Source organism: Schistocerca gregaria, chromosome 2 (genome assembly GCF_023897955.1).
Source record: "Schistocerca gregaria isolate iqSchGreg1 chromosome 2, iqSchGreg1.2, whole genome shotgun sequence".
Taxonomy (NCBI): Eukaryota; Metazoa; Arthropoda; class Insecta; order Orthoptera; family Acrididae; genus Schistocerca; species Schistocerca gregaria.
Window position 1 is genome coordinate 403,468,376 of NC_064921.1, and position 72,089 is coordinate 403,540,464.

At 40.7% G+C, this 72,089-nt stretch overlaps 1 protein-coding gene across 5 annotated transcripts; it reads right to left on the reverse strand.

The window, feature by feature from the left end:
- Positions 1-21,400: 21,400 nt before the first annotated feature.
- On the reverse strand, positions 21,401-43,551 carry LOC126322719 (meiotic nuclear division protein 1 homolog). 5 transcript variants are annotated; one of them, XM_049994568.1, is made up of 6 exons: positions 43,413-43,551; positions 41,280-41,547; positions 40,994-41,154; positions 40,745-40,881; positions 40,405-40,657; positions 21,401-21,930 (listed from the first exon to the last, which is right to left on the reverse strand). In XM_049994568.1, the coding sequence occupies exons 3-6, from the start codon at positions 41,081-41,083 to the stop codon at positions 21,793-21,795; spliced, it is 618 nt and encodes a 205-aa protein (XP_049850525.1). In that variant the 5' UTR covers positions 41,084-41,154; positions 41,280-41,547; positions 43,413-43,551; the 3' UTR covers positions 21,401-21,792. The 5 variants fall into 5 exon arrangements, with proteins under 5 accessions (XP_049850525.1, XP_049850519.1, XP_049850536.1 ...); XM_049994562.1 differs by having other exon boundaries at positions 41,280-41,550; XM_049994579.1 differs by lacking the exon at positions 43,413-43,551 and adding an exon at positions 41,846-43,330.
- Positions 43,552-72,089: the final 28,538 nt, after the last annotated feature.

The window sequence follows — 72,089 nt, forward strand, 5'->3', positions numbered from 1 at the left end:
TCCTGAATGCCTCTTTCCAGCTCAGCAATGGTTTTGGGGTTATTGCCGTACACCTTGCCATGAATATAGCCTCACAAAGAGGAGTCACATGTGTTCAGATTTGGAGAATATGGTGGCCAATCGCAGCCCATGCCAGTGGCCTCTGGGTACCCCAGAGCCAGAATGCAGTCCCCAAAGTGCTCTATCAGGACATCACTCACTTGCTTTGATAGGATAAAGCTCCGTCTTGCACGAACCACATCTTGTCAAAATCAGAATCACTTTGGATAATGGGGATGAAATCATCTTCCAAAATCTTCATATATTGTTTGGTAATCACTGTGCCATCAACAAATATCGCACTGATTATTCCGTGACTGAACACTGCATACCACACAGTCACCCGTTGTTAGTGAAGAGACTTCTCAATTGTGAAATGCAGATTGTCAGTCCCTCAAACACGCCAATTTTGCTTAATAATGAACATTTTCATGTGCAAATGGCCGACAACAAGAAGGCACATGTGCATGTGCATACCAGTTCCCATCGTGCATCGCAGCTAACCCTTCAGTTTGAATGCCCTGATGGAAATGGTTCAGAAGTTATGACAATTTTATTTCATGTAGTTCGGTAATTGTCACCCAGTACAAGGAAGCTAAAACAAAATGACTACAGGAAAAATGTGAATGAAAACAATGGAAAGGGTTGTCAGGAGGCCATATTCAACATAGAGAAAAGTCAAAAGGAATTTTGATGGAATTAAAAGCCAGGATGTCTAGACCAAGATTGTAACAGGAATTTCACCATTAAACATAGAGGAAAGGGCAGATAGTAGGAAAAAGTACATTGTGGTCCTCAATGTGGGGACAGAAACTGTCTGCCGACATGATACAAAGAAGAAATGGGTACTGATTTGGAAGACATAGGTGATCCAGTACTAGAGCTGGAGCCTGAAAAAGCTTTAGAGACTTACTGTCAAACAAGGCAGAAGACACGGATCACAGTACTTCAGAATTTTTAAGTCGTTGGGAAAAGTGACAACTAAACAGCTTTTCAAGTTAGTACATCTTCAATCTCATAGATTTTATACACCACTGGACTTTTGAAGAATAACATCCATATATCTCATGAGATTGCAAATGATCATAAATGTCGCAACAGTTGCATAAACAGTTAACAGCTCATACATCCTAGTTGGCAAAAATAAAAATAAAATATTTTTTTTTAAAAAAAGCTAAAATACACTGTATCAATCCTTGAACTAATTTTCCCACCCACTTATAACATAATACCTGTCAAACCACTCGCTCCTGTTAGTTGTAGTGGTGTCAGTGGTCTCATGCCCACTTTTCTCCTAGTATTTAATTGTGTACACAAACCAACCTTTTGTTGAAAGTGGTGTTTCAGGTTTGTCATTGTCAGTGCAGCACAGTGTTATGTTTCGTTTTCTTTATAAACTACTGTTGTTTTTATGCCTAAAAATGAATGCTGTAACAAGGAAAGGAAATTTGTAAATTGGAATGTTAAGTTAGAAGCTCTGGAGCAACTTGAGAAAAAGGCGGTGAGAACACCTTTATGTTGTTGGCGAAGTAACTGTTGGCGACTGATGAAGAAACCAACTGAAATTGAACAGAAATGCTGTGAAGTATCTCTTAACTGAAAAACTACAAAGAAAAACAAGTGAGGCATTTTTCATGGATTTATTCTTTACAGCACCATTTTATTTAGTTTTCCCACATAAATTTTGATTGTTAGAGTTTTCAGTAGTTCCAGGTGGTCCCAGTACCTTCCACCTTGAATTATCGAGACACTACTGTAGAAGGACGACAAGAAAAATTAAGACATGTTCACAGGTTTTCTCAATCGAGAGAAAGTGTTCAATGGCTTAAAGTGGTGAAAGATGTTGAAATGCTCTGAAAAATAAGCATAAGCTATAGGGAAAGACAGGTGGTACACAGTAAGTACAAAACCATGAGGGGGCAAGACAAAGAGAGATTAAAAAGGGTATAAGGGAGGAATGCAGTCCATTGCCACTACTGTTCATGTACATTATATCAATAATGGAAAAGTAGGGTTCATGATGAAATGATATTGTAGAGCAGTGGTTCCCAATCAGGGGGGTAATTACAATCTAAGGGTTTTTTTTTTAGGGGGTAGAAACTAAACAATTTGATTCTGTTTCAGTCGTGAAACTAAATTATTTTCAAAAGATTGTTACTATTATCATAATTTTGTAAGACTCTCATATAGATCATATAAGTTATCAAAAATTCCTTTTGCCCAATTAATGTGGTGGAGGTTACAGGTTCCTCACATAGTTCACCCACTACACACACGTTTCACTTTGCCCTGTACATCGCTAGTGATAAAAGTGAGACTTATACATAAAAAATGCTAAATATCTCAAGAAAGTGTCTTCTCCAAGTTGTAGATAGTATCTGCAGTAGTCCAGAAACTGCTTTGTTACTTGCTTCAGAATAAACAAACAAATTAATTGACAGCATGAAACTGCAGTAACTACATAAGGGCTGCTATATTTCTGTATACCATTGTATAATTATTGTTATTACTCTTACTATTTGTGGCTGTGGTCAGACACAAAGCATTGACAGCCTGAAGTCTCCCAATTTCAGTCAGTTGAGAAGTAAGGAGTGTAACAATCAATGAATTTGTGAACAATTAAATATAGTGCACTTAACTTGGTTGATTTTAAATGGGGTTGCACTGTGCAGATCAAGCAAGTGCTGCAATGGTGAGGAGTAATGCGGGGGAAGTTTGATTTGTAATAAGTGTCTATGTTCACAGTGCATAGTTAGCTTTCTTGTGTGAGGAGGAGTTGTGGGTAGCACTTGTGATGCACCTTGAACAAAATATCATTTATCTTTCATCATTTTAAAAATAAAAGTGTACCAAGAAAAGTATTTCATTCTAGAGTTTAGTTGGATGCTAAAGTTGGTGATAATGTGGTAGAGGGAGGGAGTAGGGCGGGGGTACTAGTTAATGTCGTATTGCATTCTGGGGTAATCGTCTTACAGAGGTTGGGAACCAATATTGTAGGGTATGCTGGGCTGTGCCCCTGCATAGTCAGCCACTCCTGTTTCTGGCACAACGTTTACTTCCTGTGTGTTGCTGGCCTTGGCCCGTAGCTACTGCTGCTCCTCCTTCGGAGACTGTTTACGCATCTTGCTAATACATCACGTGTTTTGATTCATTGCCGATCACACACATTCTGTTTACAGGCTTAAAGACTTACAGGTGCCACCAGGAACCACTATCATCTCTCAGCAAACACAGCAACTATGGCAGCACTGCTGTCAGGTGTGGGTGGGTGGGTGGGTGGGTGGGAGGGTGGGTGGGTGACTAGCTTGTGTCCATAGATCACACAGTCATTAAGAGCCCACAGATACTCCTCCACTTACAGTGTATTTAAGATGTGGTGTAAGCTCTGGCAGGCATTGCAGTCGCAGCTCCGCTCTCCAGGAGACACTGGCCGCCTGTAACATCCTATCTGTTGGAGCTTCAACCAAGTCTGCACCTACCACTTTGCTCCACTATGCCACCAAGCAGCTACCAGCGACCTCCCTGGGGGTTCAGTACAACTGTGTGGTTGCACTATGGTGATTATAGGAACACTGTTTTCCTTGACTTTGATTTATGCTTACTTTTGATCAAGGATGATCTTTCCTGCCTTATGTGGATTGTAACATTTATGCGGTGAATGCTGATAAATGTATACTGTCTATTTGTGCAATCATCTTTCTGTGTCATACTGTTCACAGTTACCATGCCGGGCTGGTACGCTATTTGTACTTCACTCTTGGCTGTGCTAAGCTGGGCTAGAACATTGCTACTGACTTAGTATTGCCTCCAGCTGTCGCTCCATTCTGAGATGTCATGTGTTTGGGTCAGTAAACAAGTTAACTGTCTCATATTCATTCCTGTTGTGTGCTATAATAGCTGTCAATGGGAAGATTCACAGATGACATTGCTATCCTCAGTGCAAGCAATAAAGAATTGCAAGGTCTGTTGAATGGAATGAGCACAAAATATGGACTAAGAGTAAACCAAAGGAAGACAAACACAATCAGGAGTAGTAGAGGTGAGATTATCAATAAACTTGACACCAAAACTGGTGATCATGTAGTAGAAGTGATGGAATTCTGGTGCTTTGGAAGCAACATAATTCACAATAAGTGAAGCAAGGAAGATATAATAAGCAGACAACCAGAAGCAAAGAGGGCATTCCTCAATACAAAAAGTATATTAGAATCAAACACAGGCCTCAGTTTAAGGAAGAAATTTATGAGAATGTGAGAGGTCCATGCCTTCTTTTGCATGTCACCTCTCATTTCCATCAATTTTATTAATGTTTTATAACATTTCATGGTAGGAACAGGTCTAATAAGGTTATTCTTATGAGAGTATTTGTATTGAGAGCTCAAATTACTTTTCACCTGATTGCTATGCATGTTGGGAACTGTATGTGGTCTTGCTTTTAGTTCTCTCTGTTACTTCTCTGGGTGGTCTGGTTGTGAGACAAGCATGGGAGGATGCGACACACTGCGTTTTTGTGTGGGGGGGGAGGAGGGGTCTGCACTTCCGCAAATATGGAAAGAGTCATACATCAATGGACTTGAGCGGCTGGTGGCGCCGACTGACTGTACTGTCTTCCTGATTCTGAGACTACTTATGGACCGTGCCCTTCTAGGCGCGACTGTCTGGCACTGGATGGCCAGTGGTGTTGGCATGCTGTTTTCATAGCCAGTCAAATGGCAAGTTCAGTGCCCCCAACTAAATAGCAGAGGCATGAATGGTCAACTTAAACTGAGGCCAGTTGATGTCATAAAGCCCTGCACCAAATTGGATGGAATGATTGCTATTGGCGCGGATGATGATCCGAGACAGTGTGGGGGAATTTTGGAATCAGCACTGAATGCGGATTTGTGACTTTTCGAGGGTTGTGGGAAGTAGAGTAACGTTGGGTCCGCTTTTGCATTGCATTGGCTTTTGGGGTCTGATCTTCGTTGGAATCGGACAGTCTTGCGACTTAGTTGTACTTTTTCTGAGTTGTTGAGGAGCATGACTTCGGTCATACTCCAGTTTCATTTTGCGACTTAAGTCCTAGATTCTTACTCTGTGTTTTCACATCTGTACTGACAGGGCAAGTTTAGGCGGTTTTGCTGTGTCTTTTCATAGAGATACATCCTCGTGGACCCAGGAGTTTCCCTGCTTCGGCCTTGTGAGCAGAACTTAGAATTCTTAGACAGCATTTGAGGCCACAGGTTGAAACAGAGTTGATGCACAGCAGAGTTGGTGCCTACATCATCGGAATGCTGTGTGCTGACAACGTGCTGCAGGTTTCAGGCTGGTAAAGTATTTTGTGGCTCCGGCATTGTAGGACCTATCATTTTTATACTGAAGTCCTCAGCAGCATGTGCACTCACTTTGGTACAAGTCCACTTTGTTTGTTTCTACATGTATTCCCATTTGAACTCTCACAACTTACCGCGATACTGCATTACATTCGGGGGAGTAATATTTGATTCATTAGGACCTCCAGTCATTATCGTCAATCTGTTGCATCACAGAGAGTAGCAGCCCCTTGTTCTCAAGCTAACTCTTATTCTCATAATACTCCAGCATACCCTATCCTTTAGCCTACTGTTTGTATCGATAAGTGGCTTTATGTTCTGATATATAATAAATCTCATTGTAATATTTAATCCACATATAATTTCAATTTCGTAGATAGATGCAGAACCCCATTTCCTGTTATTTATTATGATAAAGTTATCTTTTTGTTGTTTTTTTACTGAATTTATTTTACCAACTAGCAGGGTGCACCATCAGTTCCTTTTGTTACTGTTGTGCACTTAATTAATTAGGTGGTAGGTAAGGAGGGGGTCGAGTGTGTGTCTAGTTCTCACCCAAAAATTCATCAGAATTAAAGAGGTACAAACTCATCTCCACCACGGCACCTCGCAAATGTCTGTACAATATTGTATGGAAATGAATCAAGAGTGTTTGAGATGTGTGCAGGAGGTTCTTGAAAATAAGTGGACTGATAAGATAAGAAATTAAATTCACTTCCACAAAACTGGCAAGGAAAGGAATATGTGGAAACCATGGATATGAAGAATGGTCAGGATGAAGGGAAATTGTGGGGAATAGCTTCCATGGTACTCGTGGGATCTGTAGAAGGCAAAAACAGAGTTTGGAATATATCGAACAAATAGCTGAGGACGTGGGGTGTGAATGAGATAAAAGATGGCATAGAAGAGGACGACGTGGAGGTCTGCAAAAAATTTATCAGAAGACTGATAGTAAAAAGGAAAAAAATATATAAAAGGTACAAGTTGAGGTGGACCAATAATTAACTAACGATACAACCACAAAGAAGACTCGTCAACTTGCAGACTGGCACATTAAAAAACACCTAAATAGATATTTGAGCCACCACTTTCATCAGTTAAACACACACACACGGCTACCATCTCCAGCATCTTGGGCCAGAACATAGCTATTATGTGGGATGCAAGGAGCAATCTGGAGGGGGCAGAAAGGGGAAGGGATAATACGTGGCTGGGGAGACAGACAAACACTCTGGAATGTGCAGGGACTAGACTGGCAACAGGCGCACCGTACCTGGAGTTTCCATTGTTTGATCTACTCTTCACTCAATTAGTCTGTCCCTGTTCACCCTGTTACTAGGACTTGTCAAAATTAATACAATGTAAAATTAATGTGCATTCACTCAGTAGCCCCTAGTATTTTTGTATTTACATCTGTATCTACGTACATATTCCACAAACGACCATAATGTGCATGGCGCATGGTACTTTGTACCACCGCTAGTTGTTCCCTTACTTGTCCTATTCGCAAATACATCAACATCTACATCTACATCTACATCTACATCCACATCCATATCCATACTCTGCAAGCCACCTGACGGTGTGTGGCGGAGGGTATCCTGAGTACCTCTATCGGTTCTCCCTTCTATTCCAGTCTCGTATTGTTCATGGAAAGAAGGATTGTCGGTATGCTTCTGTGTGGGCTCTAATCTCTCTGATTTTATCCTCATGGTCTCTTCGTGAGATATACGTAGGAGAGAGCAATATACTGCTGGACTGTTCGGTGAAGGTATGTTCTCGAAACTTTAACAAAAGCCCGTACCGAGCTACTGAGCGTCCCTCCTGCAGAGTCTTCCACTGGAGTTTATCTATCATCTCCGTAACTCTTTCGCGATTACTAAATGATCCTGTAACAAAGCGTGCTGCTCTCTGTTGGATCTTCTCTCTCTCTTCTATCAACCCTGTCTGGTACGGATCCCACACTGTTGAGCACTATTCAAGCAGTGGGCGAACAAGCGTACTGTAACCTACTTCCTTTGTTTTCGGATTGCATTTCCTTACGATTCTTCCAATGAATCTCAGTCTGGAATCTGCTTTACCGACGATCAACTTTATATGATCATTCCATTTTAAATCACTCCTAATGCGTACTCCCAGATAATTTATGGAATTAACTGCTTCCAGTTGCTGACCTGCTATTTTGTAGCTAAATGATACGGGATCTATCTTTCTATGTATTCGCGGCACATTACACTTGTCTACATTGAGATTCAATTGCCATTCCCTGCACCATGTGTCAATTCGCTGCAGATCCTCCTGCATTTCAGTACAATTTTTCATTGTTGCAACCTCTCGATACACCACAGCATCATCTGCAAAAAGCCTCAGTGAACTTCTGATGTCATCCACCAGGTCATTTATGTATATTGTGAATAGCAACGGTCCTACGACACTCCCCTGCGGCACACCTGAAATCACTCTTACTTCGGAAGACTTCTCTCCATTGAGAATAACACGCTGTGTTCTGTTATCTAGGACCTCCTCAATCCAATCACACAATTGGTCTGATAGTCCGTATGCTCTTACTTTGTTCATTAAACGACTGTGGGGAACTGTGTCAAACGCCTTGCGGAAGTTAAGAAACACGGCATCTACCTGTGAACCCATGTCTATGGCCCTCTGAGTCTCGTGGACGAATAGCGCGAGCTGGGTTTCACACGACCGTCTTTTTCGAAACCCATGCTGATTCCTACAGAGTAGGTTTCTAGTCTCCAGAAAAGTCATTAGACTCGAACATAATACGTGTTCCAAAATTCTACAACTGATCGACGTTAGAGATATAGGTCTATAGTTCTGCACATCTGTTTGACGTCCCTTCTTGAAAATGGGGATGACCTGTGCCCTTTTCCAATCCTTTGGAACGCTTCGCTCTTCTAGAGACCTACGGTACACCGCTGCTAGAAGGGGGGCAAGTTCCTTCGCGTACTCTGTGTAAAATCGAACTGGTATCCCATCCGGTCCAGCGGCCTTTCCTCTTTTGAGCGATTTTAATTGTTTCTCTATCCCTCTGTTGTCTATTTCGATATCTACCATTTTGTCATCTGTGCAACAATCTAGAGAAGGAACTACAGTGCAGTCTTCCTCTGTGAAACAGCTTTGGAAGAAGACATTTAGTATTTCTGCCTTTAGTCTGTCATCCTCTGTTTCAGTACCATTTTGGTCACAGAGTGTCTGGACATTTTGTTTTGATCCACCTACCGCTTTGACATAGGACCAAAATTTCTTAGGATTTTCTGCCAAGATAGTACATAGAACTTTACTTTCGAATTCATTGAACGCCTCTCGCATAGCCCTCCTCACACTATATTTTGCTTCGCGTAATCTTTGTTTGTCTGCAGGGCTTTGGCTATGTTTATGTTTGCTGCGAAGTTCCCTTTGTTTCTGCACCAGTTCTCTAACTCGGCTGCTGTACCACGGTGGCTCTTTTCCATCTCTTACGATCTTGCTTGGCACATACTCATCTAACGCATATTGTACGATGGTTTTGAACTTTGTCCACTGATCCTCAACACTATCTGTACTTGAGACAAAACTTTTGTGTTGAGCCATCAAGTACTCTGAAATCAACGAGGGAAAAATGACTGTATTGTGTGTTGTTCTATAGTCCGCCCCGATAGCTGAGTGGTCAGTGCGGCGGTCTGTCATGCCTAGGGGCTTGGGTTTGATTTCCAGCTGGGTTGGAGATTTTCTCCACTCAGGAACTGGGTGTTGTGTTGCCCTCATTATCATTTCATCATCATCAGTGGAAGGCAACAGGAAAGCACCACTGGAATCACTTCCCTCGACACTCATGCGGTGGACCTCTCTGACGAGGCTTCCCCCCTGACCAGACCTGCCATAACGCAAAACACAAAGTTTTTTTAAAGTTCTGTATGAGCTCTGATTTCTAAACTGTAGTTGACCAATCATGTTCCCTTCAACGAACCTTACAGGCTTATTCCATTTCATTTTGCATTGCAACAATACACACAAATATTTTATTGGTGACTGCGTCCCATAGCACACCACTAATACTATATTTGAATGTCACAGGACTGTTTCTCCTACTCATCTGTACTGAATTATATTTTGATGATGGTGCTGAGAAAAGAGCTGCCAAACTGCAGTTTCCAATCAAGGAAGATGACAAATCGGAGACCTCCTCTCCAGAGATTTGCTCTGGGAAAGAGAATAGGTTCTGTGATTCAAAATGCCAACAGTGCTGATGAACCACCATTCATTCAAATAAACTGCAGGGGACGTCAGTCAGACTGACTGGACATTAACTATCTAGGGATGACTGAACGCTTTGTGTCATGTCTTCTGACTGGTCTGATGCGGCCTGCCACAAATTTCTCTCCTCTGCCAACCTCTTCATTTCAGCGTAGCACTTGTCAGAGTACCGCTTGCTACCTACATCCTCAATTGTTTGCTGTATATATTCCAATCTCTGTCTTCCTCTACTTTTTGCCCTCCACAGCTCCCTCTAGAACCATGGAAGCCATTCTTGATGTTCGATCAGCCTGCCCCCTCTTCCTGTTGGCGTTTTCCACATATTCTTTCCCTCTCCGATTCTGCACAGAATCACCTCATTCCTTACCTTCTTAGTCCACTTAATTTTTGACATACGTCTGTAACACCATATTACAAAAGCTTCAATGCTCTTCTGTTCCAGTTTACCACAGTCCAAGTTTCACTACCATACAATGCTGTGCTCCAAATGTACATTCTCAGAAATTTTTTCCTGAAATTAAGGCCTATGTTTGATACTAGTAGACTTCTCTTGGTCAGGAAAGCCCCTTTTTGCCAGTGCTAGTCTGCTTTTGATGTCCTTCTTGCTCCATCTTTCACTGGTCATTTTGCTGCCTAGATAGTTACTTTCATCTTTCTCTGATTTACTCTCAGTCCATATTCTGTACTCATTAGACTGTTCATTCCATTCATCAGATCATGTAATTCTTCTTCACTTTCACTCAGGATAGCAAAGTCATCAGCAAATCATACCACTGTTATCCTTTCACTTTGAATTTTAATCCCACTCCTTAACCTTTCTTTTATTTCCATCATTGCTTCTTTGATGTATAGATTGAGCAGTAAGGGTGAAAGACTACATCTTTGTCTTACACGCTTTTTAATTGGAGCACTTCGTTCTTGGTCATCATATTATTCCTTCTTGGCTTTTGTAGATATTTTATATTATCTGTCTCTCCCTATAGCTTATCCCCATTTTTTCAGAAATTTGGACCTCTTGCACCATTTTCCACTGTCGAACACTTTTTACAGGTCGACAAATCCTATGAAGGTGTGTTGAGTTTTCTTTAGCCTTCCTTCCACTGTCAACCAAAATGTCAGAATTGTCTCTCTGGTGCATTTACCTTTCATAAAGCCAGTGATCATCATCTAACACACCCTCAATTTTCTTTTCCATTCCTTCTATATATTATTCTCGTAAGCAACTTGGATGCATGATCTGTTAAGCTGATTGTGCGATAATTCTCGCACTTGTCATTATTGCAGCCTTTGGAATTGTGTGGATGATATTTTTCCAAAAGTTAGGAGGTATGTTGCTAGACTCGTACAGTCTACACATCAATGTGAATAGTCATTTTGTTGCCACTTCCCCCAATTACTTTAGAAATTCTCATGGAACGTTAGCTATTCCTTCTCCTTATTTGATCGTAAGTCCTCCAAAGCTCTCTTAAATTCTGATTCTAAAACTGGATCCCCTATCTCTTCTAAATCGACTCCTGCTTCCTCTTCTTCTGTCACATTAAGGCAAATCTTCCCCCTCATAGAGGCCTTCAATGTACTCTTTCCACCTATCTGCTCTCTCCTCTGCAATTAACAATGGAATTCCCATTGCACTCTTAAAGTTGCCACCCTTGCTTTTAATTTCACCGAAGGTTGTTTTGACTTTCCTGTATGCTGAGTCAGTCCTTCCGACTATCATTTCTTCACATTTCTCATGCAGCCATTTTGTCTAAGCTTCACTACATCTCTTATTTATTTCATTTCTCAGCGACTTGCATATCTTTATTTCCAAATTTCTCTGAACATTTTTGTACTTCCTTTTGTCATTGATAACTGAAGTATTTCTGTTGTTACCCATGGTTTCTTCACAGGTATCTACTTTGTACCTATGTTTTTCTTCTCAGCTTCTGTTATTGCCCTTTTTGGAGACGTACTGCCTAATGGGCCATTGTTCTGTATCTACAACTTTAGAGAACTTCAAGCATATCTTATCATAACTTAGTACTTCCATATCCCACTTCTTTGTGGATTGATTCTTCCTGACTAATCTCTTAAACTACAGCCTACTCTTCATCACTACTACATTGTGATCCGAGTCTATATCTGCTCCTGGGTACACCTTACAATCCAGTACCTGATTTTCAAATATCTGTCTGACCATGATGTAATCTAAGTGTTCTTTCCCTATTACCCGGCCTTTTCCAAGTATGTCTACTCTTCTTGTGATTCTTGAACAGAGTACTCACTATCACTACCTGAAATTTATTACAGAACCTGATTTATCTTTCTCCTGTCTTTCCTTGTCCCAAGCCTATATTCTCCTGTAACCTCTTCTTCTACTCCTTCCCCTAGAACTGCATTCCAGTTCATGATGGCTATTAGATTTTGATCTCCCTTTCTGTACTGTATTACCATTTCAATATCCTCATATACTTTCTCAATCCCTACGTCTTCAGCTTGCAAAATCAGCATATATACCTGAACTATCGTTGTCGGTGTTGGTTTGCTGTTGATTCTGTTAACAACAACCCTATCACTGAACTGTTCCCAGTAACACACTCTCTGGCCTACCTTCATATTCATAATGAATCCTATGCCCGTTATACCTTTTATTGCTGCTGTTGATATTACTCTACATTTAGCTGACCAGAAATTCTTGTCTTCCTTCCATTTTATTGCACTGACCCATACTATATCTACACTGAAGAGCCAAAGAAACTGGTACACCTGCCTAATATCATGTAGGGCCCATGCGAGCACACAGAATTGCCGCTACATGATGTGGCATGGTCTCAACTAATGTCTGAAGTAATGCTGGAAGGAATTGACACCATGATCCCTACAGGGATGTCCATAAATCTGTAAGAGTACGAAGGGGTGGAGATCTCTTCCGAACAGCACATTGCAAGGCATCCCAGATATGCTCAAATAATGTTCATGTCTGTGAAGTTTGACGGTCAGCAAAAATGTTTAAACTTAGACGAGTGTTCCTGGAGCCACTCTCTAGTAATTCTGGAAGTGTGTGGTGTTTCCTTGTCCTGCTGGAATTGCCCAAGTCCGTCAGAATGCAGAATGGATGCAGGTGATCAGGCAGAATGCTTATGTAGCCTCACCTGTCAGAGTTGTATCTAGACATACCAGGGGTCCCATATCACTCCAACTGCACAGGCCCCACACCATTACAATGACTCCACAGCTTGAACAATCCTCTACTGACATGCACGGTCCATGGATTCATGAGGTTGTCTCCATACTTGAAATGAGACTCATCTGATCAGGCAACATGTTTCCAGTCGACAACAGCCCATTGTCAGCGGTGACGGGCCCAGGTGAGGAATAAAGCTTTGTGTTGTGCAGTCGTCAAGGGTACATGAGTGGGCCTTCGGCTCTGAAAGCTCATATCGATGTTGTGCTGCACGCTGACACTTGATGGCCCAGCATTGAAATCTGCAGCAGGGATGCACTTCTGTCACATTGAACAATTCTCTTCAGGCGTCGTCGGTCCTGTTCTTGCAGTATGTTTTTCCTGCCATTATATCAGAGATCTGTTTTTACTGGATTCCTGATATTCACAGTACACTTGTGAAAACTGTCGTATGGGAAAATCCCCATTCCATCGGTACCTCGGAGATCACTCATGTGCCAACTATAACACCACATTCAGACTCTCTTAAATCTTGGTAACCTGCCATTGTAGCAGCAGTAACTGATCTACTGACTGCAACACACATTTGTTGTCTTATACTGGCATTGGTGACCACAGCACCATATTCTGCCTGTTTACATCTCTGTATTTGAATACACTTGCCTGTACCAGTTTCTTTGGCGTTTCAGGGTAGATAGAGCCTTTAACTTTCTCTTTTCACATTTTCTAGCTTCCCTCCCATGTTCAGGCTTCTCACATTCCACACCCTAACTCGTAGAAAGTTATCCTTTCATTGATTATTCAATCTTTTTCTCATGATCACCTCCCCCTTGGCGGTCCCCTTCTGGAGATCCGAATGAGGGGCCGTTCTGCAATCTTTTGGCAATGTAGAGATAATAATGGCACTTTTTTGATTACAAGCCACATGTCCTATAGATACATTTTTTTAATGCAGTGGTTTCCATTGCCTTCTGCATCCCCATACCACTGATCATTGCTGATTCTTCCGCCTTTTACGGGCAGTTTCCCACCCCAAGGGCAAGAGAGTGCCATGAACCTCTTTCCGCTCTTCTGCCCTCTTTCACAAGATCGTTAGAAGAATGAGGGTGACTTCTTTTGCCATAAGTCTTCAGACACCAATGCTGATTATTAATCAAAATTTTAGCAGTGGCAGGTTTTGAACATTAAGCAAAGACACTACCTCTTTTTTTTTTTAATCTCATTTTGTTTGGTTTTGTTTGTTGCATCTGCTCGGGGCGGACATCGTAATACATCCGTTTACGTTCGTTGTTGATCGATTAACTCAGTTTTTTATTACAGAGGGAATTAACCCTCTGACCGAACACGCTGAGCTACCGTGCCAACATCTCTTGACCCACAGATCCTTATGAGGTTTAAGGACAGGAACCACAATAATGTACCTCCACTGAGAGGGGAAAACACCTTGGAGCCAAATAGTTGAAACACCTGGAGGAGATATAGTCACTGGGAAGAAATGAGGTGTTGAAGCAATTGCTTATAAATGGAATCGGGGCCAGGGCTGAACTGAGGGAAGTGATGGCCAGAGGTTCCCATTCAGTAGAAGGCTCATTGTAGGGTTCTGTCTGACAAGGCATAAAACATGTGGGAAGGATCAGGAAACTTTTTCCGTAGGAGGAAGGCAGCCAGGTAGGAAGCTGACACCAGTGTTGTTACAAAATAGATTGCAAGATGTTCCACACCAACTCATGGATCCTTACAAATGCTGTCCAGTAGGGTAAGGCCGGGGATGGAAGCTGGCTGTTGGCAACCTTGGAGAGTGCAGACGGTAGCCCATACCAATGACGAAGGGACAGAAGAACTTACAGACAAGGTAAAGCATTTCCAACAAAAACGTTTGCTCTGTTTGATTAAGTAAAGGGCTTTGCCGCAAAAGACCTGTAAAGGTAGCAAGACAGGTGTAGGAGAGGTGCCAATTAAGGCATTGCAAGGCTTGATGGTGATTACAGATGGCAATGACCATGTTCCATCATGTGACCAACAGTCAGCAAAAGAGGCCCATCAAGTGGGCGACAGGAATGCCGGTGGCATGAATAATCATATTGGACATATCGGAGACTACTTCATCAATAAAACCTGCTTTGGCAAAGGTGAGGTAAATATGAACTTGGAGTTATATAGACGCCAATCAGTGTGATGGAAAGCCCAGTGGGCTGACCTTGCCATCAAGAAGTGGGAAATGAATGAGAGAAACAATGCAGAGTGGTTGCTATGAAAGGAAAAAAGAAGGCAAAGTGAGTGGGGGAAAAAAAATCGATCACAGGTAGAGTGCCATATGTACGACACTAATATAGGTAAGGGAACCATCATTAAGAATGCACAGGTTGTTGTCCACAACAAACTGGTCTATGAGAATACACTGACTAGAAGATAAAGCACCCTACAAGGGTTGATAGGCATTAAAGTCCCAGAGGAGGAAGGAAGGGAGGGAAGAGAGATGGGGAAGCTGGTGAAGGTGGGCAGTTAGGGCAGTGGGTATAGGCGGCCTGTCAGAAGGGAGATAGAGACTGCAAACTGTTGTGACTTTACCTGCTTTATTACTTTGTTGGTTGCCCGTGGAGTCAAGGTACTGTGTTGCTACACTGGTTGAGAAATGGGGTTTGTAATTTCGACACTGACTACTGTAAATAATGTAGCCGACAGGTGCACAGTTGCATTTCACAGTTCTTTACTTTCACTGTTCACAACCCCCAATAATATACAGTTATATGGCCAGTAACACTATTGTTTAACTTTTGATAAGCCTGCTATGATACTTTACCGTTGAACATCTACAGGCAGTAAGAACCTAACCACACATTTCAAAGTTTTTCAAATAAATTGAACAGACTCTGTGATTGCTTTAACACATGGCCTATTGGTGTAACACTTACTTCACAATTAAGTTGGTGCATTGTTGACGCTAGAACCAACACAGGTTCCTCGTCTGAAACTCGGCTGTGGACTGACAGTCTCGGCACCAAAATTTGGGCCCTTATATATCCTCCCAATAATAGGTACTGAACCTACAAATTGTTTGAAGTTAAATTTATAGAAATTACAAATGAAACTTAATTCATTAAATTAACTGAATACATAAAAACTGGTTCTTTTTAACAGTTTCTTCTACTACAAAGATTAAGCCAAATGAAAAACACATTTCAAAAATGCACCAAATCCACAGTTTTGGAGATATGGCAGTGAAATTTTGTACCACACTTTCTGTTTCATAGCTTTATATGTTGTAAGCTTCTCTCATGAGGTTTTTGGAATAGGTCAAATAGGAGAATTTTCATAATTTTTAAATTATAATTCCACAAGTACAATTTTTTATGCAAAATTCCAAGCACTTTGCCCCATATCTCAGCTTGCAGTCAGAATTTCAAATTTTGCTCTTGAGACAACATTTACTATGTTTACAAAAATATGTGTACAAACTTTCATACCTCTAGCATTCATAGAATCTGAGGAAAAGGTACATTAACTTTCAAAAACAAACTTTTCAGGAAACGAAATTTGAAGTTCAACCTAACTTTTTTCCTTATATCACTTCTTCAGAAGGCACCACATTCGTACTGTGGGTCGTCTTTCCCTTCAAGGCTTCTCTTCTGGTTTCTTGTTGTCTGTCTTCTTTCCTTTACCAGGTCTTCAACTGACTTCAGCTGCGGGAACGTAGCCTCATTGCTGGTTTCTCATTGTTTCTCACGTCTTCCATTCATTAACTTATTCAAATGCAGTTTATTCAGTTTTTTATACACTTTGTGATCCTGGCACAACTGAATTAAGAAAGAATCGAACACTTGTATAAATCTCCATCAGTATCACAAGGCAAAAAAAGAATTGCTTCGTCATTAAGAATGCAGTTAGTTTGTTATTGTTTTCTAAGTTATGGAACAGAGTCAGAGGTGATCTATAAAACCAAAGAGTATGTATCAAGGCCTTCTAGATGTATCCCACACACGTTTGGTTGAAAGTAATACACAGAATCATTCATTGAGCTGGTATTGAAGGCCTGCTTCAAAACGTGGGCGTGGCAGGGAGGCCGCGTCACACTTTTAATTAATTTTCAGGCGCTCCGGAAGCACTTTCAACATTGAAACTTTGGGAACTTATTGTCCATGAGTTGTACTAACAAATAAAAACTAAATCGAAAATTGACATTTTTGGTCAATTTCATCAACGTCCCCCCTTAAAATTAACATATATAGTTATGCAAACAATACTTTTGACAAAACTGTTAATTAAGGGCTGGTGGATTTGCTAACATGCTTTCGAACAGAACCAAATAGATCCTTAAGAATACTATTAGTTGTTCCTCCAAATGTTTATAATTAGTACAGAATTTATATTTGCTTATAGGTCAACAACAGAATTTTAAGTTATGAAACAGTTGCCGATTTCGCCTTATAATGAAAGATATTAACTAGGAATAGTCAAAATAAATTAGAAAATCAATTGCGTACATAAAACTAAGTACAAAATTAGATCTAGTGTTATATTCTTCAAAACTGAGGGCCAACCTTTCTCTTTTATGAAAATGCAGATTACACTCACGTAGTCTGACATGGAAAAATGAATTTTAAGGAGGCAGATGACAAAACAAGAGGGGAAGTAAAAAATATCCCAACTTGCTTCGTCATACTGTGACTACAGAATCCAAGTGAACCCAAACGGCAGCCACCTCCAATGTGGTACGAAGGATACTAATAATGTCTGTACAGACGAAAATGCAAATGCCACTGGAAGCACCCAAAGGACCGATCCCGTTCCGACAGAAGACACAGAACCCACGAAGGGCCAGTGAGTGAGCATCAGCAAAATGACATAAGCTGCAGAGTCAAATAAATTAAGGGATTGCAACTCCAGAAGGCGTTGGTAGTATCCGTTAACAATTCCACTGAATAAGTATGGAATGGGGATCCAAATGGAAGGTGAATGGGCTGAAACTAGTCACACTATTGTGTCACCATTCGTCACCAACAAGAATGGAGTGACGTCCTTAAACAAGAGGTCACACTCAGGTTGCAGGAAGGATTGGAAGGGGGGGGGGGGGGGGGAATTGGCACCTTTGTGAATGCCAGGACTTATGTTTCTTCTACTTCTCTTTTGTAAGTTGAGGAGGGCATGGCATGGAGAGAGAGCATGCGCTTCAGCAAAATCTGGAACTGAGAGAGAGCAGGCAACCTCAAGGTGTACGGACGGCATGGAGAGAGAGCATGCGCTTCAGCAAAATCTGGAACTAAGAGAGAGCAGGCAACCTCAAGGTGTATGGACGGTGCGTCCTGTGGTCAATATGTGGCAGCAGGCCTCCAGTCTGGGAGACACTAGGTGAGGGTTTCTCATCACCAGCAGATGCTGGAGAAGGGGGACACTACTCCAGCTGGGTACGGGGAGTGGCACCCAGACAGGTGGCATTGGATTCACAGGGCAGGGCGGGAGAAGATGGGGATGGAACTGGGATAAGGAGAAGGGATGAGGGAGGAGGATGCAACAGAGGTGAAGTTAGATGTCACACACAGTGTTAAGATGGTCATATTTCTGATGAGTCTCAGTGGAAGATAAACCATCAAGGAACATGCACCCTTGTATCTTCTTTTCCTTCCTTTCCAGTGAATGTTGAGAGTGATGGTTGAGACGACCAATGCACATGGGTGGTGGAACACAGGGGCTTGCCTCATGGAGTGGGCAACTACATTCACTGCATAGAAGGTCCATCGTACAGCAGGAAGATATGTGCCCGAAATGCAAACACCTAAAACATATAATGGGTGGCAGGACATATGGGTTCGCATCACACGAATAACCATAAGTTTGACCTTCTCCTGGATGGTATCCTTCTCAAATTCCAGAATAAAGGTGCTGGTATCAATGTGTTTGTCCTTATGGCCTTTCTGGACTTACAGCACAAAATGAACGCCACATCATCCCAGATTGGCCCAGAGTTCATCAATTTGACAGATGAGGTCCTATGAAAAATGACAACCTGAATGTAATTCAAAGACTGGTGACTGGGAATGGACACCGGTACATCACGAAGATGGCCACAGGCACGAAGGGCCACAGGTGTATCCCACCCAAAGAGGCAGTCATAGAAGAATGACCAGATTTTTGGAACTTAATGCGTTTCATATGTACACTCTTCAACCTGATGCCACCCACTCCGATCAGTGGCTCTCCTTATGCATGCTGCCCAGCCATAGTAAGGGCTGTCTGGCACAGAGGCCACTGTCACGAGCTGAGATGCTGCATAATGACAAGCAACCGTTCCTAGGTATACAAGGGGGATGGAGCAGCTTAGGTATCAGAAGTGTTGGCAGGCAGGGGCTGAACCAAAAGGGTGCAGAATGACCCCAACGTAGACTGGCTACCGCACTGGCTGTATAGGTAGGTGTCTCAGTGCCTGAATGAGGTGTCTTGAACAGAATGACCTCCTCCATGCCAACAAGCGTAGATTCCTAAATCAGTGATCATGTGAAACCCAACTTTCACTTTTCACACACGACATCTTGACAGTCAGGTAGATGCATTACTTCTTGATTTCTGAAAGGCATTTGACTCAATACCACACTTACACTTACGATCACCTGAGGTATCATGCGAAATTTGTACCTGGGCACAGCTTTTTGGTAGGGAGAACGCAGTATCTTGGGTGGAGAACCATCAGCACATGTTGATGTAACTTCAGGTGCGCCCAAGGAGGTGTGTTGAGACCCTTGCTGCTCATGTGTTACATTAATCATTATGCAGACAATATTGATGGTAATTTCAGACTTTTCACAGATGGTGCAGTTATCCAGAACTGTATAAAAAGAGCTGCACTAATGTTGATTCAGATCTCAATACGATTTCAAAGTGGTGGAAAGACTGACAACTTGCTTTAAATGTTCAAAAATGTAAAACTGTGTGCTTCACAAAATGAGAAAAGTAGTATCCCTCACTACAGTATCTCATTTCAAATCTGACAATATGTGCAAATACCAGGGAGCAACACTTTGTACGGATATGAAATGGGATAATAACACACAGGTTCAGTCATAGGTAAAGCAGATGGCAGTTTATTGGTAGGGATATGTAAATCAGTCAGAGACTGTAAAGATGGTATGGAAGGGAGCAGATGCTAGTGCGGTATGCAGTTTGGGAAATATCTCCAACTGTGCTACGTGAGTGTGAACAAAGTTCTCCTAACCAGCTTTAAATTATGATTCTAGCAATATGCAGGGTGTCTCAAAAGACAATTTGAAGGGCTCTCTGTGCATGTGCAACAAATTTGAGAATCAGGGGTACGATGATCACCTATTTGGCCTTTAGGAATTCAGCTGATATAGAGCACTTCTCAGGAGGGACCACGTGTTCTGTTTGTGAGAATTTTACAACGGTGACTCAGCGACAATAGTACGGAGGAAATTTTGGAGTGATCATGGCCTGCATGATGTAAATGAGCTCCAAGTGCTTCCTTTAACTGGAAATGGATCAAAATGTTTGAGGAGAATGATTCAACACTGGCCAAACTGAAACCCAGGTGACCAAGGACATCAAGAATGGGCAAATTCATGGGGAGGGTAAATCAGTCTGTCTGTGATGATCCTAACATCTCCATACACAAGCACGCAAGTTCTTTAAATATACATAGATTTCCAGTGCACCATATTCTGCAGAAATGCCTATTGGTGCAGGAATTAAAGCCTCAGGATGCCAGACATAGGCAGCAGTTAGTTAATGATGTGACTGACTGCTCTTCATTTAATATCTTTTTTTTCACTGAGGCTCACTTCACCTGAACTGTCATTCCAAAACAGTATTTGGAACATTATGTGACAACATTAAAAGACTTTTTGGTGCCTGAATTGCAAATCTTTCCTGATTATAACCACAGAACCTGGTTTCAGCAAGACAGATCCACAGTCCACATGTTCGACGCGTCTATACTGCAAGTTTGTTAAATTACCCCTGGCAAATTGATCTTCAGGAGGGGTGACAAAGTGGCCCACACACAGTTGAGACTTGAGCCATATGGACTTTTTTCCCCTTATGGAGATGTATCAAATTTAAAGTGTTAGTCAATAATCTGACTTCTCTAGAAAAAATGAAAGAAAATACCTGTAGCTAAGTGCCCGCCATCTCAATGTCTACATGCCAAGCTGTCATGCAAAAGTTTGTTCATCATTTAAATGAGTGCCATACCCATGATGCACTGCATTTAAATTACACTATCTTTAGGAAGTAAATTCCTCAACTGTATATTTAAAAAAATTACAATTTTATCGATTTTATGTTTTGACACATCAAATCTGAACTTTCTTTTGAAATATCCTGTACTACAATCTCCTATGTATCACTCTCACAGGGATTGTGAGGACACAATTAGATTAATTACAGAAGCATTTAAACAGTCTTCCTACCCACACTCCATATTGAATAGTAGGAAGAAGCCATAACTGATACAATGGTAAGTATCCCCTGCCTTTCACTTCACAGCAGTTTATAAAGCATGGATGTCTATGTCAAGTCTGTAAAGTTATTATTATTATTATTATTATTATTATTATTATTATTATTATTATTATTATTATTATTATTATTATTATTATTAATAATAAGTGAAGTATTTCTTGGATCTTGGAGAATGGGTGATTGATTTATTGCAAAATTATTGGAAATTTCAGTCCTCATAAACTTTAATTAAAATATTTTTAAAAACACTTAAATATATTCCATGATAATCTCAATTATGCCTTTTTTTCTGATCTGTTTAATTCTAACAAACAATAACAGTTACAATACATATATTCACAACACATTCCATACTATACATTTTTGTCGCAATAGTTAAACAAAATTAAAACCACAAAAAAAATCTGGACATTGTCTCTGAGATATTGTGTTGGCTTGTACAACACTATTACTTTATATTCCTCACTCTGAGGCACAAATATCTAACCCTTTACTCTGAAGTAGGGAGTTACAGTACACCACAGATATTATTTACACTGAATTCAGCCAGCTGAATTAATTTAGGTAGTCCATCTCTGGATCAATACCAAACTGCTTGTCCAGCACACTTCCTTCAATAAAAAATTTATTTTTACACCACGATTTAATTGCAAACAAATTGTCCGTCCACCTGTTAGCTGCATCCTTTGCTACCTGAAATGACAAAGTAATTAATACAGTAAGATGCTAATATCATAAGTGAGACACTGTGCATGCGTATTGCACGCACGCACGCACGCACACCAGTATGTTACTTTACACAGTTTTAGTAGTATACATTGCTTTAGCACACAAAATTTCTCCATGGAATAAAAAAAAATTCTAAATATAAAACAGTAAATAACTGTAACAGTATCTTCATAATACAGTCCAGTACAAAACAAAAAATTGGGCACTGGAAAATCTAGAAAAGATGGAATAAGAGAACATGTAAATGTGGTTGCCAAATGATGTTAAACAGGGACAAGGAGACTACAAACATGCAAAGAAAAAAGTTTAAGGAGAATTCTTCAAAGAACTAGTGACACTTTCGTTCAATATGTAAGTGAAGGGTGATTAGAGGTTTAACATCCCATCAACAGAGAGGTCATCAGAGATGGAGCAGATGCTAGAAGTGGGAAGGCAATTAGCTGTATTCTTTTCATAGGGACTATTTCAGCATCTGTCATTTAGGGAAGGGGAAGCCTAAATGTAGATAGCTCACTACGGATCTGAACTACACTTCTTCAGCACACAAGTCCAGCACCTTAACCACAAAGATATGCAGATATGTGGCCAGCACAAGCTAAACTGACACAGTGGAAAGAACCACAGATGAGGAATTATGTAAAGTTGAATTGTAGCAGAGACCTATTACACTTTGTTGTAACACAACTGTATTTTAGTGGTAAGCACTAGTAAGTAACTGATGTCCACATCTACATCACTACACTGCAATTCACACTTAAGTGCCCGGCCGAGGTTCTTCGAACCGCCTTCAGACTATTTCTCTACTATTCCAGTTTCTAACAGCAAGTGGGAAAAATGAACACTTGAATCTTTATAAGAACGTAGGCTTCCGCGGCCGGTGTCATAGTGATTAAAATTCTTCTGGGTAATATGCCGCGTCATTTCTAAAAAACTAACAACAATAATAAATTAAAACCGACGTTTCGGCCGAATTGCAACGGCCTTCCTCAGGGCACGACTGGTTTTGCATGGGGTAGGTGCTACTATTTCTTACAGACTATCGATGTCTGACGTCACGGTTGTAGAATTTTAATTGGCCCTCTAAAATGATTGGCTAGTCATGACGTAAGGGAAGATGGAAGGAAAGGGGCTATTCGTGGATATCCATGTCGTCAACGATTGGTAGCTGACCGCCAATCAGCGTTCCGCTTCTGGTCGGCAAGTTTTCCTCCTGTTGTGCGCGGAAGTGGACTGACAGTTGCTCTACAGCTGTTTGTGTAGATACGTCCGTGTCCCGTGTAGCTTCTGCCCCGCGGCAGAAGTTCACACATGAGACTGAAAACAATGGTACCTTGCCATTTCTGGATGTGGAAGTATATAGAGCTGCGGAAGGTAAACTGGGACACAAAATGTACCGGAAACAAACTCACACTAATCGGTACCTGCACGCTGAGAGCCACCACCACCCAGCTCAAAAGTATTCTGTTCTGCATACGTTAACTGCCCAAGCCTACCGGATAAGCGATGAAAATAATATCAAAGAAGAATTAAAGGAGCTACAAAACACGTTTCGTGCCAACGGCTATGATGACAACATCATAAGAAAGGTAGCTAAAACTAAAGGGAGCAGAACACGAGAAGAAGGCAAAGAAGAGAAGCTTCCACTGGTACACTTACCATATGTAAAAGGCGTCAGTGAACGGCTAGGCAACATCTTCCGCCGACGAGGTTTCAGACCGATTTTTCGAAGCAGTCACAGGATCCACGAAATGATAGGTTCCACCAAGGATGCAGTCAACCATTTTAACACTGCAGGTGTTTACGAACTACGGTGTGAATGCGGAGCTGCCTACATAGGAGAAACAGGAAGACCTATCAGCTTACGAGTAGCAGAACACGAAAGCTACGTACGACTACAACAACACAATAAATCGGCGATAGCGGAACACCACCGTGACTGTGGACAACCTATCAGGTTCCAGGAAGCACGAGTACTGGCGAAAGAATCGTGGATGCGAGAACGCAAAATTCGGGAGGCGATCGAAATTATTAAGCAGCCTGACAACATCAACAGAGAAGATGGCTACAAACTCCCAGCGTCCTGGCTGCCGGCCATCCCAGTCCAACGGGCCGCGAGCGGCCGCGGGGCAGAAGCTACACGGGACACGGACGTATCTACACAAACAGCTGTAGAGCAACTGTCAGTCCACTTCCGCGCACAACAGGAGGAAAACTTGCCGACCAGAAGCGGAACGCTGATTGGCGGTCAGCTACCAATCGTTGACGACATGGATATCCACGAATAGCCCCTTTCCTTCCATCTTCCCTTACGTCATGACTAGCCAATCATTTTAGAGGGCCAATTAAAATTCTACAACCGTGACGTCAGACATCGATAGTCTGTAATAAATAGTAGCACCTACCCCATGCAAAACCAGTCGTGCCCTGAGGAAGGCCGTTGCAATTCGGCCGAAACGTCGGTTTTAATTTATTATTGTTGTTAGTTTTTTAGAAATGACGCGGCATATTACCCAGAAGAATTTTAATCACTTGAATCTTTCTATATGAGCTCTGACTGCTCTTATTTTATTATGATGACCATTTGTTTCTATGTATGTAGATGAAAGTAAAATATTTTTATGTTCAGAGTAGAAAGCTGACGACTGAAATTTCATGAAAAGATCTCACCAAAATGAAAAATATCTTTATATTAATGACTGCCACTCCAACTCACTCATCATATCCATTACAGTCTTTCCCCTATTTTGCAATAATACAAAATTAGCTGCCCTTCTTTGGACTTTTTCTGAAGCCTCCATCAACTCTATCTGGTAAGGATTCTATATTGCACAGCACTGCTCTAGCATAGGATGAACAAGTGTAGTGTAGACAGTCTCTTTAATACACCTGTTGCATCTTCTAAGTATTCTGCCAATAAAAAAATTCTAGTTTGCCTTTCCCACATCATTATCTATGTGATCGTTCCAATTTAAGTTGTTCATAAGTGTAATTCCCATGTATTTAATTGAATTGACAGCCTTTAAATCTGTGTGGTTTATTGTGTAACTGAAATTTAACAGACCTCATACTTTTACTTCTTTAGAAACAACTGCCACTTTTCGCGCCATACAGATATTGTATCTAAGTCATTTCGCTATTGGTTTTGATGACTTTACTAGATGGTAAACAACAGTAAAATCTGTGAACAATATAAGACAGCTGCTGACATTGTCCCCAGAATAGTTTGTATAGGTTGGGAATGGCTGGGGGCCAGAGAACGATGGATATCCACTTCTATTTTACTCTATGATTTTCTGTTGATTACCAGGTACTGTGACATTTCTCACAGGAAATCATGAATATTGTCACATAACTGGTTCAATACTCCATAGACGTGCAATTTGATTAGAAGTCTCTTGTGAGGAATGGTGTCAAAAGCATTCTGGAAATATGGAATCACTGTGTTCCTGTTGATAACACCCATTACTTCATTTGAATAAAGAGCTCTTTTGTTTCACAAGAATGATATTTTCTTAATCCATGCTGGCTGTGGGGCAATAAACTATTACCTTTGAGTTAATTCATAATGTTCAACACAGTGTGTGTTCCAAAACCCTACTGCAAACTGATGTCAATGATATCGATCTATAGTTCAGCAGATTACTTCTATTTCATTTCTTGAGTACTGGTGTGACCTTTGCAACTTTCTGGTCTTTTGATATGATTCTTTTGTCAAGAAATTGGTTGTATATGATAAGTATGGAGGTACTGTATCAGCATACTCTAAAAGGAACCTAACTGGTATTATTTTATTAAGTTCTTTAAGTTGTTTTGCTACACTGAGGGCATCTACATCTGAGTTACTCATGTTGGCAGTTGTTTTTTATTCAAATTCTGGAATATTTACTTCATCTTCTTTTGTCAATTAATTTCAGAGAACTATGTTTAATAAATCCGCTTTGGTGTTATTGGTAAAGAGAGAAACATAGGCTTAATTTTTACTACTTTTACATACCAATACCATATTTGGCCTGTGTGTGAGCTGGACCTAATATAAGCAGCCTTACTAATTTTGAGAGAAGGGAAGGAAAACAGAAACTCAGTGGCGAAAAATTTATGATACACTACCCATTTACAAAAACTGTTCACAATATACTCAGTGTTAATAACATGTTTTATGTTGTAATGTAGATAGTAATAAAAATAAAACAAAAAAACCTCAGGACTGCAAACATGCCCAGAGGGCCATGCAATGCTGACCAGTCACCATGTCATCCTCTGCCATATGGTGTCATTCGAATGCAGTAGGGAGCAGCAGGGGGTCAGCCCAATGCTCTCCCTCCCATTGTTGGCTTTCCATATCTTGGATAGCTCCTCAGTTGGCATTGTGAAATTGTGTGGGCCCCGTTCCAGTCCTCCCGGCAAGGAAAAAAGTCCTGGCATTTCTTGGAATTGAACTTGAGCCCTCAGCATGACATTCAGCTGAACTGACCACTCAACTATGGAGACACATGTAATGTAGATAAATTTTACACAAATACCAGCTCATACCCAGTTTTCACTGATGTCAGTGCTAATGCCACTATTGACATCTGCTTCATTACTGTCGACATTTTAATTTCTCCTCTCCTGATGTATGTTGTTCTCACTATCATTCAGGGCATTGAACATGTTGTCCTTCTTGAACCCACTGATGACAGAATCAGATGATATTGTGTGCCATTTAGAGAGAATCCAGCCGCACAGAAGGATGGCTTTTTAGTATTGCTCGATGAAGAGTATTCATGACACCCTTCAAAAGGGTAATTGGGATAGTGTTTTCAGAGACGGCCTTTAAATGGCTTGTATGCAACATCAAGCATCTGCAACACTGTTGCTCCATTTTCAACTAAGGTACAAGCACTACAGTAGGTGTTCCTATGATACGAAACTATATCGGCATTTTTAGGGCTGCAGAGATAAGCCAACTGCTGATATTTTAACATCAACACAACTTGTGAACATACATATGATGAGACCTCAGACATATACCCATATCTCAGAAGTTACAGTACGACTGAGACTAATTTTCTAAATACTATGTAATCATGGGAAAAGATATACAATGAAGAGGCAAAGAAACTGGTACACCTGCCTAATATCGTGTGGGCCCCTGTGAGCATGCAGAAGTGCCGCAACATGATGTGGCATGGCCTCGGCTAATGTCAGAAGTAGTGCTGGAGGGAACTGACACCATGAATCCTGCAGGGCTGTCCATAAATCTGTAAGAGTACGGAGGGGTGGAGATCTCTTCTGAACAGCACGTTGCAAGGCATCCCAGATGTTGTGGTCTTCAGTCATGAGACTGGTTTGGTGCAGCTCTCCATGCTAATCTATCCTGTGCAAGCTCCTTCACCTCCCAGTACCTACCGCAACCTACATCCTTCTGAATCTGCTTAGTGTATTTATCTCTTGGTCTCCCTCTTCGATTTTTACCTTCCATGCTGCCCTCCAATACTAAATTTGTGATCCCTTGATGCCTCAGAACATGTCCTACCAACTGATCCCTTTTTCTAGTCAAGCTGTGCCACAAACTTCTCTTCTCCCAATCCTATTCAATACCTCCTCATTAGTTACGTGATCTACCCACCTAATCTTCAACATTATTCTGTAGCACCACACTTCGAAAGCTTCTATTCTCTTCTTGTCCAAACTATTTATTGTCCATGTTTCACTTCCATACATGGCTACACTCCATACAAATACTTTCAGAAACGACTTCCTGACATTTAAATCTATGCTCGATGTTAACAAATTTCTCTTCTTCACAAACGCTTCCCTTGCCATTTCCAGTCTACATTTTATATCCTCTCTACTTTGACCATCATCAGTTATTTTGATCCCCAAATAGCAAAACTCCTTTACTACTTTAAGTGTCTTATTTCCTAATCTAATTCCCTCAGCATCACCCGATTTAATTTGACTACATTCCATTATCCTCAATTTGCTTTTGTTGATTTTCATCTTATATCCTCCTTTCAAGACACTGTCCATTCCATTCAACTGCTCTTCCAAGTCCTTTGCTGTCTCTGACAGAATTACAATGTCGTCGGCGAACCTCAAAGTTTTTATTTCTTCTCCCAGGATTTTAATACCTACTCTGAATTTTTCTTTTGTTTCCTTTACTGCTTGCTCAATATACAGATTGAATAACATCGGGGATAGGCTACAACCCTGTCTCACTCCCTTCCCAACCACTGCTTCCCTTTCATGTCCCTCGACTCTTATAACTGCCATCTGGTTTCTGTACAAATTGTAAATAGCCTTTCACTCCCTGTATTTTACCCCTGCCACCTTCAGAATTGGAAAGAGAGTATTCCAGTCAACATTGTCAAAAGCTTTCTCTAAGTCTACAAGTGCTAGAAACGTAGGTTTGCCTTTCCTTAATCTTTCTTCTAAAATAAGTCGTAAGGTCAGTATTGCCTCACGTGTTCCAACATTTCTACAGAATCCAAACTGATCTTCCCCGAGGTCGGCTTCTACCAGTTTTTCCATTCGTCTGTATAGAATTTGCGTTAGTATTTTGCAGCTGTGACTTATTAAACTGATAGTTCGGTAATTTTCACATCTGTCAACACCTGCTTTCTTTGGGATTGGAATAATTATATTCTTCTTGAAGTCTGAGGGTATTTTGCCTGTCTAATACATCTTGCTCATCAGATGGTAGAGTTTTGTCAGGACTGGCTCTCCCAAGGCCATCAGTAGTTCTAATGGAATGTTGTCTACTCCCGGGCTCTTGTTTCCGCTCAGGTCTCTCAGTGCTCTGTCAAACTCTTCACGCAGTATTGTATCTCCCATTTCATCTTCATCTACATCCTCTTCCATTTCCATAATATTGTCCTCAAGTACATCACCCTTGTATAGACCCTATATATACTCCTTCCACCTTTCTCCTTTCCCCTCTTTGCTTAGAACTGGGTTTCCATCTGAGGTCTTGATATTCATACAAGTGGCTCTCTTTTCTCCAAAGGTCTCTCTAATTTTCCTGTAGGCTGTATCTATCTTACCCCTAGTGAGATAAGCCTCTACATCCTTACATTTGTCCTGTAGCCATGCCTGCTAGCCATTTTGCACTTCCTGTCAATCTCATTTTTTGAGACGTCGTATTTTTACTGCATTTTTATATTTTCTCCTTTTATCAATTAAATTCAATATTTCTTCTGTTCCCCAAGGATTTCTACTCGCCCTCGTCTTTCTACCTACTTGATCCTCTGCTGCCTTCACTATTTCATCCCTCAGAGCTACCCATTCTTCTTCTACTGTATTTCTTTCCCCCATTCCTGTCAATTGTTCCCTTATGCTCTCCCTGAAACTCTGTACAACCTCTGGTTCTTTCAGTTTATCCAGGTCCCATCTCCTTAAATACCCACCTTTTTGCAGTTTTTTCAGTTTTAATCTACAGGTCAAAACCAATAGATTGTGGTCAGAGCCCACATTTGCCCCTGGAAATGTCCTACAATTTAAAACCTGGTTCCTAAATCTCTGTCTTACCATTACATAATCTATCTGATACCTTTTAGTATCTCCAGGCTTCTTCCATGTATACAACCTTCTTTTATGATTCTTGAACCAAGTGTTAGCTATGATTAAGTTATGCTCTGTGCAAAATTCTGCCACGCGACTTACTCCGTCATTTCTTAGCCCCAATCCATATTCACCTACTATGTTTCCTTCTCTCCCTTTTCCTACACTCGAATTCCAGTCACCCATTACTATTAAATTTTCGTCTCCCTTCACTATCTGAATAATTTCTTTTATTTCATCATACATTTCTTCAATTTCTTCGTCATCTGCAGAGCTAGTTGGCATATAAACTTGTACTACTGTAGTAGGCTTGGGCTTCGTGTCTATCTTGGCCACTATAATATGTTCACTATGCTGTTTGTAGTAGCTTACCCACTCTCCTAGTTTTTTTATTCATTATTAAACTTGACCCCTGCATTACCCCTATTTGATTTTGTATTTATAACCCTGTATTCACCTGACCAAAAGTCTTGTTCCTCCTGCCACCGAACTTCACTAATTCCCACTATATCTAACTTTAACCTATCCATTTCTCTTTTTTAATTTTCTAACCTACCTGCCCGATTAAGGGATCTGACATTCCACGCTTTGATCTGTAGAACGCCAGTTTTCTTTCTCCTGATAATGATGTCCTCTTGAGTAGTCCCCGCCCGGAGATCCGAATGGGGGACTATTTTACCTCCGGAATATTTTACCCAAGAGGACGCCATCATCATTTAACCATACAGTAAAGCTGCATGCCCTCGGGAAAAATTACGGCTGTAGTTTCCCCTTGCTTTCAGCTGTTCGCAGTACCACAACAGCAAAGCCGTTTTGGTTAGTGTTACAAGGCCAGATCAGTCAATGATTCAGACTGTTGCCCCGGCAACTACTGAAAAGGCTGCTGCCCCTCTTCAGGAACCACACGTTTGTCTTGCCTCTCAACAGATACCCCTCTGTTGTGGTTGCACCTACGGTACAGCTATCTGTATCGTTGAGGCACGCAAGCCTGCCCACCAACGGCAAGGTTCATGGTTCATGGGGAGGGGGCATCCCAGATATGCTCAATATAGTTCATGTCTGGGGAGTTTGGTGGCCAGTGGAAGCAATTAATCTCAGAAGAGTGTTTCTGGAGCAATTCTGGACACGTGGGGTGTCGCATTGCCCTGCTGGAATTGCTCAAGTCCATCAACATGCACAATGGACATGATTGGATGCAGCTGATCAGACAAGATGCCTACGTACGTGTCACCTGTCAGAGTCGTATCTAGATGTATCATGGACCCTCTATCACTCCAACTGCTCACGTCCCACACCATTACAGAGCCTCCACTAGCTTGAACACTCCCCTGCTGACATGCTGGGTCTATGGATTCATGAGGTTGTCTCCATACCCGTACATGTCCATCTGCTCAAAACAATTTGAAACGAGACTTGAGCAACCGGGAACATGTTTCTAGTCATCAACAGCCCAATTCTGGTGTTGACAGATCCAAGCAAGGCATAAAGCTTTATTTTGTGCACTCGTCAAGGGTACATGACTGGGCCTTCAGTTCTGAAAGCCCATATCGATGATGTTTCGTTGAATGGTTCGCACAATGACACTTGTTGATGACCCAGCTTTGAAATCTGCAGCAATTTGCAGAAGGGCTGCACTTCTGTCATGCTGAATGATTCTCTTCAGTCATCATTTCTTGCAGGATCTTTTTCTGGCTGCAGTGATGTCGGAGATTTGACGATTTACTGGATTCCTTATATTTATGGTTCACTCATGAAATGGTTGTATGGGAAAATTCCCACTTCATTGCTACCTTGTAGGTGCAGTGACCCATCGCTAGTGCCATCGCCAATTATAATGCCACGTTCAAACTCACTTAAATCTTGATAACCTGCCATTTTAGCAGCAGTAACTGATCAATAACTGCACCAAACACTTGTTGTCTTATATAGGCACTGCCGACCGCAGTGCCATATTCTGCCTGTTTATGTATCTCTTTATTTGAATATGCATGCCTATACCAGTTTCTTTGGCACTACAGCGAATGAGGTGATAGTAGCTTCTAGTGAACAAACTCTCCAGCCCAACATCAATGTCTGGACAGACAAGTTGAAGAAAAGAGGAAAGTAAAGTAAAGCAAGTGTTGAAAAAAAAAATCATCATTATAAACAAAAGGGAAGAAAGGCCTAACATCACAATGGAAGGAAAACCAATAGGCAGGTTTGTAAATTTGGGTAATTGCACTTATCAACAGTGCAGATGGGAAAAAGTCAGGAAGCATGCCATCTGTTTAATGCAATCACATGAGACTAACTCAATGAGAGAAAGAGAGAATGAAAGAAAGAAAGTTAGCTGCATATAGATCTACCTAATCCTAAAACTGAACTGTGACAGTGAACCTGTATAGGAAGTATGAGAACATTTCAAATTTAAGCACCAGAAATGAGATATCTAAAAAAAAAAAAAAAAAAAAATTTAGAAAGCAGGACTTTGAGGTACAGGACTTAAAACACTGACACTGAGAAAAATTTTAATGTAAAGCCTCTGGAGAAGAATATCCAAGACCAACAACTGAAGTGTTCTGGAGAAATGTTTAGAAAGGTTGCCCACCATGTTTAATGAAGGCTGCAGAAATGGTTCAGTATGGTCTAGATAGACCTGGGAGGATGGGACGGAGGTGGGAGAAGCGACTATCAGTAAGAGTGCAGTAAATGCGACAGCAGACAGTAAGAGATGGAGATCCCTTGTGTCCTTGATACTGTGTGTTTATTGAGGACTGGTTTGAATGAACAACATATACAGGGTGTTTCAATACTTTAACCAACTTTGGGGACATGTTCCTCACACCAAGACAAGAAAAAAATTCATATAAACATGTCCGAAAATCCTTTGTTTTCGAGTTATTAATGAAAGTTTACAATTTAGGTGATGGGAGCTCATTGAGACAAACTCATAAAAAATGCCCAAAACGTCCTCACCTTGCTTCTAAATAAACACACACACACACACACACACACACACACACACACACACACACACACACACACACACACACACTTGTAGAAACACGGACTGTCGCACCCTTCCAAATACTCCCCAACAGTTCCGCAGGTTTCCGTGACATGTTGAAAAGACTGAGGTCAGAGAAACATGCTGGCCATGGATCTTGTCCTCTATCTAACCATCTGTCATGGTAGATACCAGCTGGTGCCTCTTAAACACCGAGACTGAGATGTGTTGGAGTTCCATCATGCATAAACCGTATGTTTCTTATTATTTGCAGGGCATGTCTTCTAGTAGGTCTTGGAGGGTGTTATGAATAAAGTCCCTGTAGGCAGCACTGGTAAGACCTGCTGGGAGACATATGGCCCTACCAGACAGTCACTTACAATGCCAGCCCACACATTAATCTCAAATTTATGTTTATGTGTAGCCTGTACTGTAGCATTAGGTCAGCGAAAACCCCACATGGGTTGACTGTGCAAATTTGTTATTCCATCTCTTACAATCATTGCCTCGTCTATAAACAAAACTGAAGAGACAAGTAATGGACCAGTAGTTTGTGCAAAAACCACTGAGAAAAGTTCTGTGGTGCATGTTTGGCGAGTGTAAGGTCCTGCACACACATAAGGTGGCACAAATACACGAGTTGCTCGTGAAGTATCCTCCATGCTACTCTTGGAAATGTGCCACAATGTCAAGGCCATTTGGATTGTGCTGATACCTGACTCTTCTTAGGCACCCTGTAGAATGTGCTCTTCCATGTGGGCAACACACAGTCTTACTCAGTCAATAGTCTGTAGCTCTATGGATCCTGTATCAACAACACAATGATGCACAGCATTAAAGATTGGATGACCTGGCTGTCGTGACTCTGGAAATGCTGCCGGATACAGCCATGCAATGTCATGTGCATTACCATTCGGGGTAGGCATAGATAGAAATCATGCCTGCCTGTTCACGAAATGAGTGTCCCACCACGCTTGAACGGAACACTTTCAGTTAATTCACTGCCTACAGTATGTGCACACAATGTAAATGTGGAAGACATAGGAAGGATGAATGTAAGCAAGTCTCCCTGGCAACCCACTGCCATCCAGGAACAATGAGTCAAACAGGTGCTAGATATGTGAAGTTGTTGGGATGTACCTGGAGAGCTGTTAACATCATTAATTAATTACTCAAAAATGAAATATTTTTGGATGTATGTTTGTATGAACTTTTCTTATTTTGGTGTTGGGAATCTGTCCCCAAAGTGTGATGTATTTTTGAATCATCATGTGTATGGGTCATTGAAGGTTGAATGAAACTTTAATCTGAGGGATCAAATAAAAAAAAAGCTACACTAATAAAACTATGTCAGTTTTTCAAAGCAGTCCCCTGCTCCATCCAGAGTTGTGGAAATTCCAGGTCTCACTTGCTTTGACAACCAACACTAGGCATCACAATATTGTGCTTATATGCCTCACATTTATCACCTCTCAGATATTGTACGAGGATTGAATAAGTAAAATTCTTCAGTTACGCATGAGATCTGAATGCTGGGGATGGGAAGAAAGGTTCCCAGTGCAAGTCTTAATTCTGTTTCGGTACTATGATCTGAATTAGGATTTGAACATCACTGTGAAGAATAGTACATTAGCTAACAACATACCAATTGTTTTCTTTGGGACAACATTTTAACTAGCATCCTTAAGCGACTTAGAATAATATTGTACATTTATCTAACTCCTTGCTTGAAACGTTCAACATGTGTGACACTTTTTCATGCTCCAAACATACTGCAAACTAACAGCTGTGATCTTCTCTTCTTAACTCTGGGGAAACCTTCATGGTAGCACTCTGGACTCTTTCATTTGGTCTCAGGTGACACATGGTGACTCACTGCAGAAAAGCATCACTTCCATCTTAAAACTGGTGCTGAGGGTATCTGTAAATGGCCTTGTGTGCATCAACTGTCTATGCAAAAGAATGCAAGAATGAATTACTGGGTATACTGTTTATTCACTGTCACTGCTACTCTTGGAAATGTGCCACAATGTCAAGGCCATACAGATCAGCTGTCATCGACTTTTGACTTTAACCAAACAGTTCACGGAATTCATACACTGACATCCTTGCCAAAATTTCTTCACCATACTGGGCTGCCAAATTTCTCCACATTTCAGATGGTTTCCCGTTCTAGTTTGCAAGAAATTTTACCATGTGGAAACAAACTCAAGTCATGGGCAAGGTTGCTCATTCGGACGCACATTTGCAGTTGGCCTAATACTGAAAATGAGAGTCTCATGAAGGGTCAAGATTCATCTCCGAGCAGTTGTAGCACACTTCATATATTTTTAACTTTCCTGTGCCCCCCCCCCCTTTTTTTAAATCATTATCCACGAACCTCGTGTACATTTTTGTTTATGTGTACAAAAAAATTCTACTTGTTCTTGAACCTCGTTTACTTTTTTGACTGCGTAGACTACAAAATTCTACTTGGCCAACTGAAATACAGTGTGGGATAAATAAAACTGGTCCTGACAATATTTACAATAAGACTAATGTGAGATTGACTCTTGTTAAGGAACATCACAGAAGATGCTGGAAATGGTCACTGCTGACGTTGATGCAGCACTGTGCTCAATTTACCAAATGGTGAGACATGCAACGCGAACACAAAACACTCGTCCACAACACCTGACAACTGCAGAACACTTCAACACCAAAAAATACCTTTTCATAATGAGAGCTGACAAACATAGGTGCGGCTAATGTGCAATATCACATGGTAATGTTTATCCATGGCGTGGAACAGTGGAAATTTCTGAACCAAACCAATGGCAGTGTGGTACGGGAAGTTGGCTTGCCATTGGTGTTACCTGCCCCATGGCATCTTTCTGGTGAGAGAAATGTCAAAGAATTCCCCTTCCAGTGCTCAATATCTTTGCAGTCAGTGAACGTGTCCTAGGACAACATGTTTATTTTGAATCTCATGTTTGGACACAGCAGCTCTGCCTGAGGCAAAAGTCGCTAGAATCCACTAGATTAAAACCAAATGGATACTCGTTGGAAATACAGACAGTCATGGAAAAAGTGTCATGATGATCTCTCCACTGGCAAAAGATTCCAGATCAGTCTCCCATTCAGATCTCCAGGAAGTGACTGAAAAGGAGGATGTACCCATGAGAAAAAGCTAGAACAATCAAAAGAGTAACATCCTGCAAGTCGGAGTGTAGAATGCTGAAACTCTGAATATCGCAGACAAACTAGAAAATCTGTAATGGAAAATGCAAATGCTCAATATAACAGTGAAGTTACATGGGAACAAATTTAAGGATCTCTGGTCAGACAAATATAGGGTAATATCAACGACAGCATAAAATGTTAAAATGGGAGTAGGATTCATTGTGTACTGGAAGGTAGGGCGAAGAATGAGTTACTGCAAATAGTTCAGTCCACAATTATTCTCATCAGAATTGACAGCAATCTAATGTCAACAATAATAATTCAGGTTAACATGCCACATCCATAACCAGAAGATGAAGAGAGCCAGAGTATGAGAGGGCACTGAAACGCTAATTGAACGTGTAAAGGGAGAAGGCAGAATAATCATGGTAGACTGCAATGTTATAGTAGGGAAAGAGAGAGTTAAAGGAAAATACAGGATTGGTAATATGAATGAGAGAGGGAGAAGACTCCTTCTGCAATAAATTTCAGTGATTAACAGTAATTACACTGTTCAGAACTCGTGAAGATATATACTTGGACAAGGCCTTGTGACATGGGACGATACCAGTTGAATTACATCATGGTGAAACAGATTCCAAAATCAGATATTGGATTGTAAGCCACAATCTGAGGCAGATTTAGACTCAGATCACGATTTAGTAATAATATCGATGCACTGAGTAATGGTGATGTGTATCTGAAGTTCTCCGAGGCTGGAGGCACTGCAATAATGAATACAGTAGTAGACAGTTCAGCTGAAGAGGAATGGTCATCCCTGAAAAGGACAGTCACAGATAAGGGACAGACAAATAAATGAACTAGGAAAATCATTTCGAAGAAACCTTGTGGAACAGAAGAAACAGTTCAATTTATCGATGAAAGAAGAAAATTAAAAATCTATGGAAAAGAATGATGTACAGGGACATAAGCCAATTGGGAATAAAATCAGGAAAGCTAAAGTGAAGTGGCTGAAGAAAAAATGTGAAGAAATTGAATAGGAAATAGTCACCAGAAGGACGGTTTCTGAAAATGGAAAAACCAAAACAGCTTTTGGTGAAATTAAAAGCAAAACCATCAATCTTAAGAACTCAAAAGGAACTTAACTGCTAAATGCAGAGGAGATGGCAAGTAATTGGAAAGAGTACACTGACAGTCTCTATGAGGATGTACTATTGTCACCTTGAATGATAAGACGAAGAAATGGATGTTGATTTGGAAGACACAATGAGGCATTAAGCCACCATTCTTCCTATGCTCCAAATGCGAATGGAACCCAAATTTGGCTGCTCTCTTCCCAGTGGCAATCTTCTATCAAGCCTTTAAATAGTACATGTTGTCGATACATCTGCAGTGTGGCCATGTGGAATAGAAATACTACCTATGTCTTTCCAGCATTTCCACCAAAAAAATTCAAAGTAATGTTGGGACACAGCATCCAGTGCAAATCAACTCACACAGTTATACTTCTAGGCTTTTAGCTTGTCATTTCTCTGCACAATTCAGTAGTGTCTTACATCCCATGGCCCATAGAGCACACGTGATCGCAGATCCCAACAGCCTACCTAGTGAGCTGCAACACCTAAAAAAAGATGTTCCCACAGAACATTATTCTGATAAAAAAATGTAATGTATTCTGATCAAAGGAAGTTCAATGTAGGGGTGTAAACGAGTACGTGGAGGTACCCACTGCAATGGCCGCCTTGTCATAGTAAGGTGGCATGTCTTCAAGAAACGTAAGGATCCTCAAGAGGCACAAAGCCCTGGCAGGAGGGTACTATGAATGCCACTTTTGTCCAACTGTGAGTGCTTCTCCATGCATGTGTATTTCTTGCTCATGGCACCAATAAATTTTGATGCTGCCACACGAATATCATCAGTCATGTCCTGCTGCAGTGATGACAGCAATTATCACCACCTGCCCAGCTGACAATGCCAAGAAGTATATTTGTAGTACACATCTGTTTTTATTATTTGGAATTTCAGCCACAGTTTAGTCTCTTGCCACAACAATTTATTTACCTTGGAGCCAATTAGTTCATTATCTGTAATCCCATAGTGAGATTTCGCAAAGATTCATCGTCTTCTCTTATCAATCGTAGCATCAAAAGGATGTGCCATTTGTTACTACTAAAGCTTTTCAAAATTGTTAGAGCAGATAGTCTGTCACTGAATCTAACAATGAAGCAGTTGTCACCAGTGAGCAGAAATTTAATGCGAGTAGTATGGCTACAAATTTTATATCTTTGTTCTTACCAACAATGAAAACTTGGAATATAGAATACACTTCTAGTAATTAATTATTTTGGAACCACATGTGTAGTTATGGACTGCATCAAGATGCTGGATGGCCGCTCACAATGATTACAATGTGCTCATCTGGATAGTACTCCAGCATGTGAGGCAGATATTAAAATCTCTCACTAAAAGCAGTAGATGGCTAATTGGTGGATTAGATTTGTGCTATTTGCACTTGGTTAAGGTTGCTGGTGAACAGCCAGTATGTTAAGGTTGGATTTTGTAGGAATGGAGAGAGAGCGTTGAAGCTAAGGCTTGTATGTCCGAATTATTGCAGTTTATTTCATGAATTTTGTAAGATACTCTTTCAAGAATACAGCTACCCTTCCATAAAAGTTGTTCCTGTCACTTCCACACTGAAAAATTGTGTGTTTTCGCATAATAGGAAAGACTCACCTTACAGAATTTATATGATCTAGCACTATACAATGGTCTTAAATTATCATAAGACAAATTTCTGTCTCTCTTGTGTTGTTCAACCTGTCAGTTTCAAGGAGATTATTTTGGTGACAACACTAAATCAATGGAACAAACTAAAAAAACTTTAAAGTCAAAGAATTACCTGTTTTCACAGCTCTTTTGAACTACAATAAAATTCTGAAACTGACTGACCAAGTTTCATCCAGCTTGACAGCGTATTTAAGATAAAGTGAGGCTCGTATTTCTTTTGTAGTGTGTTTAAGAAGGGTTTCCCCCACGGAAAAATTTTTTTGAGGAAAAGATTTTGTAGAACAGAGCCGAGATGGTCTGCATATTTACCGACAAACTATCATTTGTCATGACACATTTCTGTTTGAATTTATTGATATAATTCTATTCTTTATCAGTGCTCTTTTCTACTTTAACAGAATGCAAATTATGGCCAGATTACTTATCTAGCATAGCAGTAGTTAATTATACACACAGACTTTCGTGTGAATCTATCTATCTATTGAAATCAGTATCAATATCTCTACAGCAGTTCCTCAGATTAGCTTTCACACAATGACAGAAAAATGCAATGGGACTTTTTAACATGTATAGACGTGTTTAATCAACATAGCAAAATGTCAGATAATTATTCCTACAAATTACATGCATTTAATTACTGCTTTTCTCAAATATATTGTAAGAAATTTTAAAGGCACTGTTGAAAGCAAATATTTCAATATACGGCACCATTATCTTGAAACTAGTACAAAAGAACAACTTTATCAATTGAACTGGGAACGCACAAAAATATCAATACGCCGTGAGAAATGCATGCTAGAACATAAATGCAGATTCTAGCCAACCCTGCAGGTTTGCACAGTTGCTTTTGACCACTAATGGCACCTGTGCAATGTCCTCCAAGTGTTGCAAGTTCAGTCGTGACCAAAACAGTGTTCTGGGTTGTTGTGAGTGCATTATTCTGAAGCTATATTGTTTGTGTTTGTTTGGCACCTTCCATAACCAAGTTAGCCGAAGTGTTTCGTTTTACAAGACACTATATTGGAAGAGTTACACAACATACAGGGAAAGCAGAAAAAAAACATCATCTGCTAAGTCACTACATGGGATAAAGTGTGTATCAAGAGATTGTGACAGGCGCTCAATGAAGAGAACTGTGATGAAAAGAATGACGGAAGTTGCAAAAGCCACTGCAGAACTGCACGTCAAACTCAAGAACCCTATCAGCAGCAAAGCAACATGAAGGGAGCTCCAAAAACTGGTAATTGCAGCACAAGCAAAACCATGCGCCAGTGATGCCAATTCTTGGAACAGAAAATCTGAACCATGGAGGAATGGATGAAAGTAATTTGGTCAGATGAGTCTTGTTGCATGCCACTTCCAACTTCTGGCAGAGTTTACATCCCAAAAGTGAAAACATGGTAGTGGATAGGTGATAACTGGGGCTGCCATATTGGGGTATTCCATGGCTCCATGGTTACTCTGCCAAGGATTATGCAACAATTTTTGCTCATCAGGTCCATCCCATGATACATTTGTTCCACAATGGTGATGCTGTATTTAAAAAAAAAAAAAAAAAAAAAAACAGGCCTCCTATTCACACAGTTTGCATCATGCACAACTGGTTTTCTGAGCCCGAGGATGACTTGTCATATCTCCTCTGGCCACTACAGCCACCAGATCTCCATATTATTGAGGCTTTGTGGTCCACTTTGGATGGAAGAGTGCATAATCGCTATCCACCACCACCACCACCACCACCACCACCACCACCATCGTTCCTAAACGTTCGATAGTTTTATGGGAAGAATAGAACAAAGTTCCCTCGAAAACCATACAAGACCCATATTCATCCATTCTGAGACAAATGGAAGCTGTTTGCAATGCCAAAAATTTTCCTACACTATATAAGGCATAGTAATGTGTTGCATTTTTGATGTTTCCATATTTTTTTCCCACACCTTGTATCTTTTTTTTTTTACCTGTATTTGTTGTTTCATTTGTTCTAAAACTTCTGGATCAGAATCTTTATACTTCTGTATTTCATCTTTAAGTCGAGCCTCTTCTGTTTTAAGAGAGGCTATATTTTCCAGAATTATGGTTCTTTCATCTGATTCTTCTCTACCAAGGTTTGCAGTTTCAACATTTTCTTTCACCTTCTTAAGTTTCTTGTTTGTTTCCTCAAGCTTATTGCTCAAGTCTGTCAATTTCCGTTTCCTTGAATGTTTTGCTTTACTGAAACGGAATAAGAAACATTTGTTAACCATAATGTCCACTTCCTGAAATCAGCAATACGAATAAGAAATATTTCTCAAATTTTACCTGGGATATGCCCAAAAATAGATTGATGTGCCAATTTTATCAGTGTCAACTAAACCATCATCTACTAAGCTCTGAACAACATCCTTGACTGATTGAGCAATGACACCTTTCTCTTTGGGTGCAATTTTTTCCAATTCCTGGAGACAGAAAACGTTACATCAAATTCACTATATACAAAAAGACAAATCTCAATAAATCAGAACTTGTATTTCAGTTTGTAGGATCTCTCAGAGGAACTAAGCAGTGTACCTTTAACTGAAAAAATTCTTTCTTCTCATAAAATATTTGCAGTACTCGCACTCGCTTCTCCTCAGCACTTACTCCTTTACGCTTTGACATGGTTTTGGTAGAAGAGTGTGTTTAGGACTATTGCCAAATTCACTAGGCACACATACTTTTTAAGCACTCCACTGGAAAAAAGAATGATTATTTCAACAAAAAAATAAAGAGTGGACCAGTTTATTGACTTATCTAACTAGTATGACAATAGGTCTGCACTTGACTATTTCCTACAAATTGTGGATCTGGTACTTACTTGTCTGACTGGCTTCTCTAGCTGATGTAATAACATCACTTTCATCTAATAAGTAGCATTGCTGCATCTATGAATTATATGCAATTCATATAAAATCTGTGCGTTTTCCAGATTAAATAATTTGGACGCTCAGAATGAGTATTTTTTTCACAGGCAGTGTTGTTACTGACAACTATCCAAGCTTGTACCATGAACTGCCTCACACATTCAATTTTCCATTACCTGCAACTTCTTTCTGGATGTAGCAATGATTATATTGAGTCGCCCACTGCTGGCAGAAAGGAAGTCATACTCAACTTTCATCTTATCCGTCTGTATTATGGTTTTAATAATGAAGGTGTAAATAAGGTCCCATTTCCTACTAGAGATTGAAAACTAAACGTAAACACACCCAGGCTACCTAGGTCACTGATAATCTAGTACACAGATTCAATCCAGATCTGACTCAATATTTGTCGCAAAAGCTATCTATAAATATACACATGCACGACAGACTCTAGATTTCACACATCTCTTTGAGAGAGCACTGTGCATGTTTTTATTTATAGAAATATAACCATACTTACAAAAAATAATGTCAGCTTCATCTTGTTGTATAATACAAACAGAAATAAAACAAACCAAACTTTCTCCATTTCTATCATTTTTAAAAATGCAGGCCTAAATTGTGGCAACAGAATGATCTCTAGCATTGCCTGATGACTTGGTTAGATTGAAAGGTGACAGTCTGGTTCTGAGTTGGTGAAGCAGTATTAGATAAAAATGTATATGGAATGGGCATGTATTTCACTGCAAGCTTTTCAATCCACCTTCTTCTCCAACAATCTTTGTGTTCTGAAGTACCATGAATCTTTCTTTATGTCATATATTATGTGGTACCTTCTATCCTTTCATTGTTCGTCAATTTTCAGTTTCTTCTGAAGCACCACTGTGTAGTTTGTTCTCACTGAATATCTCGGACTGTTTCTTTTCTTACTCTTGGCTATTCTTATTAACTGTGTATCTTCATTTACACTTATTAGTAGCTTCACAGTCCTCATTTTCCACCTCCAATTGACACATTCTATATTCAAGACACCAAAGTGTAGAAAGCACTGCCCTTTAAGTTTCACACTGTCTATGACTGAGCATCATATAAGACAACATTCTACACAAAACACACTGCAATTTTTTTCCACCAGAAATTTCGTTTTTCCTATAGGCCTACAGGTTTCTTTCACTACTGTCTGCAACTCATTTATGGATTTTGTAGTCATCGATAGAATACATCCAAACTGTACCAAGTAAGAACATTCATTCCAAGACATTTTGTTTTCGTAAAGTGTATACTATTGTATGAACGCGAAGGTTACAGATTAAGCACAATTTGATCACCAGTAAAAAGAAATATTGTGGTTATTAACCACATTTGGATTGTCATTTTGATTTATGTTGTGGAAGAATAAGAATCTGAAAAGCACACATAGCTACCTGTCCATGTAGATATTTTTACAGTGATCGGAAGCTCTTTCAGAATACTACATTGTCAGATGATGCATAAGTTTTACCATTCCTTACTTCCGTGGTTATGTCAAAGCCTACCACCTCATCTGTACGGACTTGTACCTCAATTTTAATCAGTCATGGGTTTTGGATCCGAGTGAACATTTTCTTACAAATGGGTTTTCAGATAAGAAACTAATAGTACCTATTTGGAATCTGAATCTTCCAACACCTTTTCCACTTGGCATTCAAGGCATTTTCGACTGTATACTAATGACCAGATTCTACAGAATAACTGGTAATTGTTCACATTCAAGATGCAACTGTTTATTATGGGGATTGTCAGTAATAATAAAGGCCCATAATAATTACTCTCCTTTTCGTTTATATAGAATGATCATTTACTATCATGCTACGCACGCATCATATGGAGGTGTTTTGTAAGTAATTACTGCAAATAGCTTGAACTCGTTAGTATGTTTAAACGAGTATTTTTGACTATTATTAAATACCTACTCCCGCCCGTACAGTTGCAGGAACTACCGCTACATGATTTAACAAAATAATATAAAACGAACAAAGCACTTGGTTTGCAATAAAATGAGAAAGTTCCGATACTTACGAGACTATATCAAAATATGTAACAATTACCTTACTGATTTTATAAAGATGCACTTGCTGCGCAGTTCAAAACACTAACAGCACAATATTTGATACTTATTTTATATGCTGCTTACGCAAATAAACAAATACCCAAACTTCAAGCTGACCGCTAATCAGTGCAGCCAATAGTTCCACCTGTAAGTCTTGCATTCCCCGTCTACAGACAAATTTCTCGATGCGGAGAGAGGCAAGACTTCAAATACACTTTTTCTAAAGCGCAAGAATTATCGGTAAACACGTTTTTATACGTGCTACGCTACCTAGGGCAGTTCATCCGCAGGTTAGAAGCGTAAGCTACTACAATAAAGAGTAAATTTTAAAGCCTTTCAGAAACTGTGTTATTTTCAGTTTTTTAAAATTAGGTTTATAGGTCCTTACATTTAACAATTTAGTCATTGCAAAGTACTGGTCTTTGTGCACCAGTAAATATTGTGGTTTTTTAGGTGGAATGGCCCATACCAAGCACACATTTGTTGGCTTAAGAAGTCGATTTAAAAAAATTCCGGAACTGTGTCCACAATTTTTTTTAAAACTTCCATTTTATTTCTCGTGCATGGTCTCCTTCGAAATACTCTCCTCCACAATTGATACACCGCTCACAATGCTGTATACACTTCCGGAAGCAGTCTTGGTACGCTTCTTGCTGGAACGCGCAAAGCGCTGTCTGCGAATTTCCTTTTACCTCGTCTATCGTTGCAAATCGTCATTCTTTCAAATGGGTTTCCAACTTCGGAAATAAAATAAGTCCACAGGGGCCATCTCGGGAGAGTATGGAGGATGAGACAGCGATAGTTATACACCAACAGGGATGAATGTGCGGGTGAGTTATCGTAATCCAAGAGACATGAGTTGTCTCGTCATATTTCAGGCCGTTTCTACTCACATTTTCTCCCAGGCGTCGTAACAAGTCCCGATAGTACCATCGATAAACTGTTTGCCGCTGTGGCACGAATTCAAGATGAATTAATTATTCAAAGTCAAAGAAAACTATCAGCATGGCTTTGACATTTGACCTCACCTGACGATCTTTTTCTGGTCTTAGGTTTCCCGATGCATCGTGAAGATTTAACCTTGGTCTCAACATCACAGACGTAGACCCACGTCTCGTCAACAGTTATGATTCTCTTAAGGACCATCTCGTTCTCAATTGCTCGATCCAGAAGCTCTTCACAGATTGCGAAGCGAAAGTCTTTGTGGCCTTGGCATATGAGCTGTGGGACGAACCTGGCGGCAAAACGATGAATTCCGAGACGTTGTGTCAGGATTTCATGACATGATTCAAATGAAATGTTACGTTTTTCTGCAACCTCTCGGACAATCGGTCTTTGATTTGCACACACAATTTCCTTGACGTTCTTGACATGAGCGTCTTCAGTAGACGTCGAAGATTAGATTAGATTAATACTAGTTCCATGGATCATGAATACGATATTTCGTAATGATATGAAACGAGTCATATTTTCCAATACATGACATAATTAAGTTAATTTAACAAAATACTTAAGTTAATATAACAACTTATTATTTTTGTGTTTTTTTATATTTTTTTATAATTCTTTTTTCTTAATTTATATCTAAAAATTCCTCTATGGAGTAGAAGGAGTTGTCATTCAGAAATTCTTTTAATTTCTTCTAAAATACCTGTTGGTTATCTGCCAGACTTTTGATACTATTTGGTAAGTGACCAAAGACTTTAGTGGCAGTATAATTCACTCCTTTCTGTGCCAAAGTTAGATTTAATCTTGAATAGTGAAGATCATCCTTTCTCCTAGTGTTGTAGTTATGCACACTGCTATTACTTTTGAATTTGGTTTGGTTGTTAATAACGAATTTCATAAGAGAGTATATATACTGCGAAGTTACTGTGAATATCCCTAGATCCTTAAATAAATGTCTGCAGGATGATCTTGGGTGGACTCCAGCTATTATTCTGAACACACGCTTTTGTGCAATAAATACTTTATTCCTCAGTGATGAATTACCCCAAAATATGATGCCATATGAAAGCAATGAGTGAAAATAGGCGTAGTAAGCTAATTTACTAAGATATTTATCACCAAAATTTGCAATGACCCTCATTGTGCAATAAATACTTTATTCCTCAGTGATGAATTACCCCAAAATATGATGCCATATGAAAGCAATGAGTGAAAATAGGCGTAGTAAGCTAATTTACTAAGATATTTATCACCAAAATTTGCAATGACCCTCATTGCATAAGTAGCTGAACTCAAACGTTTCAGCAGATCATCAATGTCTTTCTTCCAATTTAATCTCTCATCAATAGACACACCTAAAAATTTGGAATATTCTACCTTAGCTATATGCTTCTGATTAAGGTCTATATTTATTAATGACGTCATACCATTCATTGCACGGAACAGTATGTACTGTGTCTTATCAAAATTCAGTTAGAGTCCTTTTACAAGGAACCACTTAGTAATTTTCTGAAAGACAGTATTGACAATTTCATCAGTTAATTCTTGAGCGTCCTGAACGATGGTCATCTTTATCTTACGGATTTATGACGATTTAAAAAACGAGTGTAATGAAAACATACCGGCAATTTTCGTTTCAAACAAAACTTCTGCTTGCAGGGAACAAAATCTTTCTGACAGTATGAAATCGTCAGTAAATAGAGTGCAAAGAAAAACGGGCAATAAAGACATGACAGGACGAAATGTGAACTCAAAAAGTAAGACAGGTGGAAGTGAATCTAGATAATCTGTTTGTTCTAACGAGAGAAATGTTTTTACAAAGTGTACTATAAAACCGATGGAACGAGGGCACCTGGAAAACAACAAATATCAAGTCTATGTATTATGTGATAGTCATGCAAAAGGAGTGGCACAAATAATAAATGATAGGCAGTCCCAATGTATAGTAACAGGCATTGTGAAACCTGGTGCTTCCCTTAATGAAATAGTAAGTAATTGTGAAAACTTAGTTAAGACTGGAACAAGCTGCGTGCTAATAGGTGGAGCAAATGACATATACAAAAATGAAAGCCAACTAGCGACAAGGGCACTTCAAATAACTCTAAAAAAGCTGTCAGATCTAAATTTAAAGGTTCTCGTTGTAAGTGTGCCACATAGACATGATCTAATCGAGGAATCATGTGTAAACAAAGAAATAAAGTCAACAAATAATAAATTTAGGAAGATCTGCTATGCTTTTAAGTGTGCATCTTTTGTGGATGCAAAGAGCTCAGTGAGAAATCATTTCTCAGGGCATGGACAGCACAGGAACTGATGTTGGATGAAAAGATACTAGAAGAAATAAGAGCAGAAGCAGAAGAAATGAAAACCTTAACAAAAGCAACATTTGCTGAAGTACTAAAAACATCAACATCTGCTATAGTGAATATTAAAATGTCATCAGCTGCCACAGCTAGTATAAACAATGAATCAGCATCATCCACTTCAAGTAGGAAAAGCAACAGAAACAAGAAACCTGTGGTAGAACAGGATTTTTGGTATCCGGCCATAATGAAAACTCCAATTTAACAGTGTTAAACGAAAGGAGAAATACCATTGGTGCTCACTCCCCTGTTCTAAAGATTATGACTCTAAATGCGCAGTGTCTCAAGAACAAATATTGTGAAATAGCAGTAAGTAACACCCAACCTGATGTCTAGTGTATTACTGAACATTGATGTAAGGACCATGAAATTAGTAGTATTCATATTAATCCATTTAAACTGGCAAATCATTGTTGTTGTTGTGCTCTTCACTCCCGAAACTGGTTTGATGCAGCTCTCCATGCTACTCTATCCTGTGCAAGCTTCTTCATCTCCCAGTACCCACTGCAACCTACATACTTCTGAATCTGCTTAGTGTATTCATCTCTTGGTCTCCCTCTACGATTTTTACCCTCCACGCTGCCCTCCAATACTAAATTGGTGATCCATTGATGCCTCAAAACATGTCCTACCAACCGATTCCTTCTTCTAGTCAAGTTGTGCCACAAACTCCTCTTCTCCCCAATCCTATTCAATACCTCCTCATTAGTTATATGATCTACCCATCTAATCTTCAGCATTCTTCTATAGCATCACATTTCGAAAGCTGCTATTCTCTTCTTGTCCAAACTAGTTATCATCCATGTTTCACTTACATACATGTCTGCACCTCATACAAATACTTTCATAAACGACTTCCTGACACTTAAATCTATACTCGATGTTAACAAATTTCTTTTCTTCAGAAACGCTTTCCTTGCCATTGCCACTCTACATTTTATATCCTCTCTACTTCGACCATCATCAGTTATTTTGCTCCCCAAATAGCAAAACTCCTTTACTACTTTAAGTGTCTCATTTCCTAATCTAATTCCCTCAGCACCACCCGACTTAATTCGACTACATTCCTTTATCCTCGTTTTGCTTTTGTTGATGTTCATCTTATATCCTCCTTTCAAGACACTGTCCATTCCGTTAAACTGCTCTTCCAAGTCCTTTGCTGTCTCTGACAGAATTTCAATGTCATCGGCGAACCTCAAAGTTTTTGTTTCTTATCCATGGATTTTAATATCTACTCCAAATTTTTCTTTTGTTTCCTTTACTGCTTGCTCAATATACAGATTGAATAACATCTGGGAGAGGCTACAACCTTGTCTCACTCCCTTCCCAACCACTGCTTCCCTTTCATGTCCCCGACTCTTATAACTGCCATCTGGTTTCTGTACAAATTGTAAATAGCCTATCGCTCCCTGTATTTTACCCCTGCCACCTTCAGAATTTGAAAGAGAGTATTCCAGTCAATACTGTCAAAAGCATTCTCTAAGTCTACAAATCTCCTTAAATTCCCACCTTTTTGCACTTTCTTCAGTTTTAATCTACAGTTCATAACCAAAAGATTGTGGTCAGAGTCCACATCTGCCCCTGGAAATGTCTTACAATTATATAATCCACCTGAAACCTGATTCTTGAACCAAGTGTTAGCTATGATTAAGTTGTGCTCTGTGCAAAATTCTACCAGGTGGCTTCCTCTTTTATTTCTTAGCCCCAATGCACATTCACCTACTACATTTCCTTCTCTCCCTTTGCCTACTACTGAATTCCAGTCACCCATGACTATTAAATTTTCATCTCCCTTCACTATCTGAATAATTTCTTTTATTTCATTATACATTTCTTCAACTTCTTCTTCATCTGCAGAGCTGGTTGGCATATACACTTGTACTACTGTAGTAGGTGTAAGCTTTGTGTCTATCTTGGCCACAATAATGCGTTCACTATGCTGTTCATAGTAGCTTACCTGCACTTTTATTTTTTATTCATTATTAAACCTAGTCCTGCATTACCCCTTTTTGATTTTGTATTTATAACCGTGTATTCGCCTGACCAAAAGTCTTGTTCCTCCTGCCAGCGAACTTCACTAATTCCCACTATATCTAACTTTGACCTATCCATTTCCCTTTTTAAATTTTCTAACCTACCTGCTCGATTAAGGGATCTGAAATTCCACGCTCCGATCTGTAGAACGCCAGTTTTCTTTCTCCTGATAACGACGTCCTCCTGAGTAGTCCCCTCCCGGAGATCCGAATGGGGGACTATTTTACCTCCGGAATATTTTACCCAAGAGGACGCCATCATCATTAAACCATAAAGTAAAGCTGCATGCTCTTGGGAAAAATTACGGCTGTAGTTTCCCCTTGCTTTCAGCTGTTCGCAGTACTAGCACAGCAAGGCTGTTTTGGCTAGTATTACAAGGCCAGATCAGTCAATTATCCAGACTGTTGGCCCTGCAACTACTGAAAAGGATGGTGGAGTTGGTATTTACCTTAGACAAGAGTTAGAATTTAAAAGGAGTTTTGAAGCAGAGAACTTAAGTATTGAAAAGTTTTTTGAAGCAGGTGCTGTCCAGCTGTATGGCCTGATGAAAAAAGTCATAGTCATAACAGTGTACAGGTCACCACGTGGAAACATAGAAGTCTTTTTTGATAAATTAGAATTGTTGCTAAATACTTTTTACGAAAAAGAAACTGTGATTATTCTTTGTGGTGATTTCAATATTAATCTTCTACTTGAAAGTCAACAAAAAAGGCAATTTTTGGACATATTAAAGAGTTTCAATATGTCACCACACATAAAGAATTCAACTTGAATAACAAACACCTCCAATAGCCTCATAGATAACATTTACTCAAATATGTCAGCAACTGACATAGAGGCAACAAGCATAGATTTAGGATTGTCTGACCACAATGCTCTCACCATTGAAATCCCTTTAAGGTCAAAGGAAGATAAAGGTGTAAATAATATTTTCAAAAGAAACTTCTCTGTGGACAGCTGTCATCAGTTCATATCTTAGAAAATGAAAACTGGTTAGATGTTATGTAACATCTACAAATGAGGTATATAGAGTAGTTGCATCGATTTATATGATGAACTTTGAGACGTGTTTTCCAAAGAAACTGACCAGAATCAAGTCTACTGGACACATGAAGTAAAGTTCTTGGATGACTCTTGGCATTAAGAAATCACGTGAAAACATAAAAAACTGAATTCAGAGTTGAGGGAGTGTATAGATACTGATTTTATAGAATATGTAAAAAGGTATAGGAAAATATACCGCAGAGTAATTGCAAGTGCAAAGTTATTAAGTAATGATACGGAAATAAAACAGTCCAGAAATAAAACTAAAATAGCACAGAAAATTGTGAGAAAAGAAACTGGGGTACGTATCAAAGAGAAAGAAATTATTCTAAAAGATGCGGAGAATAAAATGGTAGATAAATATGCCATGCCGAATTATATAAATAATTACTTTTGAAATGTACCTCAGACATTAAGCAGGAATTTTGGGGAGCAGATTAAGATGGAAGCACCCAAGGGAGCCAGCAGTATGATGGCAGTTCCAACAAACGAAAAGGAAGTTTTAAAAGTGATTAAAAGTCTCAAGTCCAAGATGTCAGCTGGAGTAGATGAGGCGCCAATAATACTAGTAAAGAAAACAGCTAATCAAATAGTGAAACCATTGGTGCACATAGCAAACTTGTCAATGGCTGAGGGCGTGTTTCCACAGAAACTGAAAATTTCTAAAATCGTTCCCCTGTTGAAAAAGGGTGATAAGCTTAAAATAGAAAACTTCAGCCCTGTCTCACTTCTCCCAACGTCCTCTAAGGTTTTAGAGATACTAATGAAATATAGAGTCACACATTATCTTAATATCTACAATCTGATAAACAGTAATCAGCATGGATTTCAAGCTGGGAGAAGTACCGAAACAGCTGTACTGGAAAACACAAAAGAAATAATCACTAAACTGGAAGAGGGAAAAAGTGTAGTTGGAATAAATCTAGATTTGTCAAAAGCCTTTGTCACTGTTGACCATAATATACTTTTGAAAAAGCTTGAAGCTATAGGTATCAGAGGACCGGTAAAAAAGTGGTTTGAGTCTTATCTGGAAAAGAGGATGCAGGTGGTTGAAATTACAGCACCAAATTGTAAGGTGTCAGGCAAATCCAACACCTTACATGAAAACCCTGACATGATAAGCAAATCCAGTAGTATGTCACATAGCTCCGAATAAATCGTGACATTAAATTAACCAAAGTAATACGAGTAACGAGTGAGCAAATGGAATACCACAGACTAACACAAGAATGCCTAAATGCATGTCGTACCTTCCCACCGTGAGGCAGACGCAGTTCCGAGGGGAGAAACGAGGACAGAAGCCGAGAGCAGAACCGTGTTAAGCTAGAAAAGAGAGGGGCTGGGCACCCACGCCGCGAGCCTACCTGTACAACTATACAACCCGCACGTTTTAGCGTGAGGCTTTTTCGCGTCTCAGGTATGTCAAGGACAACCCCCAGCCCATGTTAAAAGCTAGAGCCCTCCAGAAAAGCAGTATAGATCTTACGATAACACAAAAAGGGCCACTACCACCCGCAAGTTTTAGCGTGAGACTTTTTCGCGTGTCTGTTACATTAGGATCACTCCCCAGCCCATGTTAAAAGATAGAGCCCTCCAGAAGAGCAGTATAGATCTTACGATAACGCTAAAAGGACCACACTAGCTGCAGGTTTTAGCGTGAGACTTTTTAGCGTCTCTGTTACGTTGCAAACTTTAAAAACGTTGCCCCACCACGAAAAGTATAACGTTTCTCATTGGATAGACAGAATTTTTGTAGGCGGAGCTTAAGGTTAACATTGAGACCCTGATTGGTCAGATGAAAACATAGCCAGATATTTTTTTAAACTAACTTCGGTAAATTGTAGTAACGAGAAGTTAGAGTAGTGAGTTAGTTCCGAGACGGCGGGCTGGATGGCTGCTGCGCCGGCCGCTGCCGCCCTGACGCTGCTTAGACACCGACAAGGTAATGAACGCACGCGATGCCGTATTTTTGAGCGCATAAGGTTTCACTCAGAACTGCAGAAGTCTCAACTGTTACACCCCTTTTTTATTCCGTAAAACTAATGGTGATCGTTAATTAAAACTCATGGTGTTCACATTTGCCACTTGAAGAACAGATCTGAAACGCGATGATTTTTCTTTTATATAGTTATTGAGAAGCCACATCAGCCACTGTAATTTACGACAAGTTAGATAAGTAATTAAAGATAATTGAGGGTCACTGTAGACAATTTTGATAGTTTTCTCTTTTGTGAAACTTAATTTAAACCTAGATTATAGATGTGATATGGCATAGGTCATCCTTCGATCGATTGTAGAATTTGGAAACCAATTTAGGGAATATTCGTTCACATTTTTGTTGAACGCAGTTGGTTTTTACCATCCTGTATTAAAACATTTCCTTTTATCGATAGTGCAATTTATAAACGATGTTTTGTGATTAGAATAAATTTCCAATGGTAAACTTAACTGCTTTTTCGACGTTATTTTACCAGCTAACTAAAAATAGGAAAGCCTTGAACCCTTTCCACTAAATTTAGTTAGTATTAAGATTCTTTTACAGGGAGTGCAGTGGAGCTGACGCTGAGATCATTTAGTACTTGGTTATATCATCGCTAGTCTCACTGAACTCTTCTGAATTTTACATGTCATGTGTGGTCTGGCGTCTCCTTACCAGCAGCAGGTCCCAGGTTCAAACTAGTTAATTCCCTAAAAAACATGCTCAGAGCGTCGTTGCGCGAAAGTGGTAGGGAGACACGATATAGTACAATCAGACACCACCATGAATGTTTAGAAAATATTAATCAAAAAATTAAACTAAGATCAGATCCAAGGGAGGTCACAGTAGGAGTACCCCAAGGAAGTGTATAAGGCCCCTTGCTGTTCCTCATTTACATTAATGATATTCAGGTGTCAGAGAGAAACGCTAGAGTCATGTTATTTTCTGATGATACTAGTTTAATAGTTAGTGATATGAAGCAATCATTGCACAGTACTGTGGACCATGTCCTACAAGATATGCAAAAATGGTTTAGTGCTAACAAGCTAACACTGATTGCAAAAAAACTAATTATGTGCAATATGTAAAAATAAGTGAACATGACGACCTAAATCCCACCATGGAGGGCAAACAACTTGAAAGAGCACAGTGTGCAAAATTCCTGGGTATGCACATTGATGAGAAGATTAACTGGAAGGACCATGTGGTGAGCTTAGCACTAAAACTAAATTCAGTATGTTTTGTACTTAGAATAATTTCAAATGATTGTAGTAATGACTGTACCAGATTAGTATAGTTTGGCTATTTTCAGTCCATTGCATCCTATGGGATAGTATTCTGGGGAAAAACAAATCGTTGTCTAAATGAGATTTTCAAATTACAAAAACGCGCTATTCGGATAATGACCCAGAGTCCACTTCAAACACATTGTAGGCCCCTTTTTAAAGCATTGAAAATTTTAACAATTCCATCATTATACATTCTGAAATGTCTACTGGTGATCAAAAGAAATCAGGACAAAATGAAAACCAATACAGACTACCATAATTACGATACACGGCAATGTAAAGATCTCCACGTACAAGCTGTAACAAGGACCTGAAGTCAGAAACATGTATGTAATCAAGGCATCAAACTTTTTAATGCACTACCAAAACATATCAAAGAGGTGGAAAATGAGAATAAATTTAAAACTGTCATAAAGAACCACATGCTTGACAAATGTTATCACAGCATAAGTGAATAACTCTGTGCAACTGTATAAGAATATATGTTTGAGTTACTGTGACAAATGAAATTACATCAGTGAATATGTCTGTCAAGCACATAAGAAATTATGTTATAAAAACACTTATTAGTTGTATATTGTATTAAACATAAGATAGATTCATGTGAATTCAGCACAGATAAAAATTTTGTAAAGATATTGTATAATTGTTAAAATGTACCCTGACAAATCCTATATCACAAATGTGATCATTGGGATGATAATAAATAAATAAAATAAACGTCCAGCCATTGTCAAAGCGTGTGTACCATTCGTGATATCGAGTATGGCTTAAGCATTCCTCACTGTACGCTTTCTGCATTATTTGGTGTGTTTCTGTAAAGGTTTTCTTGAGTTTAACGCAAATTTAATGCATACGCGTTTCTCCTCTAACTCTGCCATTTCAAAATTCGCAAACTGTGCTACACAATACAGTGCTGAACAATAACTGACAGGCATATAACAATGAAACTTTCGGCAGTTGCACATTAAACACAGGCATGTGCAGGGATGCCAACCGCATTTCGCTCCAACACACCATTGGTGCGAAATTACGAATGTCACGGAATTTTCAATAAAGACGTCGTATTGCTGAGCCCATTATCGTACTTGCGTGAAATATCCACAATTCTAGTGGGCAACTGTATTTTGTTCTTTATCAAGCACAAATCGCCTTCATGACTAAACTAATTACTTTAGAGATACTAGTTTCCTTAATTAGGTGCAGTTTAAATTGTATGTAGTTGTACCATTCCAGCTACAGTTTGCATAAATTTGTAAACGCTTTGGCCAGTTTGTCTGGCTGAATAGCTTGCTTTGTTCTTTTGTGCTAGAACATGGCTACTGTCACTGCTCATCTGGAACGTTGTGGAACCCTCTGTGTTCTTCAGCGCCTACATCCAACTGATAATCAGTGCAACTGTTATGTTCAGTAACTACTGTGCTGGGCTGTGATAACTTCTTCCAAGTTCATGTTTTCTACCATTTAGGTGAGAGATCACTTATTACTCTGACAGGTCTGGATAATAATTTTTACCACATAATCCATATTTAAGAAGTATTTTAGATGAAGGAAATAGATACTGATATCACATTATTGATATGAGTCGTTCTCTAAATTTATCCTCACACAACTGTAATTACAATCATTCACCTCATGACAATCTTGAAAACTGTTTGTTTAAAACAGAGCATATTTGCAGATCACTTGAAGTTAAAACTAACTCGGTTTGTAAATCAAAAGGAAAACGAAATTCGTCGTCACACTATAGGTTAACATTACATTACATGGTACTACTGCATACATTTACCACATCTGACAAAATATCTCAGTGATTCATTAAGCTATTCAGATGCTACAACATAAACCAAAAGCAAGCAGTGTAAAAATTCAACCGGAATGCTGCAGTTTAAAAATGTAAAGTAGTAAGATGACAGTAAGATGGAAACGTACACATTAATTATCTTCCTATTTAGAAAGATTCACTTCATGGAGTGATTAGTATTTAACTGAAATGGAGACTAATAAAACTAACTGTAGTTCAAAAGAGGTATGAAATACGAAATGTGTGATAGTACCAATGAATAAGTCACTTGGAAATGAGATACCCTATTAATCAGTTGAATAATATTTAAACGTACACTCCTGGAAATGGAAAAAAGAACACATTGACACCGGTGTGTCAGACCCACCATACTTGCTCCGGACACAGCGAGAGGGCTGTACAAGCAATGATCACACGCACGGTACAGCGGACACACCAGGAACCGCGGTGTTGGCCGTCGAATGGCGCTAGCTGCGCAGCATTTGTGCACCGCCGCCGTCAGTGTCAGCCAGTTTGCCGTGGTATACGGAGCTCCATCGCAGTCTTTAACACTGGTAGCATGCCGCGACAGCGTGGACGTGAACCGTATGTGCAGTTGACGGACTTTGAGCGAGGGCGTATAGTGGGCATGCGGGAGGCCGGGTGGACGTACCGCCGAATTGCTCAACACGTTGGGCGTGATGTCTCCACAGTACATCGATGTTGTCGCCAGTGGTCGGCGGAAGGTGCACGTGCCCGTCGACCTGGGACCGGACCGCAGCGACGCACGGATGCACGCCAAGACCGTAGGATCCTACGCAGTGCCGTAGGGGACTGCACCGCCACTTCCCAGCAAATTAGGGACACTGTTGCTCCTGGGGTATCGGCGAGGACCATTCGCAACCGTCTCCATGAAGCTGGGCTACGGTCCCGCACACCGTTAGGCCGTCTTCCGCTCACGCCCCAACATCGTGCAGCCCGCCTCCAGTGGTGTCGCGACAGGCGTGAATGGAGGGACGAATGGAGACGTGTCGTCTTCAGCGATGAGTGTCGCTTCTGCCTTGGTGCCAATGATGGTCGTATGCGTGTTTGGCGCCGTGCAGGTGAGCGCCACAATCAGGACTGCATACGACCGAGGCACACAGGGCCAACACCCGGCATCATGGTGTGGGGAGCGATCTCCTACACTGGCCGTACACCTCTGGTGATCGTCGAGGGGACACTGAATAGTGCACGGTACATCCAAACCGTCATCGAACCCATCGTTCTACCATTCCTAGACCGGAAACTGAACTTGCTGTTCCAACAGGACAATGCACGTCAGCATGTATCCCGTGCCACCCAACGTGCTCTAGAAGGTGTAAGTCAACTACCCTGGCCAGCAAGATCTCCGGATCTGTCCCCCATTGAGCATGTTTGGGACTGGATGAAGCGTCGTCTCACGCGGTCTGCACGTCCAGCACGAACGCTGGTCCAACTGAGGCGCCAGGTGGAAATGGCATGGCAAGCCGTTCCACAGGACTACATCCAGCATCTCTACGATCGTCTCCATGGGAGAATAGCAGCCTGCATTGCTGCGAAAGGTGGATATACACTGTACTAGTGCCGACATTGTGCATGCTCTGTTGCCTATGTCTATGTGCCTGTGGTTCTGTCAGTGTGATCATGTGATGTATCTGACCCCAGGAATGTGTCAATAAAGTTTCCCCTTCCTGGGACAATGAATTCACGGTGTTCTTATTTCAATTTCCAGAAGTGTAGTATCACGCTAAAAAAGCTGAGTAGCTGCGTGGTGTGGTGGTTATGATACTAAACTGTAGCATGAAGGGTTGTGAGTTTAAAAGTCAGCTGGACTGTACAATTTTAATTTCTATATTTCGTTCGAGTAAGTCCTAGAAGTATCCACAAGTGTCAAGAATCATTGTACTGGAATGTCCTGTAGCTGTATATATAATGTATGTGTTCCTGCCGGAGGCAGTTCGTTCCGCGCCCTTGTATGTTCAAGTGCTGAATAAACCTTCGTTAAGTGAAGCTGGTGTTCGTCATTCATCTGATTTCACCTTCTTCTACGTGACGTTATTCTGGTGGACACGCTGCGTACTGGAACTTCTGATAGCGCACATTATCGACGACACAGTGGCTCCCATCAGGCCACGACAGAGCCGCCGTTTACGTGGCGAGAAACCCGAGCTCGAGCCATATTCAGCAGATCGCAATGTACGGGAGAATGAAGAAAAAGAGGACGTTGCGATGACAGCAACTGTGTGCCACCACATGAGACATCTTCCGGGTTCTCTGGTGACGACGGCCAAGATTCAAGCAAGTGGCTGAAAGTATATGAGCGTATAGCCAGATTTAACAAATGGGATGACACCGTACGTTTGGTTAACGTATTTTTCTACTTGGAGGGCACTGCCAAGCAATTGTATGAGAACAACGAGGAGATGTTCACAAGCTGGGAAGTATTCCAGGCGGAACTGCCCAAGTATTTCGGCGACACACAATGACAGAAGGGCAAGGCTGAAGATAAACTGAAGTGTAGAGCACAGCGTCCAGGAGATACTACAGCGTCCTACATGCAAGACGTCTTGAAGCTGTGTAAAATAGTGGATCCTTGAATGAAGGAGGAAGATAAGATTGCACAACTCATGAAGGGTATTGCTGAGCCCTACTCCTGAAGGAGGTTTCGACAGCAGACGACTTCATAAAATAGTGCCAGTATGTCGAGACAATGCATCAAAAAGGAATTACATGCAGAAGTTTAAACAGCTTCCAAACGTCGTATCGATGTCTGTGATGGAGGAAGCAACTGATTTCACGAGTGTTCTTCGTCAGGTAGTGAGAGAGGAAGTTCAGAAGGTACTTGGATTGCACCGCGAGCAAAAAATCGAGACGCTTCAAGAGGTCATAAGGGAGGAAGTGGAACAGACATTGAACCCAATCTCTCGTCCTTCATTTACCGTTAACACGGTAAAAAAGTCGAGACGCAGGCGAAGTCACGTTCCTACAAAGCCGCATGAGGAACCTGTTTGGGCACCAACTCCAGGACAACGAAGATGAACAAGACGATGTGGGTGCAGGACGACATAGGTCACCATCGCCACAAGGTAGCCACTTGAGGGTATGTTCCCCAACACGCTGATCAAGGTCTCCATCGTGGTTTAGAAGCTCCAGCCGATCACCTAGCCGCCGCAACCTGGAAAATTAAAGGGTGCGACCTTCCTTGTAGGTGAAGCCGCCGAAGAGGAAAATCCTCCACCGTCGTTCACTACAAAAATGATAGGAAACTCCGTCAATATCCTCACGGTTGGCCGACCAGCCCAAGCTCTTGGGGACTCTGGAACATCATACTCAGCCATTTCGGAGAAGTACCATTGCCAGTTGTAGAAAACCTTATTTGTCGACAGCAAAACATATCTGCTGAAGGTGGCTAATGCGATATATGTAAAACCTACAGGAAGATGTCATTCGTGTGGGTATAAGTGACCATACACAACCCTTACAATTCATTGTCTTACAAGAGTGTAGTCTTGACGTCATTCTTGGATGGTACTTTTTGAAAGCTTCTCAAGCAATTACAGATGGTGGTCGCTCGAAGATTATGTTAGACAAGTTGAGATATTGTGGACAGGAAGATGCGCATCTGAGTGTTTGGAGACTGGACAACTCATGAAGGGTGTTGCTGAGGACATGTATCAAGCCCTACTCCTGAAGGAGGTTTCGACAGCAGTCGACTTCATAAAATGGTGCCAGTATATTGAGACAACGCATCAAACAAGAATTACATGCAAGAAGTTTGAACGGCTTCCAAACGTCGTAAGGCTGTCTGTGATGGAGGAAGCAACTGATTTCACAAGTGTTCTTCGTCAGATAGTGAGAGAGAAAGTTCAGAAGCCACTTGGAGTGCACTGCGAGCAAAAAACCGAGACACTTCAAGAGGTCAAAAGGGAGGAAGTGGAACAGATATTGAACCCAATCTCTCGTCCTACATTTCCTTTAAGACGGTGAAAAAGTCGAAAAGTCGAGGCCCAGGCGTAGTTACGTTCCTACAATGCCGCATGAGGAACTTGTTTGGGCACCAAGGAAGTCTGACGTCTGGAGGACCCAGGATAACCAACCAGTATGGTTCTACTGCTGACAACCGGGGCATGTGTTGCGCTATTGTCGAGAAAGGCGGCGGATATTTGATGACGCCCGCGCCAGAAGACAGCAGACCGATCTTAGTCGACTCCAACTATGGGACGACGAAGATGAACAAGAAGATGTGGGTGCAGGACGACGTACGTCACCGTCACCGCAAGCTAGCCGCTGGAGAGGACGCTCCGCAACACGCCGATCAAGGTCTCCATCGCCGTTAGGAGGTCCAGGCGATCACCTAGCCTCCAAAACTAAAGAGTGCGACCTTCCTTGGAGGTGAGGACGCCGAAGAGATAAATCCTCTTCCGTCGATCACTACAAAAATAATAGGAAACTACGTCGATATCCTCATGGATGGCCGACCAGCCCAAGCACTTGTGGACTTTGCCAGTTGCAGAAAACCGTATTAGTCGACAGCAAAACATCTCTGCTGAAGGTGGTTAACGGGAAATATGTAAAACCTACCGGAAGATGTGTCATCTATGTGGGTATAAGTGGCCGTAGGCAGCCCTTAGTATTCATCGTCTTACAAGTATGTAATCATGAAGTCATTCTCGGATAGAACTTTTTGAAAGCTTCTCAGGCAATTATAGATTGTGTCGCTCGAAGATTATGCTAGATGAGATGATATACTGTGGACAGGAAGATGCGCATCCGAGTGTGTGGAGACTAGGTGTGCTGGATGAAGTGATCACTCCTCCAGTCAGCGCTAGAAAGGTAACTGCCACGTGTCACGCCATGCATCAACAACCCATGGATCTTGTAGTGGAATGCAAGAGAAGCATACCACTGTAGAATAACTTGGTCGTCCCAACCTCTGTCGTCTCGTTTAAAAACGGATTCGGTGAATTGTGGATAGGTAACTGTTGCTGAGAACCGCAGATCCTTCCACGACGCATGTCGTGGAAGGAGCCGTTATTTGAAGAACAGCTGAGTGTCATAGAAATCTCTCATGCAGAGTCTGTGGGCGAAATTAGTGTTACCACTACGAGACAAGCTCTTATAGCTCGATTACCACCAGATCGCACTAAGGAACAACAGAAGAAGTTATTTGCCATTCTTCAAAAGTTCTCTGAATGCTTCAATCCACAAATTAGACAAATCGACGGTGAAGCACGGGATTGGCACTGGAGACCAGTAAGCCAGAGAGCATACCGTGTGACAGCAACAGAACGTCGAATAATTCAGCCTAAGCTGAACCCATGGTCGTCACCAGTGGTCCTCGTCAGGAAGAAGGATGGCAGCTGGCGCTTTTGTCTTGATTACAGAAAGCTTAATAAGATAACTAAAAAGGACGTTTACCCTCTTCCAGGAATTGACGATACACTAGATTGTCTGAAGTGGGCTAAGTTTTTCTCAACCATGGACATGTACTCGGGATACTGGCAAATCTAAGTAGATGAGGCTGATCGTGAGAAAGCTGCATTCATCACCCCTAAGGGTCTGTATATGTTTAAGGTAATGCCGTTTGGTTTGTGTAATGCACCGGCAACTTTTGAACGGATAATCTTCTGAGACACCTGAAGTGGACGATGTGTCCTTGTTAGCTAGATGACATTATAGTGTTCTCAGATACATTTGAAGAACATAGAAAAAGACTGAGGGCCGTTCTTAACTGTCTCCAACAAGACAGGCTGAAACTTACTCCAATAAAGTGTCTCTTTGGAGCAAAAGAAATCAAAGTAATTGGACACCTTGTGTCAAACGAATGTGTGCGGCCAGAATCAGAGAAGGTGAGATCTATAATGGAATTTAGGAGTGACCGTCACTATGTGTTGCACTGTCGAGAGTGCCAGAGGAGAAAGGCAGTTCCTCAGAAACCACCTGGCAGACTCATACCAATTCCACCAGCCGAAACGCCTTTCCAGCGTGTTGGGATTGACCTCCTCGGATGATTTCCAACGTTTTTTAGTCTTTTATTTATTTGTTTGGTACTAGTTTTGGGGTCATGGTCCCAATGTGAAAATCTCCAATATAAAAATAATATACAGGAGCGTCTGAGAACGGGTCTGTCACCGAAAAACGAGTACCAAAGAAAGAAATAAAAATTTGCAGTGGCGTAGTTGTGGAACAATTATTTCCAGGAAAAAATCAGCTTTGGGCCCACACATAAAATTCTGCTTATAAAATAAAGGAGAAGATCACAAAAGAACATTCAGATGCAGAGTCGACTTTAAGGTTTTAAACTGAGTAGTATACACAGCGCCAAGGAACAAAAATTAAAGTTTCTTGCAGCAGTTATAGGTGTTTTATGGTCACTGATGTTTGCGGACGTGTGCATAGTACACTTTAAGCTCTGGACAATAACTACGCCAACCGCTTTACCCACTGCACTGAGGTGAGGGTAACGATATGCAGATACACAGATGACGGTAGTATGTTGCGCAATGACCATTCTTCGCTCAAAGCAGGCTGGCAGTGTTTTTCCCTCCTTTCGGTCGGCTGGTAATCACAGAATCGAGACGAACGCACTGCAATTTTTGCAAACGATTTTAGAGAAACTATACAGTAAAAATACTTAGTTTTTGCATTACGTATAGTTTTATATGTCAGGTTCATGATGATGTGTCCATAATTTCGTTAATGGTCACAGTTATTGTGATAGGTAAAGTAAGAGACTGCGCGAAGTTCGGAAAGGATTGCAATTGTAGGTAGGCTGTTTAGGTTCTTATATTGGTAACGCCACCGCCACGTAGCGCTCTGTATGAAAATCACTGACTGTGCTGTGTACAGTCTGTGGCTGGGTGGCATTGTTGGAATTTGCTATTGTAGTGTTGGGCAGTTGGCTGTTAACAGCGCATAGCGCTGCGTAGTTGGATGTGAGCCGCCAGCAGTGGTGGATGCGGGGAGAGAGATGGCGGAGTTTTGACAGTGGATGATCTGGACGTGTGTCCATCAAGGACAGTAAATTTGTAAGACTGGATGCCATGAACTGATATATATATATATATATATATATATATATATATATATATATATATATATATATATATATATGACTTTTGAACTATTAAGGTAAATACATTGTTTGTCCTTTATCAAGATCTTTCATTTGCCAACTATGCCTATCAGTAGTTAGTGCCTTCAGTAGTTTGAATCTTTTATTTAGCTGGCAGTAGTGGCACTCGCTGTATTGCAGTAGTTTGAGTAACGAAGATTTTTGTGAGGTAAGTGATTCATGAAAGGTATAGGTTATTGTTAGTCAGGGCCATTCTTTTGTAGGGATTATTGAAAGTCAGACTGCGTTGCGCTAAAAATATTGTGTGTCTGTTTAGTGATGATCAGAATAAGTAAAGTGAGAAATGTCTGAGTACGTTCAGTTCTCCTCAGTTGTTTGAAAATCAAATAACGTAAGAGGTTTATCAGCACAGTCATTCATGAATTTTTCTAAGGGGAAAAAGAGGGGTCGCTATGATTTTGCGTTTGGTGCATATTGAATTACATGTAGATGTGTATGAAATTTATCTAACATACTAAATTTTTCTTTAGACTTGGGTGGAGGTCTTTATCTACTACCATCCTTGAGAAAATTAATCTGATGTAGCACACGCATTTGCCATTGCGCCACGCCAGCGATAAAGCCAGAGTGAAATATTCACAATATTCCTAATGTTTCATAAACGGTTAGATATATCGAAATGAGATTTTAGCAAATGACAGTACTAAAAGAGGAGAGTGTTTTGCCATATGATTATTAAACAAAACTTAATTATCTACCATCTTTGCCAACTACTAACTTTTTTGATGAAAGAATGAAATTTTTAAGTGCCAGCGATATCTGGTGAAACGAGAAATGAACAACTTAACTGAAGACTTACACATTTAATTTGTAATGAGGATGTGCTTTTTCATAAGCTACTGACCTTATTTTTCCGCAGTTCGCCACTTAATAAACCACTGTTTCAGAATTCTCTCGCAACTGCATCTGCATAACGTATTGGTGGGCGACACAGTGTAAATTCTGCTGTGTTATAGTAAATACATCACTGCATTTTCAGCAGAATTCTCTTTAGATGCTAATCAAAGTAGAGGTGACAGATGTTTTTGAATGGTGATCATGCTAGTCTGGGCATGGAGGGGCTTCACTTAATATTTATTAAAAATGTGAGTGCAAGTTTCAGTCTTAAACAGCACTTCCCCTCCAGCGCTCGGCATTACCCCTGCAGCATCTGACGGTACCCTCCACCACTACCACTCTCTTCAGGTGTGCCGTGGCCGACTGCGCATCTACCGGCTGTGGTATTCTGCGCTGACTCTGTAAAGATGCAGTGCCTTAGAGGAGCCGTCATTCCGAGCGGAGCAGCCGAGCAAAGCAGATGCGTGCTACAACGTGACCCGCGACTACGAGAGCTTCTGGATGTGTCAAAGCAGCTGCACAGATGAGCCAGAGGGAAAGGAGATCATAGAGGCTCCATGGACAGCGACTATGCAAATTCTTTCGTCAGGTCAACACCACAGGCAGTGTTGCGCAAAGAACCAAAGTTTTCATATTTCTCTTGGCTACCATCTGGTGTCAGCAAAATTGTCGTGGTACACAGTTCACCAGTGACCTATGGCGGAATAGTTCTGTCTCCTCTGAGATTAGGGACTTCTCCCTGTCAGGGCTGGTGGCATAGTGCCACCTCCAATGCACTTGTAGAGACAGGGCTGCACAACCCGTGGATACCTTCAGGAGAGGCATCTATTGAGCAAGGTGGCAACCAAGCAGGCACATGGCACACCCCTGGTATGACCACATACACAAATCAGGACTTCACAACAACACGGACAGCAGCACAAACCACAACCCTCCACCGCCCACCAGTCAAGGAGAAGAGGTCTAGAATACAGCACCCCCCCCCCCCCCCCCCCCGCCCTCCCGCCATCGCCAACACCAGACAGCAGATGCCAGAATGCTTCCATCATCAGCCCACGATCTTCAACAGGAAACAATAACCTGAGTGTGCACACATGCTCCCTATGTGTCCTTTTCCGCCACACATATGTGATAATGGGCTTGCCAAGCGACATCACGCAACACGAGCTCGCCTCTACAATACGCAGATTCTGCAAAAGCACAATCAAGAATAACATCAAATGCCTTACAGTCACAAAATTCCAGGAGGCGTTCCTTGAGCTCAGGGTAAAATGGATAGAAAAGGAACTACAAAGAGACCTCCAAAATACAGGCTACCCCACAGCTAAGGTCCAATGGCAAACCAAAGAGGACTGAGGAACAACTACAACTGCAAAGTCACACCATCCCTCTCACTAATTCTCAGAAACATACTGCTCACCACACTAGAGGAGGAAGTCACGAAACAACTGACAGAACAAGGACTGCAAGTGGAAAAAGCATGGCAAATCATCGCTAACAAAAACAAAGTTCTGAATCTTAACGCACGACCAACAGACAGTCGAACAATTACTGACACAGGTCATCGACATACACTTCAAACAGAGTATGGTGGACCCACCCATAACCCCCGTCCCTAGCCAGCACAGTGCTTATCCTCTGAACAACCCATCACAAAAAGCGCACAACAAGCTAAGTGCGCCAGATGTGGAGGGCACCACAACCTCTCACATTGCAGCCTCAGGGAAGAAAAGTGCGCACGCTGCTCAGGAGCCCACTCTGCCCTATCATATAAATGCCCTCTCAGACCCAAGGAAGCAACTACCACTCCGAAACCTGTGCCTTGATCAAGACAATTCACGAGCCTGGCCACCCATCTACCAAGAAAGACGAGAACGGCGAATCCGTGTCAGCCAACCACACTGTCTTCAAAAACGACCTAATATGAATGATGACCACAATATTGATCGACCTGTTCCAAGACTGATGCGAGGACATAAAGAAATCTATCTACCGAGCATATAAAAATCCTTGAGCGGGGAATGATAACAACACAAGTGAGAAACACACTGCATGTCGCCATCACAAAGGCATGGGACTCAGAAAGCCACATTGATAGAGAACACAGACACGCTCCACCAGTCCACATCACCCCACCCTACTTCCCTCCACAACTCCACACTGTACCACACACAACAAGAAAGCAGTGCCAAAAGACAAGAATAACAGTAAGCACACATAGGCACACCTACACACACCTACACATACACACACACACACCCATACACACACACCCACACACCCACCCACACATGCTCACACTCACACATATACACACATGCACACACTACTATGGATAACACAAATGGTAGCAACGACCTAAATCTCCTCTTTGCAAATGTGTAGGGGATTAAAACTAAATGGTAAATGGTCCTTCCTCACACACTTTACACCAAGAAAACATCCACATTGCTGCAATCACAGCATCTATGGCAGAGATAAATGCGAGTTTGCGAGATACCACCTTCCGCAAAGACAGGCAAGACGGCAGTGGAGGCAACGTAAGTTACATAAACAATTCCATAGCAGCTAAGGATATTGCACTCCCACTGGCATATAGTAAACTGGAGGCCATAATTATCAAAAATCACAGATAGGAACAGGATGATACCACGAACAGCATTAGCAACACAAGTCATCCAGCACATCATGACGCAAAACCGCAGATCTAAGCACTATACACCATATTATAGGAGGGAGGCAAGACAACGGAAACGACTGACTACTATTCGACGTTGTAACAGCCGAATCCATACTCCAACTACCAATTAACGAGCCCACCTTCATAGGCTTCCAAGGTGCAACAAACCCAGATCACATCCTCCTTGACAGAACCAAAAATAGGCGACTCCATCACGAGCTACTATCTTCCCATCATCCTCTCAGCAACAGCAACACAACCTCCTCCCCCTCACCCGACCAGCAGAACCATAAAACAATACAAATCGCGAACTGGAACAAATATCAAGACGTACTAACAAAAGAACTAACCGCCCCCCTCAGTATCACAGACCCAGACGACCCACAATACGTTGTCAACAGTCTCGAGTCGGCCCTCCAAGCATCCATAAATGAAGCGATACACAAAAAAAGAACAATAGAGAACTAGAAACCTACCATCCCCCCAGAAGCATTAAACCTTATCCGACAGAAAAGACAACTACAAAGACAAATGAAACGAGGAGACAAACCAGACCTAAAACGACAGTGGAACAGACTAAATGTCAGGGTCAAGAGAATTATCTGCTTGCCATAAATTCCAAAACAGTAACACCCTACACCACAAACATTGTCAACATAAAGTTACATCTTCAGCTCCTAACACAATAAGTAAACATTTTACAAATAGTATATCATCATGTGATTACACAAAACATGTGAGAAATAAACGAATTTTCAAAGTAAATCACATAGTTATCTGAAACACAAGAAAAAATCATCTTTTAGCTGTCTCTTAAATTTACCCAAAAAGCTTATGAAGTTATCTAAAAAACATTAACAGCACACAAATGTTCACATTATTATCGGCTTATTGCCGTCCATTGAAACTCAAAAGAAATTACAGCATAACATAAATTGTATTAAAACAGAGACACCTTCTCGGCTCATTGCCGTTTTTTTTCAAAATCACTATTCACACTTTCGAAAATAAATGACTGAAAATCACTCTTTTACGTACACTTTCACTATTACAGGAACAAACGCATGTGACTCACAACAGCAACAGGGGCTTCTGTTGTCTATTAACTGGTCTTGCATTGCGTAGTTCATCTCAACTGGTGCTGGGTTTGACAAGTGACTGTCCTTTCTCAGTCTCCTGCTCCAGCATACAGGAGCGGTACATTTCATGTAACAATACGAAATGCCTTTTATTAGATTTCTAATAAAATTTAAGTAATCCCTGAAATAAACTTTTGATTATACAATAGAATGTACATGAATAGACCTAAAAAGTAAACTTCATTCTGTTTGAATCCAGTGCCACTGTTTATAAACAGCGACTGCTGTCATATGGCTAGGGCGTTGCCCGCAGCGTATGATGGGTCGATGTCCATTCACCACATGTGACGTCCAGTACTAGCGCCATGACTCATTCATACAGACGCCAGCTGTTGTCGTTCGCTCTAACTCTGACAGACAGCTCTGCGCCTTATAACTGTTTCATTACGCAGACTTACACGACTGCACCTCCAACTCATTCTCATACGTTATTTCTACATTTTTCAATACAGTATCATTTTAGATATTACGTAAATAGTTTTCTTAATCGTTAATAGGCACACAGTTGCGATTCACAGATATTGAGAGAACACTTCAGAATAAAGCTCTTAATGAAAGTTTTGGCTGTCAGAAACGTTGCGTCACTCAACAGTAAAAGTTACCATACCTTTCTCTTCTCGTGTAAGCGTTGTTACTATTTCTATAAACAGTGGAACTGTATTAATGTGTTCATATGCGTACACTTCTGTAATCATTCCTGTGTCAAAAGTTGTATGTAAGTATTATGTGACTTCAGCAGGGCCTGTCTGAACTATTCATTATACTTCTTATTATAAACCAGTGATCTATTCTCCATATCTTATATAATGTGGCCTTAACTTCAAATTGTAATTGTATTGTGCCTGTGTGCCTTGAGGTGTTCGTGATGGTGTTGTGTCTTGCTCACGTCAATAACAATACGTCTATCCTCCCGTACTTCATAACCAGTTGGCGGAACCACTTCGCCAATAAATACCTCCTTAATAATGGGCCGACTCACACATCGCCTTGTACCTCCACTTCCCCAGACTTCGTAAATAATGGGCAGACTTACACGTCGCCGAATAATTCTCATGTCCTCACTTCTTCATTTACAATTGGCCGACTTACCTGTCGCCTTATAATATTTCTCCACAACGTAAACCTCTTTGGCAGGACCATCCCTTGCCTATAAAAGCATACTCTCTTGCCTCAACGGAAACTGCGTCGTTGGCAATTCACATTTAAGAATATAATATATTTATTTCCACAAAACGTAACACAACTTTTGCACTAATAATCTCCTGACATCGTTTTCTGCCACCAAATCTCATTCTTTCGTCATGTTCACTTACCTGGTTTAGCATCGTCCTCTTCTTCAGCAACTGCTAGCTTAGATCTGTAATAAGAGCCCATATTTCACTTATTTGCTACTTTTTCCAGATTTTTCAAACATAATGCGTGATGTGTAGTACTTACTAGTTTTTAAAATTCCAAAATAAATCGTTCCACTGGATACTTTGTGATAGATGTAATGTCATTAAAAGCTTATACTGATGTTTCTTAAGGCAACGTAATACTGTGTTCTCTAGCTTTTGTATCTGTGATGATGTACTTTGGTGTTATAAAACTCGCTGTTCACATATTTTCCGTCAATTCCGGCTTTTCACCCGTGCAATGCAGATGTTTAAACGCTGTCACTAATTGTGTTTGTTGTCACCAATCGGGTAAAAAAATTGTCATAGCCATGGATAGAGAAGAATGTAAAGAAGACAGAACATAGCTCAGAATGAAAGAAGAGGGAGTAACAGCATGAAAGAAAATGAAGTATTGCTGTCAGTTAACTCGGGTACCTGGTAGTCGCCGGCCGCGGTGGTCTGGCGGTTCTAGGCGCTCAGTCCGGAACCGCGCGACTGCTACGGTCGCAGGTTCGAATCCTGCCTCGGGCATGGATGTGTGTGATGCCCTTAGGTTAGTTAGGTTTAAGTAGTTCTAAGTTCTAGGGGACTGATGACCACAGATGTTAAGTCCCATAGTGCTCAGAGCCATTTGAACCTGGTAGTCGTCGTCTACCTAGCAATGCAAAGAACGCTATTGCCCCCTGAGGGTTACTAATGTTCATAGTATTTTTTGATGTCTACGATATTGTAGAGTCCTTTGCTTACTCCCGTTTTTATGTTAGTTACTTCCACAGCATTGGGGTGTGGTATCCTAATTATTTTGTATGGCCCTTCATAAAGTTCATGAAACTTCTTAATTTCTGAATTTATCTTAGAAGACCTGTTTCTTGCCTTGATCAGTACCAATTCGTCAATTTGATACTTCCTACTCTTAACCTGCTTGTTGTATTTACTCAGCTTTCTCTTCAATCCTGCTTAAAGCTAAGCCTGCGTTCACACTGCCCGCCGGGCAGGGCCGGGATGACGCGTACTGGCTGGGCCGGGACGGCGAAACGGGGGAAAGTCCACTTCTCCGATTTTCATGTTTTAAAAATTCTTAGTGGTATATAAGACTTCGCCACATCGTTTTATGAACTTATGATTTCCTTAAAAGCGTTACTTACGTTGTGAAAACATAAAAAGTCTACTTTTCGTTTCGCGTGATTTCTTAGTTTCGTAACGCTTCCCAACCGATTTTGAAGAAAGTATGCGGCTAAAAAATCTGATTTTCGTACACGTGGTAGTGTAACATCTCAGCTTCGTATTGAATCATTTATCTTTCCATATTTCTTAACAGTCATTGTGAAATTATGCTATTTGTCAACGTTGTGCACTTGATTTACAAATCTTGCAGTGAAAAAGTTATGTAGCGGGTAGCTTACTGTTAGATCCGTTTTAGACCATACATTGTTGGGAATGAAATGTAGCTAAAAGTACCAAAAAGTTTTTGAAATGATAATGATACTGATATCTGTCTCTGGTCTCAAGTAATGCGAGCTATTCGGTGGCGTCAGTGCCGCGTCCGCAAGCCACAGAGTTCGCGCGGTTACAACTTGGTTTAGTACACGTACAGGTAGAAGTGTCAGTGACATAGGTTTGATAAAATTTGGTGTAAAACTAATTACAAAAACAAACTGGAGATTAGTGATACGTTTATTGCAGAAACTGAAGCTCAATTCTGTAGTCTCGTTGTCTACTTTGACAGAAAAAATAATGGAGAGTTAATGAAACTACTATAGATCGACACAGATGTGGGTTTCATTGTTCTTCATTGTTTTTTTCTTCCTTGGCGGTCTGCGCTCCACCGTCAAGGTAATCCCCACTCTTTGGCTAAATAGCTGTTAGCTGCCGGAGGACAAATAAATAAATTTAAAAAAATCCCCACCCTTCGACAGCTGACAAGCAAGTCAGTAGAAAACGCAGCTGCAGTCAACAGTTGCTCGCCTTTAGCTAGTCTGTGCTGTCGTGTAGAACAATGTCTTCACTCATTTATTGGTATTATTTTGACTCTGCAGTAACTAGTCGAGTTTTGAAGTACAGAAGAACTAGGAGGTTATGGATTCATCCCATAAATAGCAACAGACATTTAGGAGAGTTTTTTCTTTACATGAAGAACTTAAAAACTATCCTGAAAAATTTTATTCATATTACAGAATGAATCACGATACATTTCAGTATGTGCTGCAGAACATTCATGACAAAATTTTAAAACAGAACAGCAATTTTCGCAGAAGTATCACAGCACAAGAAAAATTGTGTATAACGATAATGTAAGATTCGTTAGCACACACTTTTTGGTTTGTAGTAGAACTTTGTACAACATTCACTACCTCCAATTAATCGTACTCATGCTTTTGTGTTTTAAATTTCACAAACGCTTACCTCTGAGGGGAAGAGAGTTTATGGGACTCCTGAGTATCATTAGGAAGTAATTAGCTTCGTCATTTTCGATAATGTTTTGCTGTGCCTTCAACGAAGAATCGCACAAACACTCCTTCAGAATTTTCCAACTTTTTTCTTCTTTTTTCTTCATGATGCAGCGCTTGCCAGTGGTGATGGTTCATCATGTGGCGCCACTGATGACCTCATAGAATTCTTTTCATTACCTTGTAAGATAGACAGATTGATAGGCGAAGAGTTTTGAGATAATGCCCTTTGACTCAGTGGTTCTATTTCCACTGATAAGGAACTGTACATAGCTCTTGGAACTTAGGAAAATCATATGACAGAACAAAGCCCGAGTGCAATTGCATTTTAATATACTATTCCCTGGATCACAACAGTCTGGAACCGCGCGACCGCTACGGTCTCAGGTTCGAATCCTGCCTCGGGCATGGATGTGTGTGATGTCCTTAGGTTAGTTAGGTTCAAGTAGTTCTAAGTTCTAAGGGACTGATGACCACAGTAGTTAAGTCCCATAGTGCTCAGAGCCATTTGAACCATTTGAACCTGGATCACATGACCTTATTTTGTCAAGTTATACAAGTTATTCTCTGTAATGTGTCTCTCAGGTCTTTGCATTTTGATTTCATTATTTTAATTGAAAGCATATAGAAGGGTGCAAGAAAATGTCTCTTTAATTATTTATTGTTGTGTAACTGTGAAATGACATGGGCTAAGTAAATATCTACTGTGCAAACAAAACTGTAAAAACTTCGCCCAACACAACACTTGAGTAACACATTTTAGGATTTTTTTCTCAGGTATCAGTCCACTGGCATCTCCTTTCATGCACTAGCATCGCCATTCCGATTAGGAGTGTCCACAGTGTCAGTGGTGGTGAAAGACGTTTGTATGGCCATATGGGAGTCACTTGCTCCCACTCATTTACCAACGCCAACTGTTTCTCGATTCAAAGAAATTGCCAGTGAAATGCTTACGAGATGGGGAATTCCAAACTGTGTTGGATGTATAGACGGGAAGCACATACGTGTCCAATGTCCTAAACTTTCTGGCAGCATGTTTTACAATTACAAACAGTATTATTCGATTGTACTCCAAGCAGTTGCTGACGCAAATTACAAATTTATAGCTGTAGATGTTGGTGCCTACGGTAATCAGTCTGATGCAGGCGTGTTTAAAGAAAGTTATATAAGAAACTTACAAATGGGGAGCTGTTGTGCCAGGAACTACCGTACGTCATTTTGGGAGATGAAGCTTACCCCTTATTAGAGAAATTGATGAGACCTTTTCCTAGCAGAAATTTGGACAACGAGGAGATTCTATACAATGATACGCATTCCAGAGCAAGAAAAGTTGTTGAATGTGCATTTGGTATAATGACCAATAAATGGAGATTACTGAGGAAGGAAACTTAAACATCCTTTGACGTAGCTGATCACATATTCAAGTGCATTTGTCTACTTCATAATATTGTCATTGACAGAGAAGGATGCAATGTTGAAGCTGAAAAGTTTTTTAACAATGCTGATATGCAGACAGCTGGTGCCACATTCAACAGAAATTCCACATTACGTTCGAAAACTATCAGGAACACTTTTGTTGAATATTTCGTTAAAAAGGCAAC

Bases quoted from the DNA above. Each gene is read 5' to 3' on its own strand.
- LOC126322719 (XM_049994576.1), bottom strand. From the start codon at position 41,083: ATGTCAAAGCGTAAAGGAGTAAGTGCTGAGGAGAAGCGAGTGCGAGTA. The intron at 40,882-40,993 runs GTACACTGCTTA...TTCTGTCTCCAG, and splicing joins AAGAATTTTTTCAGTTAAAG to GAATTGGAAAAAATTGCACC. The intron at 40,658-40,744 runs GTAAAATTTGAG...ATTCCGTTTCAG, and splicing joins TATTTTTGGGCATATCCCAG to TAAAGCAAAACATTCAAGGA.